This window comes from Vicia villosa, unplaced genomic scaffold (genome assembly GCF_029867415.1).
Source record: "Vicia villosa cultivar HV-30 ecotype Madison, WI unplaced genomic scaffold, Vvil1.0 ctg.000044F_1_1, whole genome shotgun sequence".
Classification (NCBI taxonomy): Eukaryota; Viridiplantae; Streptophyta; class Magnoliopsida; order Fabales; family Fabaceae; genus Vicia; species Vicia villosa.
This window is the reverse complement of record NW_026704976.1, coordinates 129,002-201,090: the sequence shown is the minus strand read 5'-3', so window position 1 is coordinate 201,090 and position 72,089 is coordinate 129,002. Positions and strand designations below refer to the sequence as shown.

The window sequence follows — 72,089 nt, the reverse complement described above, 5'->3', positions numbered from 1 at the left end:
TAGCACTTTCTTCAAAAGTGCTATCTTTTTTAAGTTTAATAATAGCATTTTTTTCACAAAGTACTATCAAAATCGTATTGTCAGCATCCTATGATAGTGCCCGACGATAAAGTGCTATTATAAACTTTTTTTCCTTTTCAATAGCACTTTCTTCAAAAGTGCTATTAAATTAGGCGATACAAAAAATCAAATTTGGCGTAGTGTACTCTAATGAGATGCCACATTGCTCGTTTGCATGCGCTTTGAATTCCTGGAGTTCCACGTGTCCTTCTTGATTCAAACAAAACACTTTAAAATTCAAATCTTCCCGCTCGAAACTCCTCAACGCGAAACAACGTGTCTTTACGAATAATAATAAAATATATCAGAATATCCTAAGTCTTTTATTCCCTAGGCTTCGAAGATAATTCACTTATATTTTACTTTGATTAGAAAATAATCCTGACCCATAATAATCTTAAAAATAGCCATTAAAAGTCATTCTTTCCTCGAGACATATGTCTTCGAAGAACACAAACATCATGTCGAAATCTCCAGCTAACAAATTGCCCCTAATAAATGTCTATTTCGAAGGACAAGTAGAAATAGGCATTTCTTGAACCATCTTAATCTAGGAGAAAAAACATGTACCAGAAATTTTTGTACAACCAGATCTAAAAGGATTAGGGTTAATCCAAAGGAAAATATGACAAAACAAATCCTGATCAGTGATTGAAATGAAGATAAAGATCATTCATGATATTATCCATTGAATTATAGTTTAACATAAAGTTACTATCATGAAACGATCGATTGAAAGAAAAAAAATATCAGATCAGTAACTTGAAGAAATTATTAAGCAAATTGTGGAAAATGAAGAAAGAGAAGAGCATAGATGAAGATTTACCTTTATATATGAAGGATTGAATTATGCAGAAACGCAAGTGTGAGAGCTTAGATATAAAATCGCTTCTTATGGCTTCTTTCGTTATGCTCCTACCTTAGGTCACTCACTCACAAATGGTGGGTTAGAGTGTAGAGTTGTTGGTGCTATTTATTTTGATTTATTTAAAGTGATGGAAAATGATACTCTCAGCTACTTTATTAAAAAGAAAATGATTCTTCATCCATGGTCGTATTATTATTATTAGCACACACAAAAACTGTACACATTATTTAGAAAATACATTCAACATTACTAAAAACAGAGAGTTTAGTTGAATTTGATCTTGAATAAAAAAAAGTGAATTTAAGTGTGTTCATATTAAATATATTTATATAGAAGGGAATCGATATCGATTTTAACTTTAAATTAAAATCAATTATGAAATCAAAATTATTTATATTTATAAATAAATATTTTTAAAACCAATTTTATATATTTAAAAGGATTTTATATGTTTCAAATGTGAAATCAAACATAAATTATTTAATATGAAAATACTTAAATAAGTGATTTGAATAGGTTTTAATAGAACATATAGCGATATAAAAATGAGTTAGTGACATAATTTAAATGACTAAAAAATTAATAAACTTATTAAATTTATCTTCATATATATATATATATATATATATATATATATATATATATATATATATATATATATATATATATATATATATATATATATATATATATATATATATATATATATATATATATATATATATATATATATATATATATATATATATATATATATATATATATATATATATATATATTGCACGTAAAAAAGATAATTAAAATAAATTATGAAATTTTTTTAAATATTTAAAAATTAATTTAAAAGACAATCTAATATACTAGTAATTTTTTTTCATTAGGTAATGGAATTAATCTCGAATCGTCAAAATACAACAGAACTAACACTTACCTCTTTATACAACTGAGAGGTAAAATATTCCAAACGTGAAAATTACAGGACGCAGAAGAAATATTAACTGCTCTAAACCACTTCCAAGAAGATAGCACTATCGCACTGACACATTCGTCAAAACTAAAAATGCTACCCCTAAATAATATGACATTCCGCATAATCCAAATGTTCCACACAACCGCCATCCAAATAATCCCCACAGTTAATCTTTCGTCTAAAACCTTAATTTTTTCAAAGAAAGCAATATAATTTCTTAACTCAAGGGTTTGATAACGAATTGGACTAGTAATAAAAGAGTTTTTATGACACTCACATGCATGCACTCAAGCACACACGAGTTTTGAAGAACCATAAGTTTTAATACAAATAAAAGTGAAAAAACAACAAAGTGAAACTTCGGCGAAAGAAAAATCCTAAATTAACAATCAAAAACAACATAACATATCAGTCACTCAAATAGACTACTCCCTTTTCAACAGTAAAATCCTAAATTAACAATAAAAATCACATTTACAAAGAAAAGATAACTTAGTTCACTAACTTCTTAACAGTTGATGCCTTGTCTAAGAAAATGACCTCAATATGAGATTTTGATATAATTCCATATTAGGGTCAAAACTAACTCAGATTTTGGCACTACACACGATTGACTTAAAATATCAAAATCAATACTAAGATCATTATATAAGACTAACTCAAAACTTCCCAAATATCATATACCAAAGACAGTCTATCACTTTACAAGTGAAGAACAAACGACTAACATACTTTGTAAAGTCATGACAATAAACATATGGAATAACTTTGTGGTCGGCTATCAATTTCTGCCTAAGACAACTTTTTGTTGTAGACACTTTATGATTCAGTAGTTGTCAATAAAAAATAATAATGTTATACAATATTGAACTCGTCCAAACCTAAACTATCCAAACCTAAACTAGAATGCGACTAACCTTTTATGAGTCAAGTTATGATAATTTAGCGGCAAGAAGGCAATTCTAACAAAGAAAATACTACATATGTAGCATGATCGCACCACCACTCCTCATGTAAAGATATGATCATACCTTGAATAATGATCAATAGATAAACTAATAAAGAAACCCTAAACAAAATAATCAAGAGACTATTTCATTGAAAAACTAACGTTGATGAATATACAAAAGGGTTAATAGTCATTTGCCCCCTGCAATAGTAGCGATATTCGGTTTACCCCCCTTTTAAAAAAAAATTTTGTTTTACCCCCCTTGTAATATTTGGGTACCCCCCTAAACGTGTAAAAACCAGGGAGTAAAATCAAAAAAATATATTTTACAGGGGGTAATTTTCCCTCTTAGGGGGCAAAAGACTTACAATTTTAATATTATAGAGGGTAAAACAAATTTTTTTTTTAAAAGGGGGGTAAACCGAATATCGCTACTATTGCAGGGGGGCAAATGACTATTAACCCTATACAAAATAACACTTCAGGGAAGAACAAATCTACTTGTGAAAATGATGCTTTATGAATATCTTTTGGAAGAGTTTTGATGAATATCAGCTTGAAAATCGCCTAGGTTTTTTGCGAAATGACGAATTGACATTTGAGTGTTGATAGTTTTGAGTGTTGATAGGTAAATGAAAAGTTAGAAACTAGATAGTACTCTGAAGTATTTCATGCAAAATAAGTGTCATGTCGGTTTTACACAAAATCCATTTATTAAAAATATGAAATATAAAAAAAACTTCATAGCGCCATATTATGAGAATTCATTTTAAAGATTTATCACGTCTGTTATATAAAAAAAAACGGAGGGGTTAAAGTATATTAAATAAAGTATTAAAATAAGATTTTAAAATTACTTTTATGAAATTCTTAATGCAAAATATTTTACCTATCAGTTGGACCATATAGCTGAGGTAAATACTAATGGAACAAATAAAAAAAATTTCATTGGAAAGACGCCGAGTGAGAAATAACTATGAAGCAATTGAAAAAAAACATAAAATGCACCAATTGGATGTCGAAGGGAGATCCCTTATTGCTACCTTACCTCGATTTTATTAAATATTTGAGGGTTAAAGTTTTTTATTAGAAAATTAATAAAACATGGCGCTCCTAGGACCGATACCATCGTTTTTCATTGTTCGAGGTGTAAATTTCGCCATAAAAAATGTTATTTGTAGTAGTGCAAAAGCGGCATACCCTTTACATATGTGTTGGTTACTATCTTTATAATGGACTTACAAACTAACCATAATCATTTTACCTTGCCGTATCTGATATATAGATATGTGATCATGCTAAGCGTCGTCAATCATAGGTCCGGTAGAAATCTCCTTTTCAACTTTTTCCTCGGCTGCTTCACCATGGACACATTCTGCGTTGCTGCAGGGTCAGTCCTGACATGTAAGAGGCCATAGACAAAAAATAAAAATGGACCTTAATATATATTTAAAATTATAAGACTTTTAAAATTTTGAGACAATGCAATAAATACTTCAAAATTTTATTAGAATTTATACAATAACGTGAAAAAAGTCAAACTAATTAAAAAATAATAAGACCTTAAAAATACTTTGATAAACTAAATTAATTGTTGTTCAAAAATATTCTAAATTTATTAATTTAATTATATATATTTAATCATAATGATTTAATTAAGTGTTAAGTATGCTTTTGGTCCCTATAAATATTTCAAATTTCATTTTTAGTCCCTATTAAAAAAAAATATTTTAGTCCCTATAAAAATTTTATGCAGGTAGTTATAGTCCCTACTATTTTTTTAAATTTAGAAAACTATTTAATTATCTTTAAAATTTTAAATTTTTGAATAATTTTTTTCATACGTGTTTAGAATATAAAATATTTTTTTACTAAATTATAGAATTTTTTATAATGATAAGAATTAAATATAAATTTTTTAAATTTCAAAAGATAATGATAAAATTAATGCGATTCTCGACTTATAAATCAAATTTTGAGTTTTTTTTTTAGGAACTTTTTATAACGTTCTAAACATGTCTGTAAAATAATCATTCAAAAATACACATCGGTTTAACAGTAGGGACTAAAGCTACGTGCATAATAATTTTATGAGGACTAAAATATGTCATCTTTTAATAAGGACTAAAAATGAAATTTGAGATATTTTATAGGACCAAAAACATACTTAACCCTTTAATTAAAAATAATACTAATATTAATAAAATTATAATATGAGTATAAAGTAACAACCTATGGTTGTTTAACACACGACCTGTGATTTAATTTTAATATTATAAAATATGACACTTTTTGAAAATAATTGAAAAAAAAATTACATATGATAGTTTTTGAAAACAGTTGAAAAAAAATTACATATCAACTCAAAGAACCAAAGATCGTACACACAACCCATTCGTTAAACTTAACGAACACAACCGCTGCACTGTAGTTGGATTTGTGTTCATTAATTCAACATAACATATACATAAATAGTTTAGTTTATAATTTCTAAACCCAAACCCTTAAAATATGAGCCCCCATTTTTTATGTGGCCCTAGGCTTTGGGTCTGCTTGCCCTGGCCCAGGGCCCGCCCTGCGTTGCTGCGTCCTTCATGTTGTTGTGGAGCATTTGTTCTATGGACGGTATGGCTTCCGTCTGTCAACTTGATATTTTCTTTCCCATAATATCTTGTTTCTTTTGGCTCCGACTTATCTGACTCAACCTGAAACTGTGCAGCATCCCACTGATACTCTGCTGCCTTCGGACTTGAAAAGATGTTTTGTTTCTCTATGTAAGGATATAGAAAGTTGAAGAGGGGAATATGTCTATTCTTAGAGTATTCTATTTATTTATTTTTAATTACAAATTTTGAAAGCTTTGTTTTTTTTAAAGGACAAAAGCAAAATTATAATTATTCTAAAAGAGAAGGCATAAGCAATGCCTTAAGTACAGGAAATTAAAGTTCAAATTTTCAACACCAGATATAGAATCCAATACCCTCATGTCAAAGAAAAAAAGGCTCTGCTAATTTAGTCTACACCCTTCTCAAAATGACCCAAAACAGACCCTGCTAATTACCAAATAAAACTAACAAATAAGGAGTACAACAATCATGTGAGCAACAACTCCAAACCAAATTAGTCAACACCATATTTTCATATCTGAGACAGCAGCCTCATGACACGATGGCATTCTTAAAAATTCATCCATTCGTGGTCAAATTCCGCTGCTGAGCCAGACCCAAAAAATTGCACAAGCTTGCTGCAGATATAGAGAAAACCCTGGAAATACCGAGCAGTACTATAGAGAAATACCGAATTGCACCAATACACAAAGCACTATAAAACTTCTGGTTTGTAAGAGAGAGTTGCACCAATGCAGAGAAGCAAGGCTACAACTATTAAGCAGAGCTATTGCAAACAGATCACCACAAACAATCATGTAAAGCACCCATTAATGCAGTCCTTTGGATATCTCATCCAGTGATTAAGATCGTAGCTGAAATCGGCCATCTTACTCTTGATCGACTTCCATGATAGTAGTTGAATATATTCAAATATTTTTGTATTTTTTCATCCACCATTCTTGAAAATCTTCTCGTTACGATTCCTCCATAGTGTCCAAACACACGCGAACTATATGACGGTAAGCATCTCTAAAACGGTCTTACCACCACTGATTAAGCTACGAATCTGATATAGATTATGTAGAGCATTGTTGTGAAAAAACAGAAGATAAGTTTACCCATCTTAGGATCTTGCTACAGTGTCAATAAGAGTCTCAACTAATGTCTCTCTAGTGACTTTTCATCTTTCTAAAATTTCAACCAATCTCCAAAATTAAATATGTATATCAAATTACTTTTATACTTTTTTATGTTTATCATTTTTTACTGATATGTTAACTTATTTGTAACTTGATTTTCAATTAGTATTAATTTTTTTAAAAAATTTCTCTCTCTTTTTTATACTTTCAAAGCTCTTTTATTATAAAGTTTCTGAATTTTTTTTTAACTTTCACATTTTTTACAACATTTGTGTTTATTAGTTTTTCTTAAGAATTTTTTATATATAAATACATAAACATTCATCTTCCATCCCAAATTTATATTATTTTTCAATTAAAATTTTTAATTTTTTTTTATTTTCATGACAAACTGATGATAAATATGCGGTCCAAATCTATTTCCGTACGGACATACGGATATCTCAATATGAATAAAAGTAACTTGTAGCATGGGCCTAGCCAAAAAATTAGATTAAGTTAAGCTAAAATGAATTTTTTAGTGGTGGTTGAACAGTATTAATACTTTCTCTAGTGTACAAGCATAGTCCCCTTTTCACATGCTTATAATAGGATTGCAATAGAGGAGACATGTTACATATGATTGTAGTGTTTTATTTTAATGTAACTAATTACACAATTAAATAAATCACAATTAAAATCCTTTTTGTACTATAAACATCATACCTTATATTTTAATCAAAGAAATCATAGTTGATATAATTGTAAATGGTTGAGTCTTACGATCTGAAATCGTTAACTCTTGCACTAAAAAGGGAAAAGTAATCACATGTTATTGAATGTGTCAATAATGAAAAACAAAGGCAGTCTTTAAGATCAAACTAAAAATAAACTCAACATAAATATATTTAATGATTGATAAAAGTATCTAAAAAGCACTTGCACTATAAATTGATATATCTTTACAATATCTTGACAAATGCAAAGAAGAGTTGTCCGTTTCTTCTAAATGACCAAAATTGCACCTTTTGCCCAGCTCTCAAATATTTGCTTGCTACAAATGTGTACCATTTACCAGTGATATTATAGATCTCAGTTGTTTCCATTTGCCACCACTTGAAGTACATGTCATCCAAAAGATTAAGATTGTGATCTAACATATGTTGGAACATGCCTAAAGCTCTAAGGTGAATCAATGGTGAAAGTGGGTTTTGGGGAAGATGAAGATGAGAGAGAGATAGAGAGTAATTTGAGAGAGTAATTTGAGGAGAATTGTAAATGTTTTATTCAAAATGGCATTACAATCAATGTACACATTTGGAGCTATTTATAACAAGCAATTAACAAAAAACAAACAAAACACTACAACCAAAAACTGCTACTGTCAGCACACAGGAAAACCAGAAAACGTGTTGGAAACCGGTTCCCTCATTTGGAGAAACCGGTTTCTCCTTCGAAAGTTTGTTTTTCTGCTTCAGTGCAGAAACAGCTTTTCCAAATAAGCTGTTCTGCACAGAATCACTTCTGAAGCTTCATGTGCTTGACTTATACTTTCAACACACCACCTTAATTCAAGCACTCCACATTCTTCAAGCTCAATTTCTTCACAAGCCTCTTGAACACTTCGTTTGTTACCGCCTTCGTCAACAAATCCCCAAGTTGTTCTTCGCTTCGACAATGAGCAAGCTTCAGCTGTCCATCACACACCAGCTCCCTCAAGTAATGAAACCTCATCTCTATATGCTTGCTTCTCCCATGTGAAATGGGATTCTTAGCAAGGTTGATAGTTGAGAGGTTGTCCACAAATAGTGTGACAACTTTCACATCAAAGTTGCCTAACTCACCAAGTAGATTCATAAGCCACACGGCTTGACATGCACACATGGAGGCTGCGATATACTCGGCCTCACAAGAAGAGAGTGCCACCACGGATTCCTTCTTAGAGCACCAAGAGATTGGAGCTCCTCCGAACATAAAGACATAACCGGCCGTTGATTTCCTATCGTCTTTATCTCCACACCAATTGGAATCCGTATAACCGAGCAATTCGCACATGTTGCCCACATCAGCCGCGGGAAAGAGAATTCCACAGCCAAGAGTACCTTTGACATAGCAAAGGATTCTCTTAACTGCTGCCAAATGAGACACCTTCGGTCTCGCCTTGAATCTACTCACAATACCGACACTAAATGCCAAATCTGGTCGCGTATTGCACAAGTAACGTAATGATCCAATCAATCTCCTATATTGAGTTGGGTCTACGTCATCCTCTTCCTCACTTTTGGACAGCTGCAGCCTTGGTTCCATAGGTGAATTGGCAGCATTACAATGCTCCAAATCACACCTTTTCAATATCTCATGAGCATACTTTCTTTGGTGCATGAGAAGTCCCAACTTGGACTTGTGAAACTCAATGCCAAGAAAGTATGTCATGACACCAAGGTCACTCATCTCAAACTCTTCCATAAGCTCTCCTTTGAACTTGGAAATAAACTCCTCATTGCTGCCCGTTATCAAGAGGTCATCCACATACAAGCAAAGAATGATCACACCTTTAGTCTTGTCCGTCTTCACATAAACTCCATGTTCGGACACACACTTCTTGAAGCCTACCTCAATAAGAAAAGTGTCTATGCGTTTGTTCCAAGCTCTAGGAGCTTGTTTCAAACCATAGAGAGCTTTCTTCAATTTGTAGACTCTACCCTCTTGGTTCTCTATCTCAAAACCGGGGGGCTGCTCTACATAGACTTCCTCTTCAAGTGGACCATTCAAAAATGCGGATTTCACGTCCATTTGGTACATTTGCCAACTCTTACTATTGGCAATACCAACAACCAACCTTATGGTCTCCAATCTAGCTACCGGAGCAAATACCTCGTCATAGTCTACACCTTCTCGCTGCAAAAATCCTTTTGCTACTAGTCGAGCCTTATGCTTGACAATCTCGCCTTTAGGATTTGCCTTCACTTTGTAAACCCACTTTACTCCGATTGCTTTCTTCTTTTCCGGCAATTCTACCAGCTCCCAAGTACTATTTTTCTCAATGGATTCCAGCTCCTCTTTCATAGCACAAACCCATTTTGCATTGATTAATGCCTCTTCCGTACTAACCGGTTCGGATTCGGCCATAAGCGCAAAATGAATGAGATCACCATCATGGTCAATCTCGTTGTCTTGGAATACTTCACAATCTTGGAGCCTTTGTGGTAGACCTCTGTGTCTTGTTGGTCTTCTACTGGAATTAACATTGCCACCTTTGATCGGATTCGGAACAACAACTGGAACCTGCTGCTGCTGCTGATTTTCTGCATTCTGCACTGGAAACCGGTTACCAGTTTCAGAGGAACCGATTTCTTCTTCAGAAATTCCCATTCCAGCCAGTTTTCGCGAAGGAAACCGGATTCCCTCTGTTGAGGAACCAGTTTCTGCACCAGAAACAGCAGTTTTTCTACTGTCAAACTGCTTCAGCTCCTCGACCACTACGTCCCGACTTATCACGATCTTTTTGCTACTCATGTCAAACAGTTTGTAGCCTCCGGTAGGATGGTATCCAACAAGAATCATCACCTCACCTTTGTCATCCAACTTTTTTCTAAGTTGGCCCGGAATATGTCTAAAAACGATCGAACCGAAAACTCTTAAATGCGCTAAATTCGGTTTATGACCAGACCATACCTCTTCCGGTTCACTTTGTCAAGACTCTTAGTAGGGCACCTATTCAACAAATAGGCTGCTGTAGAGACCGCTTCACCCCATAGTTCTTTCGGCTAGTTCTTCCCCTTCAACATGCTACGAACCATGTTCATAATTGAGCGATTTCTCCGTTCGGCAATTCCATTTTGTTGAGGCGTGTAAGGTGGAACAACCTCACGCACTACACCCTCCTCATCACAATAATTCTCGAACTCACTTGAGGTATATTCACCTCCACCATCCGTTTTGAGAATTTTCAACTTGTGACTGGATTGTCGCTCCGCTATGGACTTAAAACGCTTGAATACTTCGAACACCTCACTCTTCCTCTTTATGAGGTAAATCCATAGCTTCCTACTAAAGTCATCAATAAAAGTAACAAAGTACCTATTCCCTCCATACGAGTCGACTTGCATTGGGCCACACACGTCGGAATACACCACCTCAAGGTGCATCTTGGTCCTATGACCAACATCCTTGCTGAAACTGTTTCTATGTTGCTTCCCTTGCATACACTCTTCACATAGTTCAGCTGGAAGATTAATCCTTGGCAGCCCGGTTACCATGCCATGCCTTTGCAACGCGTCGAGGTCTCTAAAATTGAGGTATCCAAGCCGGTAGTGCCACAACCACTCTTCTCTACTAGCGGCTGTAGCTAAACACTTATGTTCCATGACTTTCAACTCTATTTTGAAAGTTCTATTTGCAGCCATAGGTGCTCTCAAGACTAAAACGCCTTTTATGTCAAAAACGCGTAAAATCTTGTTTTCCATCCGAATTGTGTAGTTCTTCTCGAGCAATTGGCCAATACTCAAAAGGTTACACCTTATTCCTGGAATGTATAATACATCTTTGATCAAAGAATGACTCCCATCTTTTTTCTTGATCAAAACGTCACCTACTCCGTCGGTCGCTAACGTAGTGTCATCCGCGAATCTCACTCTATTCCGCGTAGCTTGATTGATTTTCACAAACCAATCTTTTCTACCGGTCATATGCGTTGAACAACCCGAGTCCAAGTACCATTCATCACTATTTTGGACTCCACCTCGAACGGTAACCATTGCGTTTCGCTCCGTATGCACTTGTGCAGAAAATTCTGCACTGTTATGCTTGCTGCCCAGCCACTGACGCGTCACTGCGTTGCTGTCCAGCCCTTCCTTACAGCCATTGTTCTCCTCCGTGATCATAACAAGAAGCGTGTCATCTTCCTCTACCTCTTGCCTAGCAACTTTAGCTTCATCCCCATGATTTTCCTTGGATTTTGCATTACACTTTTTTGCAAAATGGCCAAGCTTTTGACAATTATAGCATTTCACATTGCTTTTGTCAAATCTCTTGAAGTTGCTACTTTGACCACCACCTCTAGTGCTACTCTCTCCTCTTTGTGCCATGGAATTCCTAGAACCTTGTGAATCCTTTCCACTAGAATTCTGAAAATTTGCCTTGCCTCTTGAAGACCACTTGCCTTTGGACTTCTTGTTCTTCTCATTGAACCTTGCTTCCAATGCAATTTCCTCCGTGGCCTTGTCATTCCCTCTTTCATCTAGTCTTTGCTCATGTGCTTCCAATGAACATTGAAGCTCTTCCTTGCTCAAAGTGAGAAGATCCTTGGACTCTTCCAAGGCTACAACAATGTTATCAAATCTTGGTGTTAACGAACGCAAGATTTTGGCTACTACATTTTGTACCGACACGATTTCACCACACGCCTTCATTTGATTCACCAAACGCCTTATACGCGTTACGTATTCATTGATCGATTCTTTCTCCTCCATTTGCACTAATTCGAACTGCCGTTTGTGAGTTTGTAACCTCACCACCTTTGCTTTGTCGGCTCCTTCGTATGCTTTCTTCAAGATATCCCATGCCTCCTTTGCATTTGAACAATCTCCAACTTTCTCAAAGTTGTCATTGTCAACACAAGAGTGCATCAAGAAGAGTACCTTGTAGTCTTTCTTCTTCTCCTCCTTGTGTGTGGCTTGTTGAGCAGCTGTGGGCTCTGCTCCAAATGGTGTGACTCCATTGTTCACCACTTCAAGCAATTCTTGATACCCAAACAGGACTTTCATTTGCTTGCACCATTTGTCGTAGTTCTTGGATTCAAGAATTGGGAGGTTGGTGGGGATTCGATCAGTGGATGTCATGTTCGCATCGGATATTGGATCGTAACCAGAGCTCTTGCCAGATGTTGGAACAAGCCTAAAGCTCTAAGGTGAATCAATGGTGAAAATGGGTTTTGGGGAAGATGAAGATGAGAGAGAGAGATAGAGAGTAATTTGAGGAGAATTGTAAATGTTTTATTCAAAATGGCATTACAATCAATGTACACATTTGGAGCTATTTATAACAAGCAATTAACAAAAAACAAACAAAACACTACAACCAAAAACTGCTACTGTCAGCACACAGGAAAACCAGAAAACGTGTTGGAAACCAGTTCCCTCATTTGGAGAAACCGGTTTCTCCTTCGAAAGTTTGTTTTTCTGCTTCAGTGCAGAAACAGCTTTTCCAAATAAGCTGTTCTGCACAGAATCACTTCTGAAGCTTCATGTGCTTGACTTATACTTTCAACAACATAAACACAGACATGCCATCCATCTTTTCTTTTTTCCCTTTTTTCTTTTAAGGAACATAATTCAAAGATAATTGCTCCATTGGTGTCCGAAAAATCTTTGTAATACTTCTTATTAGAATGACCAAACGATTTTTGTTTCCAGAGAAATCATAGTTACTTAGTTCCTTCTGGATCACCAACTTCACCTCAGTACCCCCTATTTCTTCAATCTTTTCTTTAAACATCAATGGCAACTCGGGCTGCTCTTCATGCACCTCTTCTTGCACCTTATTCTTGAATTTTTTTAATGAATCTTTTGATCTATTAATCTTGTTTGCAGAAACCTCATTGAATGAAGAACTTTCGATAATGAACTTTTTATTATACGTAGCAAGAATGTCAATATAATATCTCGAAGGTATTTCTTTTTTAACACTCGCATCTCTTGCCAAAACACCATCTTTTTTTAAATTTTTTAAAAAAAAAGAAAAATCTTTTCTTTTTAGTCGCCTACTTCCAATCAAGCAAATAAGAAATAGACGACTAAAATCGACATGTGAAACAAGAGGTCTGAATCTCTCGGAGTATATTGAGGATTTTCAATTAAAAATTATACAAGCAATGTCTGATAATCCTTCTACACATACAAGAAAAGAATTAAGTTAAATATAATTTAAAAAACTTAGCTATATACAAGAATTAAATTAAATAATAAATAAAATATAGTCGCGTAATTTTCACGCCGCAAACAGCAATTTCTCAGTTGCCACTTGAAAATTAAACAACTTAGCAAGACAACTAAAGAAGACATGGCTAACAGTTTGACACAAACTGTAAACTCCAAATACCATATTGAACTTGCATATACATAATGATGCCATATTTCCATATCCCTTAAAAAAACAAGGACCTAATCACTACAAGAATAAAGTTCTCCTGCGAAGTGTTTTAGTGATGTGATTATCACGTGTCAAAAAATTGGTAGTTGCGACGTGATAATCACGTCACTACCTTTAAATAATATAAAGTCATTGGGAGTCAGACATTGATTATTGAAAAAAAAATGCAAAGTGGGAAACCCGTCATTACTAAAAAGTAAAATAAAAATTGCTGTAACATTCACATTGGGAAATGTTCAAAATTTCAAAAAAAATTGCTGGTGACGTGTTAAACACGTCGCAAACTTTTGCAGTGAGAGAATCTTATTTATCACCGTTGGGAAGGTTGCGACGTGAATTACACGTGGCAAGGTTGCGACGTGAAATTCACGTTGCTGATTGGCTTATAAGGATACGCTTTCTCTTTCTCCCTCCCAGGCCCATTTTTCGTCCCCCTCTTTCTTCCCCTATTTCTTCCATTGTCACACAAACCCATTTGCAAACACAAACCCATTTTTCATATACCTTATAACTTCAAAAAAATTCGCCAAATTTCTTCCATTATTGTATTAAAGGTAAATTACATACATAAATTATGATAATTTCTTTTTTATAATTACATCAATAGATATTTCTGTTTATTAATTTAGGTTTTAATTTTTATTTTAAGGTTTTATAGAGAAGAAGAGGGTTGAAGGAGAAAAAGATTGAAGAAGGAAGAGCGTTGAAGAAGAAGAGGTATTTTTGTTTTTTTTTTTTTTTAAATTTAATATATATGATAAAAATATTATATATGATATAAATATTTTTTTATATCATATACATGTTTAGGAGTTGATAAAAATAGTGTATATGAAGATATAAATGTTTGTTTTTTTTATAATTTGTTTTTTATTTTGGATGATATTGAAAATAAAATATGATTTTTAAAATGAAATATAGTTATTTATTAAAACAATAGTAGTTTGAAACTATTATTACTTCACAAAATAATAGTAAAAAATAATTAAAGTTAAAAGAATCAATGCATCGTCCAAATAGTAAACTATTATTTTCAAAAGACTAATAATTATTATTTTTTAACAATAGTATAAAATATAGTAATAATTAAAGTAATAAAAACTGAAACTATATTTTTAAACTTAATAATAAGTTTGTTAAAAACAAAATAGTGTGGAGTAGTTTTTTTTAAACAACATTTAAAAAAAAAGTTATTATATGTTTATTATATTTTATTAAAAAAATTTAGTATTTTGTTTAAAAAATAAATGTTTATTATAGTGTGAAGTAGTATTTTGTTAAAAAAATGTTTATATATATATATATATATATATATATATATATATATATATATATATATATATATATATATATATATATATATATATATATATATATATATATATATATATATATATATATATATATATATATATATATATATATATATATATACTTTCAAAATAATTATAAAATTTATTTATAGTTGATATTAATTATAGTTACTAAAAAGATAATGATTGGATATATGTGCAGTATCGAACATTATTATCGGTATTATCGTAGTTGGCTGTACGATAGATTGGAATCAAGAAGACGTGCACTTAAACCAATTTTATAGCAGGAGTTAATGGGTTTATCACGTGGGCGTTTGCTCTGAAATGTTACCGAAGCGAAGGAGGAGTTAGGTGTCCTTGTCTTAAATGTGGATGTAGACCTATAATTAGTGACCCAGAGTAAGTGGTCAGTCATTTGCATAGAAAGAGTTTCATGGAAAATTATTGGTTTTGGACGTTTAATGGTGAAAAACTGCCGAGTAATGTACCAGAGACTAGCCATACGCATGCTTCAAGTGGTCAACCGCCTATGGAATATGAGGAAAGACCGCTTATGAAATATGAGGAAAACTTTAATTTGATCGGTGATATAGTTGAGGATGCTTTTGGTGTGAATGTGACCTATGATCAACCTGAAGATTTTGATGGGGAAGAGTTGTCGAATGAGGAAGCACAAAGATTTTATCAGTTGTTGAATGAGATGAATACACCATTGTTTGAGGGATCGTCTGAATCAAAGTTATCAATGTGTGTGCGATTATTGGCCGCCAAGTCAAATTGGAATGTTTCGGATCAGTGTTTGGAATTCTTCGTAAAAATGATGTAGGAGTAAACTGCAGCGAAAGACAACTTGCCTACAACTTTTTATGATGCAAAGAATTTGGTGTCGAAGTTAGGTTTAAGAGTAAGAAATATTGATTGTTGCATTAATGGTTGGATTTTGTTTTATGATAGTGAGTTTGGTACGCAAGATGGAATGTTGGAGGAATGTAAGTTTTAAATGAGTCCAAGATATAAAGTTTGCAGTAGAGCCATTAACAGTAATCAAGCTTGTATAGCAGTAAAGTCCATGTTTTATCTTCCGATAATACCAAGGTTAAAAAGAATGTTTGCTTCAATGCATAATGCAAGTCAAATGACATGGCATCATACAAACAAAACAAGTCCAGGCACTACGCGACATCCATCCGATGGCGAAGCATGGAAGCACTTTGATCGAATACATCCTGATTTTGCCGCAGAACCTAGAAATGCCAGGCTTGGATTATGCTCAAATGGTTTTGCTATATATGTCCAAGCGTCGGGAAGTGTGTATTCTTGTTGGCAAGTTATTGTAACCTCTTACAACCTCTCTCCTTAGGTGTGCATGACAAAACCATACATGTTTTTGTCGTGCGTCATTCCAGGACCTTTGAGTCCAAAATTCAGAATTGATGTGTGCTTATAACCTTTAATCGATGATGTAAAAAGGTTGTGGACTGGATAATGGACTTATGATATATCCCGTAAACAGAAATTTACTATGCGAGCTGTTTTGATGAGGACTATTAACGACTTTCCAGCATATGGCATGTTGTCTGGTTGGGCTACACATGGAAAAATGGGTTGTTCACATTGTATGAGATACACCAAGGCGTTTACGTTGGATAAAGGGGGGAAAAGCTCGTGGTTTGATTGTCACCGCAGATTCCTACCAAAAAATTCATCCATATAGAAGAAACAAGACAAATTTCAAAAAAGATGAACGAGTAACGTATTTGCCTCCGCTTCGATTGTCACCGGGTGCTATATGGGACCAAGTTTATAAACTACCAAAATTCACAGATACTGGAAAGGCATGTAGAATTGAAGGATATGAGGTCAAACACAATTGGACAAAAAGAAGTATATTTTGGGACCTCCCGTATTGGAAAGATAATTTGTTACGCCATAATCTTGATGTTATGAATATTGAGAAGAATTTTTTTGATGATGTATTAAACACAATGATGGATGTTAAATACAAAACAAATGATAATCAGAAGGCTAGACAAGACATGGAAATTTGGTGTAATCGAAAAGAGCTGGAGTTGAAGCCTCAACCGAATGGAAAATTATTAAAACTGAAAGCCTGTTTCAGTCTGACCTTCTAAGAAGCTAAAGCGGTTTGTCTATGGTTAAAAGATTTGAGAATTCCCGATGCATATTCTTCAAATTTAGCAAGGTGTGCCGACCTTAACACTAGGATGTTGCATGGTATGAAAAGTCATAATTGCCATGTTTTTAAGGAACAATTGCTACCAATTGCGTTCGGTTCTCTACCCAAACATGTGCCTTAATGGGATCAAGATAGTTATGAATGAGATCAGGGTAGGTATCCTCAACAATTGCCTTAATGGGATCGGAAAAGTTTGAAATTAAAAACTCATCTGGAATACAAATATCAGCATAACCATCATTCGGCTCACACACGGTCCCATCCCTAATATTTAAAATCCACTCTGAAAATCTCCTAATGTCATTGGTAGTAGAAGTAGTTTCACCAGATTGTAAGCGCATGTTCTTTGTAAGCTTCAAGACCTTACAGTGATCCCAAATATAAGAAGAATTGATTGTTGCATGGATAATATCAGATCTAGTACCTCTTGGTATAATAGGGATAATTTGTCTGAAGTCACCACCAAACACAACAACCTTACCTCCAAATATTTTATGAGATGCATGTGGCATTCCACTCATAATATCTTTCAAGGATTTATCAAGAGACTCAAAGCAAAATTTTGTAGCCATAGGAGCTTCATCCCATATGATAAGATCTGTCATCTTTAGAAGCTCAGCAAGATCATCTTTTTTGTTAATGTTACAAATAGAAGTTTCTAAAGTAGAGACAGAAATCTTAAACCTAGAATGAGCTGTTCTTCCACCTGGTAGCAACAAACTTGCAATCCCACTTGAGGCAACAGGCAAGACAATTTTTTTCTGAGACCTAAGTGCGGCTGATAAAGTGTTCCACATAAAGGTCTTACCAGTTCCACCGTAGCCATATAAAAAAACACCCCACCTCGTTGCTTTTGTACGACAACCATTATTTCCTCATAAATGGTTCTTTGCTCATCTACAAAATTGAGAAGTTTGGGATAAAACATTAAAACAATATCAATGCACATTATTTTAAATTAGTGTGAAAGTATATTATTACCTGTAAGAGAAGAGTACAAATTAGCAAAAATTTGTTGATGTTCAACAACATTGTATTGACGCTCATCATAAAGAAGCCTATTTCCTATAAAGGAAACCACAAAATCTTTTGGATATGGCATTGGCTTGAAATCTTTCAAACTTTTATTATTGTTTTGTAACAGTGTTTCAATAGTCATTAACGTAAGTTCTTTTAGCTCCCCGCCAGTTAGTGTCAAACCTACGATCAAAAGGTCGTAATAAAAATGTAGTTATTGTGTAACCAACATTCAAATATGTGTAGCATAAATAATAAATATAGGTACTTATTTTTTAACCCAAATACTATAGAAGGCAGAGGAATGAAACTGGTCGTATGATGTCATTTGTTTTTGTATCGACAGAATTTCACCCACAAGTTACTGGTGATAAATATACTTTTCAATTAACTACATATTACCCAGCCTGATTTCAACATGGTATATTTAATACATTATAATAGGTACCTATGCTACCTTATTTGCATTGAATTGGCGCCTAAGTGATATTCAGACATAAATGATCCATTCATTAAAAGTTGTATCAAAAGCAATTATCATTTCATATGCAGAATATGCCCAGTAATCATTTTCATTGTTTGAATGTACGAATTTCTTAATGGCTGAATGCAATGTTAATGAATCGGTTTTTCTACCGGCTGGAACGTAATAATTTAACATCAGCTATTATATTGTCAGGTTAGGTAGTAATATAATTGAAGTGGTTTTTCATAGGTAGTAAAAAAGTTAAAATTTAGCCACAACAGATTTGTCTTAGATTTTATGAAATAAGTGGTTTTTCATAGGTAGTTAAAAAGTTGAAATTTAGCCACAATAGATTTGTCTTGGATTTTATGAAATTAATAGAACGACAATGTCAACATAAATGAACGATCGCACTTTGCAAGTTGGAAACAGAATTATTACAAGAAGTAAAGATGAAATACCTTGATCTCCTGCCAATAATCGTTGATCATAAAGAATGCCATCTGATAAATACTTCCAAGTCAATCTCCACACATGTTCCGGTCTATTCATGGATGACGACAACAACATTGTAACAAATAACTTGCGTAAAAATAAACCAGAACCCCAAACATGTGCCTCTTTTATTGCCTCAACAAACTCTCTATCATCTTGTAGAAATCCCATCGCAAAGCATGATCCTCTAAAAGTTTTATGTTGTTTACCATCAACCATTTTGATGTCATCATAACATAAAGGGCCTTTTTTTACCGTGAGCATCATCCTTAAATAAAACAATTCTCCTGTGCTTTGAGGAACCCAAATAAGTCGACCAATGGTATACCCTCGTTTCCTTGGTTTCCAACTTCGGCTTCTTTTATGATAAACAAATTTAGAAACAAAGTCACCGAAAGTTAGTAATCTAGCTTCTTCGTATGTTTTGTTAGCCTCAGACCAAGATGTAAACATTGACTCGGTTACACTTGGTTTGAGTAAAACATCACCAACTTGCTCATAGTCTTTGTAGTAAACGGAGTTTTCACCTTCCATGTGAAAGTACAATCTCTCTACGGCTGGTTTTTGACCGTGTATAGAATAAGGAAATATCCTCCAACATGGCTCACTCGGGGAGATGTATCGACAATCCAAATATTGCTTGATCTCGTCGATGTTGTTTTTGTCAGAACCGTGTATGACAGCAGAAATTCGATCAGAACCTTTGTTTATGTATTAGAAAAGGTATTTAATAGAAGTACTTTGATTGCACCATTCCATGTTGATGTGGGAATCGTACTTCAACAATAAACTTGGGTTGTGAGGAACAACATGACCACTATGAAAGATGACCCCGTTTTTATCAATTGTGTGACCGCTGTTTCGTCTCCTATAAATAGGATATCCATCTTGGTCCACTATAATTGTTGGTTGAAATTTTTTGGGGAAGTACTTGGAGCATTTCCTATCTTTCATGCAAGGTGAGTTAACATTTTCCAAACCACAAGGACCATGAACCATATGAGATTTTACCAAATTGTACAACCTAGGTTGTGTCAAGGGATCGGGCACTTCAGCACTAATTATCTTGTTAATGTCTTCGGGTCTTGGATATTTGTTTAAAGGATGCAAAAAAATCAGAACACGGGCATGTGGCAATCCTCTCTTTTGAAACTCAATGGTGTACATATCTAGCATTCATAGATATAAGAAAATTGGCATAGTATTGTAGTAGCAGTAGTACAACAAAGTAAAAGAGAAGTGAAAGAATAAACTCACAAGCAAGAACTTTTCCTAGTACACCTTTCTTGGTTAAATCAGTTAGCAATTTATCAAACTTGATTTTGAAAATTCTTGAAATGATGTCCGGCCGATCTTGTGGTTTCAAATGAAGAGGACCAAGTACTCTTTGAATCTCAGGCCAATTTGGGTTGCAGGTAAATGTAATAAACAAATCAGGAAACCCAACTTTACTACAAATAGCCATCCCATCATAGTACAATTGATTCATAAACCTACGACCACCGATAAAGGATGATGGCAAAACAACTCTTTTTCCTATGCTTGACCCAATATTTTGACTGTGATCACCTTCTTCGTTAAGAGACTTATACTTGAAGACCCTAAGTTTTGGTTGATTTTTTCTAAGCCTTTCTAACTTTTTCGATTCTAGCATTGTGTAACCATCGCACAAAAATTGTTGGAACAACCTCCGTGAAGATAACAAAGTCTTAGCCTTACATAAACTGGTTTGAATGCGAAATGCAAGCCATTCTCTAATGGTAAGCCTATTTCTTATGCTGTTTTCATAGCTGGGCAAGTCTCCATGAGCTACATCAGGCCTATAACCGTCCTCACCGTACGGAAAAATCAAAGGATATTGAAAAGCCATGTAACTTGCATGAAGATCATTGATTCTCTGAAGTTGTCCTCCTTTTGTTTGCATTATGATATCCCTCATTTCTGCTGTGTCAATATCACCGACTACCAAGGCTGCAACTTCCGAAACAGTCGGTTTATTATATACTCTCCCATATGTGGATCTGTCGGAAATTAGTCTCAACTTCAAGTTTTGATTTTCACCATTATCCAACCATTTCCTTGCCATTTGAAAATTTTTAGCATGGGGATTGCATTCATACAGCATATTAGATAATTGTTGAACAACCATTTCATCAATGATTTTTGAGTTCCTGTCATGGCATAAATATGGAAATTAAAGGTACTGACATGAAGCTTTAAAACATAAGGTATAAAGGATTATATGATTAGTAATTCATTGAATGGTGAATTTCTTTTACCTTAATCCTTGCATTCTATTAGTGACCTCATTCTCCGTGTCATATATATATAGTTGAGCAAACTTAGGCTTTTGACCTTCAGGAGGTAACAAACTCCCAATTCGATGACATGTTTGACCTTGTATCCTTATAGTTGGAGGCCCGCGTCCATTGTTAAAACGATTGTCCAACTTTGCTCTCGGCGAATTAAAGGCAAACATCATATTGTAAACTCGGATCTGATGTTGGAACTTCCTGCTGTCTAAGATATTGTTATTGAACAAAAGTCTTGCAAGTATATCTGGAGGTTGTTCTAGCAATGGAAGTTCTTCTTTACCATTCCCACAACAAAGCATAAACTTCGGATTGGCTGCATGAGAACTTTTGTGCATCCTTTCTTGATACCACATTATTTCTTTACAATAACGGCATTCAATGAGAGGGTCACCAACGTCGTAATAATCTACATAAGAAATAAGTGTGTCAAACATTGGCTAGATTTTTATAAAAGATAAGACATGAATCATACAGTTGAAGGTATTGCCTAGATGCGACATACCTTCAGAAGTTCCGCCAGAGTTGTCATGAATTGTAAAAGGTGCTGCAATATCTTCTGACTCGGACCATTCGTCATCTTTGGATAAATATGCTATTATAAAAAGTAAACCAACTTTAATTAAGAAGATGCCCAAGGTGGTTGAGACTGTTGCATTTAATTGACCAACGCACTAATATTTTGCTCATAATGCAAAGCACAAAGCATTAAACTTACTTGCGAATGGGTCATATTCACTATCATCTTCATAGTCGCTGTTAAAATCCAAATTGACAGTCGGCGTAAAAATAGGACACGACAGCTCAGATCTGTGGCTGGGAATATGGGTGGATTATGAGACAGGTGTAGAAACATGAGTGACAGGTTGTTTCTTGCTCTGTGGGACTTGCATATTATGGACAGGCGGTGGCCTGACATCCCTAAAAGAAATTATGTTATTAACAGTACTTGAATTGCTGCTGATATATTTTGTTATGCTGTATTATAGTCTGCTATACTACATTTATCATTGTAATCTATGACCATGTACCTATTTTGTGAGGGTGAATCGGCTGTGCCATTATCAGTGGCTGTTTGTTGTTTATTCGTTTGGATAGAAAACTTTATGCTCAAGTTGATAGCCAGGTTGGGAACTCCAAGTTGTTTCCGAGGCCATGCCCTACCTAGTTTGGTGATGGTTGGACATCTGCATTTTCAAAATAACGCAAATAGGAGGAAACCTTTGCTCAAAACTACAATATTGTTATGTTTAGATGTGTTCATTAGCTTTTATAAGAAACTAAGTTAACTGGATATATAAACTATTTAACAACTATATTGAACATCAAGAATGATCAAAGATTTAGAAATTGGATTTGTCATACTGCAGTTGAGTTACGGCATCCAACAGATAGTTTGTCTCGTTGGGGTGTGTTACAGCTGAAGTTGATTGTTCTTTTACATCCAATCCTACTATGTGAGATAGCACGGAGTTGATTCCATAATTTCCGCGTTGAACTGTGACACCTTGAGTCCTTGGGTTAACACAATAAAACAATGGGTTTTCATTTAACAATTATAAAGAGCACATGGGCAATAAATGACGCAATCAAATAAGCTATTATAAATGCAAAAAAAAAACATTTTTTAAAAGTATGTACCTAGTTTCATTCTTTGATTTGAATGCCCTTTTAGTATTCGCTGTCCCAATATGATTTGTTTCGATAGGCAAGTTTCTGCTCAAATTAAATGCTATATTTGGAACTCCCAAGTGGTTTCTAGGGCTGCCCCGGGCAGGCTTGTTAGTCACAAGTCTTCTGTTGACAATATTACATGAAAGTAGCAGTTAATTTCATCAAATATACAAACTGACAATGTGTATCATAGATTAAGATTTTTGAAGGGTGTTTGATCCTATGCAGCTTATATATAGCACAAACCAGCCACACGGATAGACACCAAAAGTATGAACATTACAAAAGCAAAGTATTTCCAAAATTGTAATTATTCAAACATGATAAATATTTGAATTTTTCTGAAACATACTCAGATATAGGTTCTGCAGAGGCTCGTATATTTGTCTCGCACGCGTTTGCTGCAGGCTGCATTGGAAGTGTATTCGTTTCAACATGTTGGGATACATTAACAACACGGTTACGGCCTGAGTTTCCATGAGATGTTTCGAAGGTCGATGTATTAGATGAACTTCAAAAGTTAAAGACGGTGTTGTACTTAAGGGGTGACCGGTCTTTGGTAGGTTCCAATGTTGACTGCGTAAAGGTTTCACTTGAAATTAAAGTTGCATCTGCGGTAAACTTTGACAGTAAATTGGTTCCTAATGACTCTAAGTGGGCGGTCCTCAAATTTGTTTTAAAACCATATCTTGATGGGCTAGGTTCTGAACCGGCAAAAACTCGACTTTTAAAAATAGCCTCATTGTGAGGTTGTGACTGAAAATTCTGGTTTCGAAATGATTGAGTCAGGTCGGACAATGGTTGTCTCGGTGTCAAGTAGGTTGGAGAATTATGCGAGGTCTCCAAACTTATCGGTTGGTGAGGATTATGTTTCGTTCGTTTTGAACGATTTTCTTTCAAAACTAAGGATCTTTTGGCTCTTGCTTTTGTCACTGGATCAATATTGTCATCACGTTCCATTTTATGTATATAGTAATTCCCTACATAATATTTAGAAAAAAAATCTATTGTAAGTTTATACACCAAGTAACTTAGCAAAAACATCATGGTGCCATTAATTATATAGGTCAATTTGACATAAATATAATGAATACAGATATAAGGACAATAACTTTTTATTTTTCAACTAATTAATGGTACAACTTCAATATGAATACATATGTATTAGATTTAAAATGCCAACCAACCAAGTTGCTGCATCATAAATTAGAAATGTAACTTATTGTCTGTAACTTTTGAGGTAGTTGCTGCATCATAAATGAGTGCAACCAACCAAGTTCTATCTATATATGGATTATATCCTTATGTCTATAAAAAAATTGTCTATTAAAAACACTTGCCATAGTTTTGTTTTAACTACTTCTTGATCATAAACTAAATCTCAAAAAAGGCTTCAGTTTTGTATAGCTAGGTTGGTTCGAAGTATTCTAACTTTGTTTCTATAGTTTATTCAGGATAGAGTTTCATCATATGACATTGCAGACCTTAAAATACAGCACAAAATTTCAGGATAGAGTTTGACCAACCAAACTTGGTTCAACTACGATTCTACATTGCTACAATTTCAACACATATGATTCTAGAGAGAAGATGCTCACCTATTTGCAGTAGTTATATTGTTAACAGCAATAAATAAGGTGTTGTTGATGTAAAGATAACCATCTCCTATCAGTTTTCTATCCAAGGCAAGTATAAGGATGTGTTATTTATTTTAGTGTTATATTTAGTTGTAGGACTTCCAAGTGAACATAAGGAAATTGATAATTTATAATTAGTCATTTATTTTTAGTAACTTATTGATAATTATTGATAACATTTAGTAATTACATGGTTGGTCAAAGCTGTGATAATAGGCGAAAAGTCGAATAGGTGAAAGTTTCCATCACTTTTAGTTAGAAAATCAAGCCAAGTAATTGTGGTCATACAGAATCAATTTCCATATTCAGAGTCTTTTTCACAACTGAACTAAAAAATGCTGGTATACCTAAAGAGATGGCAAGTTTTTGGCATGTTTTTTAGAACTACGTTACTAAAAATTGCAAGTCTCATTCAAGCTTTGTCAAACATTAGTTCATATCAAAGTATTTCGTATTTGTCTAAGTCTACATGTGGAAATAGACTGGCAGCCATTAAATTACAGCAGTCTGCTCCATCCCCAAAAATTGTCAAGATGTTGCGCAAAAGGACATCTCCCAGCCGGTTATCCTTAGGCATCTGACATACTAAGTATATCATAGTTGTACTTTATGCAAAGGTATATAATAAAAGCTGAACAAATGAATAAAATAAATACTATCAAAGTACCTGTTCATATATTGAGTTTGACATGCTATGTAAAGTGTAAGTTGTACTTTATGAAAGGGTACATCAGGCAGATAGGTTCCAGCAATAATATTAGGGGCTTACCGTGGACTTCTAACCTTAGCATTTAAGGCTGATGGGACTTTGTACTATAATTCAGCAAAGATGAAGGAAAAAGCCAAAATCATATTCTGCTCCGCAGTTCTGTAGCAGGGATGTCAAGAGAATAGGCATTAGCACATATGTAGTTTCCAAAGGGCAATACAAATATCTATTACACAAAGGTAGTTTCACATGGAAAATAATATGATATATAACAAAAAAATTGTTTGACAATTTTGAAGATTCAAAAGTTTCAATAAGGATGTTCCCTCCTTGAAAGCTGCACTTGATGAATGAAATATCTTCTGTAACATTGCTTGAAAAATCTACTATTATAAACACATTATTGCTGAACGAAAAGCAAGAATGCATTGCTATAAATATTCATTGATGGTAGTAAGAATCTTGTTTATCTATTTGGAAAATCACTTGTGCAATTTGAATTCTGATGAAGAGTGAAAAAGTTGAGAAAAATATTGCAAGAAGTTATTCAGCTTCTGAGCTAATCAATGTTTTTTTTATGAAGAGTGAAAAAATTGAGAAAAATATTGCAAAAGAGGTTGAGGTTATCCAACTTCTGGCTATTTGGCAGACAAAATCTAAATATATAATGCAGACAAAATGATGAATTTATCCATGTTATTTAGCATGGCTATTTGAAACATAAAAAACAACTTGAACCATATATATAATGTAGTAAAGTTTAAAGAAGGAAGATGGACATAAATATTAAGATAGGTCTAAATATTAAGATTAGGATTTAAAGTACGGCTGAAATGGAATACAACATTCATCAGCACACAATTCAACATACAAAATACATATTACTTGAATAGTTTCCTTACAAAGAAGGTGTCAAATAAAAAGTTGCATCCAAAAAGAAATGACATATGAATGAGGCCCACCAAACTACTCCTTCTTTATATGCTTAGTCTTCCTTCCAGGCTTGGCTTTAGTAGCAGATTGTTTAGTGGTAAGTTCTTCAGCTAGCATGAGATCACTAACAGTGGTTGATGTAGCAACCCTCTTGGCAGGAGTGGAGCTAGAGCTCGCAGTAGGGCTCCCAGCATGGTTTGCATCCAAGGATACCTGTGCAGATTGTTCAAGTTCTTCAGATTGTGTTTCCTAGTAATAAGATTGCTAAAAAATTAACTTCCATGGATATTATAATAAAGAACTAAGACATGTAATGTAGATTGTATTTGAAATGACATATAGTAGCTTGGATAGGATGATCACTATGATTTTTGCTTTCAATTTCCATAACAGCAGCATTTGAAGTTATCTTTAAAAAAAAAAGCGCTAACATCAATCTTAAATCAATTTTATAGTGAAACCAATTGTTTTATGTTGTTTAACATTAAAGTCCTATAAACTGATGTAATACCTCATTAGGGCAGAGGTAGTTGTCAAACTTGTTGAAAAGGTTCTCCTCGTTGAGTATTGCGACAATAGAGAATTGCTCGTAGGACGATTGATATTTGATACGGAAGACCAATTCCTTATTCAACAACACAACAAGGTGAACAGGCCAAATCTTAGGGTTGTCTTCTTCTCCAGCCTATGCAGCACAATACATCATATATTAGAAATCAGAATTTAAGCAACAAAATATATTAGAAATCAGAATATAAGCAACAAAGTATATTGGGAGTTCTAACTAACCTCCTTCATAATTTGTCTTAACTCCTTGGCATTCAATTTCGTGTAAGGGATAACGTCCTTGTCCCAAAACACAAAGGTACCTTTGTGGTTATCATACTCAAGCTCAAGTTCAATTTTGAATCTATAATAAAATGAGCATGTCAAAATTTAGAGGGTCATGAAATCATGGGTAGAATTTTAGATTGATTGTTGAACTTTGAATTAAGTTGGGCTCACTTGGTTATGGGTTCGACATTGGTAATTCCGCATGGACATTCAAAATTTTCACCTTGTGACTTGTTAGATTGTTTGCAGCCAGGGCATGACTCAAAATACCAGCCAAACTTGGAAGCTTTGAAAGTTTTGGTTCTGCCAATGGTGGTTGTGAAACAATCCTATTGCATAGAATAATATACATATAAGCATTGAGTATGACATGTCGGTTATATTGTATGGAAAATACTCGCAAGGATATTGATATGAGTTGTACCTTTCTTAATTCATAGATTGCACTGATACTTTTGACTTCATTGAGGCTGGTCCAATTTTTGTTAGCAGATTAAAGGGATGATTCACAAGTTAATGACAGCGAAAGCGCAGGTACATTGGACAATTCATTTTCTCCAAAGCTTAAAGGGCAATGATTAACATAAAACTTGTATTGATAGGGTATTAATAGTAGTAATAATAATGGGAATGTTTATAGATCATACCTTGCTTTGAATTCATCAATCTGAGGATGGTCCAAGTTCAATAGAAGTCTAGAGTCATTCCATGCATTTGAGAGACTTGGTGCTCCAGAAACTGTAGAAGATAGGATGTATTATTATAATGAAACAGAACAATCTATAACTAATCATATATCAATGGCAGACATGGAGCAAGATAGAAACCTGTGTTTATTTTGCACCATGCATGTGTCAAAACAATAACAGTAGGACCAACCATCTTGCCATGGGTATTATAGTTCATAAACTGTTTGCAGTAATCACCCCGTAACGCAACCTCAATCATGTTTCCTTCAATATCACGTAAAGCGATATTGACGCAAGACTTCCTACCACCACCACCCATTTGCATCTTAAGCACATCCTGTAAAACGCCAATGACATCTGCAAAAGGTACTACATTGAGAGTTTATCGAAAAGCAATGTTCAAACATGCGGTGTACCATATCAGGTTTGCCATCCCTAAGTTTAATGCATATTTTACTGAAAACAACATTAGTAAAATAGATACTTACCATATAACATGTCAGGTTTGTAGCTTCCACTGAGAAACTTTTCAATAGGGTGAAAGTTGTACTTGTGAGTCGGTATTTCTGGAATCGCCACATTTTACATGGTTGTCCCTCCATTGAATAAAAGTTTGAGTGGGTTAGCACAGACTTTGAATGGTCTATCATTCAGAACATCCTCTCCATTATAAAGGTAATAGGTTTCATGCTCTGTGACTTGATCAATCCAATCTTTGAAGTCTCGGCTCCTAGTCGTGACATGAATTCGATCACCCTGTGGAATGTTTCAATGTATCAATTAACAAAAATCAGAAATTGCCAAAACTGTGTTAATGATAGGAGTGATCTTGACATATGCATCACCAAATATACCTAAAAAACAGACTTACACAAGCAAAGAATGAAACTAAAGAGAACTACATAGGTCATAACATTCACAAAATCAGGCAGTGTGTGATAATGTTAGAACTAAAAAAACATAAATACACAACAAATAATGAAACAAAAACAGAAAGCTCAAAAACTGAGATAATGTTAGAACTAAAAAAACAGAAATACACAATCAAATAATGAAACAAAAACAGAAAGGACCAAAAACTGAGATAATGTTAGAACTGACAAAACAAAAATAGTTCTACAAATAATGAAACAAACACATAAATACATAAGTCATAGAATGTAACAAAATCAGGCATACAGGGAAACTAATTTTTTATATGTTTGCATCACAAAAAAGTTAGCACAAAGTGAATCACCACAAAGTTCGCTAGAAAAGGTAAAGTTTCAAAAAAATCAAACCTTTCCATCTTGAATGATAAGCTCAAGGTGTTGTTGTCCTGCTTTTTCCGTAACAACCCACAAATCAACAACCCTTATCAACATCTTCCATATGTGGTTTCCCTGGGCCAGATCCTTGATGAATATTGGAGCCCTTGACATTGTTCTTGGCTGAAACTGTGTAACAAATGTAAGCTATATAAGTTGGTGCATCTCTAAAACAGTCATAAAAAAGAGAACCTTGAGAAATAAATGTAGTTAATGCAAGCTATTAATAGAAAAATATTTCGAAACTGAAATATAAACACAAACTATTAAAACCAAGTATTATTGCGGATGAATAGCAACAAAATCATGGAACCAAAAAGTACTTTTTGGAATGAAGGAGATATGGAAGGAGATAGGGAAGGATTCAAAGAACACAGTCTAGTATTTTCGTGAGGAAGAAACCTGAATGGAAGGAGAGAAAGGGAGAATAGCCAAGGTTGAGAATGGAGAGAGAAGTTGTAGACTCGTTGAATGTTGTTGATTGTTGGATATAGTGCACTCTTTCTGTTTCGAAAATGAGTGTATTGGGAGGAGGGAAAAGTGAGTTTTGAGATTTTGACCAATGAATGTCGAGCAGATGTCATGTAATTGGGACAACATAGTAGTACATACAATGGTTCATTTAGGTAGTTACAAAAATATCCATGTAGTAAGACCAACCAATTTTTTTAGTACAGAAGACAACATGACATCAAAAGGGCCTATTTGGGATTTCCAGGACAAAATAGTAGGAAAGGAGAATTAATTAGAAAGTTACTATTTTACCCTTTTGTTAGTGTAAAAAAAAGCCACAAAGGGCAAAATAGTGAGTTTGATCAATTCTTTACTAATGGTAAGATAGTAGATTATACATATTCTGCATAGTCCACCCCTACTTGAAGGCCTATTCGTAGCAATGGTATTCCAGTTATGTGTTTGGTTATGAAACTTTAAATTATTTTATTTAGAAGGATTGTTTTGCAGCTAAAAAGACCTTATAACCGGAATGAAAAGGTACGCGCGCGCGTGTGTGTAGCTAAGCACTGATATATGTTTTCCTTTACTGAGATCAATGTTACCGTACCAATTTTACTTTTATTTGGCTTCTAATTGATTTATTTATTGTCATCTGTAGGCTCAATTACTTGCTGTTGTTAAGTTTGTACCACATATGGTGAATCAGCAGGTGGAAATTTTTTATAGGCGGCATGTATACATGGGAGGAGTTTTATTGAAATTTTTTTTTCAATAACCATTTTTTTAAAACAAATTTCAAAAATAACCAAGTTTTCAAATTAATTATGCAAATGACTAATTTTTACTAATTTTAACACATTGTCGCCAGGGGGTGACGACAATAACACTTGCTAACTGTATTCGCCAGTGAGCCTGGCGACAACGTTCATTTTATGGGTCAAGTCGCCACCCCCTGGCGACAACACCCCATTCCCTTCTTTTTTTTCAATTTTTTTAATTAATTTTTTATCTTATTATGTTTTACTATTTTGTGCATTATATTTAGTGACTTGAATTTGTGAATTTTTTTTCAATAACCAATTTTTTAAAAAATTTTTCTAAAATAACCAATGTTTCAAAATAATTACACAAATGACCACTTTTTACTTATTTTAACACGTTGTCGCTAGGGGGCGGCGACAACAACACACACCCAATGAAGGCGCCAGTGGGCATGTTGTTCGTCATCAACAACGAGATCAATAACCAGTGACTGCATATTTTGCGACGGAACAATTTGCTCCAACACTATGTACAAATCCAGATAATCAAAATCATAATACTCATGGTTAAGGAACATCTTTTTAACCTCTATGTCAGTTTGTATCTGTGATTGATAAAACCTGACCGAGTTGTTAGGTTGAACATATGGTTGTTGGTAAAAAAATTGAGAGACTGTTTCTCTAATTTTGGACTCGATTTTCTATTTTAGATACGAACAACATGCCGAACATGTCGTCGAAGAAGAAACTGAAGTAGAAGATGTGTTTGATGAGTTGGTGAACCGTGATTCTGAAGATGAAGAACAAGTTCTAGTACCCAATGCGCATGCATATTCACCTCCAACGCACTTCACAACACTTAATTTGGGGGAGGATGAGCCATCGTCTGATATGTTCTACAACCCATATATGAGGTCAGACGAGGAGTTAAAAAAGGGTGACACATTCCGTTCAAAGGAAGATTGTATGCTAGCAATAAAAATCCGGCACTTTGCAAACTGTGTTGATTTCAGTGTTGATCGCTCAAATCCAGAAAGATGCACTATTTTATGCAGAAACCCGGATTGTGGATACAGGCTTAAGGCATCATTTAAGAAGAAAGTTAATGCTTGGGTGATAGGTTCCATTTCTCAAGCCCACACTTGCGTTAACACAAATATGGCGCAAGATCATCGGAAACTAAGTCATGACATGATATGTCATACCATAATACCTCTATTAGATGCTGACCCGTCACTGAAGGTGAAGACAATTATCTCCCATTGCATTTTTATGCTCAAATATAGACCATCATACAAAAAGGCTTGGTTATCAAAGGAGAAGGCAATTAAAATGGTCTACGGCAACTGGGAGGAATCCTACAAACAACTTCCTCGCTACTTGGCTGCACTTCAATTATATTCACTTGGGACAATTACTATATTGGAGACACTTGCGGAACAATCCCAAGACGGAACCCCTCTCGAAGGTAATGGAATCTTCCATAGACGTTTTTTGGCGTTTCGACCATGCATCATCGGATTTGGTTTTTGCAAGCCGATTATTCAAATTGATGGAACCTGGTTGTATGGTAAATACAAAGGAACGTTATTGATGGCGGTCGCACAAGATGGAAATAACAAAATTTTTCCAATAGTCTTTGCTCTGGTAGAAGGAGAAACAGCTGCTGCTTGGAGTTTCTTTCTCAAGAAGCTCCGACTAAAGTTTCTCCACAACCTTATCTTTGTTTGATTTCGGACAGGCACGCTTCTATTGACAGCGCATACAACAATCTGGCAAATGGTTGGCACAACCCCCCGTCTAGGCAGGTCTACTACATTAGGCATATCGCACAAAATTTTATGCGAGAGATCAAAGATAAAATTTGGAAGAACCATTTGGTGAACGCGGGGTATGCCTTAAAACAACCTGGATTTCAATACTACCACCGTGAAATAGCCTTGTCAAATCCAGATGTGGGGAGGTGGATTGACAACATTGATAGAGCGAGATGGACTAGGTCATACGACGATGGGGCGAGGTGGGGCCACATGACTACAAATCTTGTGGAATCAATGAACGACGTTATCAACGGAATACGAAACCTACCTGTAACGGCTTTGGTGAGTGCAACATATTTTAGGATGGCAACTTTGTTCGCCACAAAAGGTAAGCGGTGGAATTCAATGTTACAGACACAACAGGTATACAGCAATGTCTGCATGAAATATGTGCAACAGGAATCTTCCAAGGGAAACACTCATCGAGTTATAGAGTTCGACTGTCATGGCCATACCTTCAGTGTCAAAGAAACAATTGACCACAACCAGGGGCTGCCACGACAATAGTATAGGGTCTCAAACCCAGATCGTTGGTGCGACTGTGGCCAATTTCAAGCGTGTCGCGTGCCTTGCTCCCATGTCATTGCAGCATGTTCAGATAGTCACTTTGATGCATTATCATTGGTATCACCCATTTACAAGGTATCAACGTTGCTCAACGTATACGACAATTACTTTCCGATGGTAGCGATGGAGACATATTGGCATGTGTACGACGGGGAAACAGTTTGGCACAACAAATTAATGTGCCGGAATAAAAGCGGTAGACCAAACAGCAAGCGTATTAGAACCGAAATGGACGCCGCTGAAAAAATGCAAAGGAATTGTAGTATATGTTGTGAGGTCGGACATAATAAGAACAAGTGTCCCAATCGTGGATCTAGTTCTACAACATAGTTGTTAGGTTCAATGTTATTTGTAAATTATTTTACCAATGAAATGGACTTTTTTTTTTATTACTCAGATGAGTTACAACATACATTAAAAACAACATAAACAATAACTCGAAATAAAATTTCAACTAAAAGCAACAATTAAAAAAAAAAAAACAATGACTAAAACAATAACATAATGACTAAAACAACAACACAACCAATATACTGTCTCTCCGGTCATAAGCGAGACCCTTGTTCTAAGCCTATGGATCCTTTTGATTTCTTCCCTGGGACTGTACTCCCCCTCTAACTGTGACATCAAAGTCCTCTTCAGGTTGTTGAAGGTATGGATGTTCCAAAACGTAACCCACATATGGGGTTTGACCGGAGAGGAAATAACATGCCCATAACTTCTACGATATTCTAGTGCCGGCACGAGACGGCTGGATGATGTTCGGTGCCATGAGTCCGGCCTTATGCGAGACATGAACAATAATGTGTAGGGAAAATGAGAAAATTTGTGGAGAAATTAATTAATTTTGATGGAGGAAAGGGCTGCTATTTATAGGCAAACAAAAATTCTCAAATTAATGTTGTCGCCACCCAAGGAGGCGACTTGGGCCCACACATGAAGGTAAAAAAAATTAATTAAAATAGCTGAAGAAAAAAAAAAGGAATGGGGGTGTTGTCGCTAGGGGGTGGCGACTTGGCCCAAAAAATGAACGTTGTCGTCAGGCCCACTGGCGCCTTCATTGAGTGTGTGTTGTTGTCGCTATCCCCCTAGCGACAACGTGTTAAAATAAGTAAAAAGTGGTCATTTGTGTAATTATTTTGAAAACTTGACTATTTTAGAAATTTTTTAAAAAAAATTGGTTATTGAAAAAAAAATTCAGTTTTATAACTACATTGAGAATAATAATACATGAATACATAGAAGAGAGAGGCTATTGGAATTTTATACTTGAGTTTTGATTTGAGACTATGAATAATTGTTTTATTAATTCTCCATTCCACGATGATAAGTAGCATGTTATTATTACCTATTATAATTCTTTAATTTGTTTTTGTCACAAGTGAATGTTATGTTTTGTTGGTTATTTAATCCCTTTTATATGAGTTATTCTATATTTTTTTATAATTAAAAAAAATAAAAGTAAAACTTATGAGTTATACTACTGGTTTTTTTCTTTAATATTTTGAACTATAGTCCAAATTGACATAAATACAACATTAAACTTAATTCTTTTATATCATTCTCTTTTTAAACTTTTAAGTAAAATTATATTTCTACTAATTTTAATTTTTGATATATATATATATATTTGTCTAATTTATCAAACTTTAAAATCCTTTTATTATTACAACTATATCAATTCTAAAAAAAAACATTTTTTTTTATTTTTTACAATTGTTTTTTTTTACAAATTATGTGTTTAATACCTTTTTTTAAGATAGAAGTTCTTAAAAATTTATACAATTATCTTGCCGTCTATTTTTTTCCAATAATTTTTTGATATTTTTTAATTTGTTTGAATTTTCATGACAAACTGGTGGCATGTATGCGGTCCACACCAGAACCCGTGCAGACGCACGGGTAACCATACAAAAATTTGCACAAACACACATGTTATTTTATGTTTTTTACATCTCTTTTTTATCATTATATTTTTGGGCTTCAGAACATACATTCAATTGCCTATTACTCTTATTTAGTAAGTGGAATCTAAATAATATTTAATACATTATTTTTTTATTAATATTCAACCATATTCGGTAAATAAATACTATTTTTAATTTTTTTTATCAATTTAATAGTTTTTTTTAAACAACATAACTTCTATATTTCAATTTCATATTAAAAAAACTTTTTCAATTTTTTTATTTTAATATTATATATATATATATATATATATATATATATATATATATATATATATATATATATTATATATATATATATATATATATATATATATATAATATATATATATATATATATATATAATATATATATATATATATATATATATAATATATATATATATATATATATATATATATAATATATATATATATATATAATATATATATATATATAATATATATATATATATATATATATATATATATATATATATATATATATATATATATATATATAATATATATATATATATATATATATATATATATATATATATATATATATATATATATCTGATAAACCCGTTCCAACCCACACCAGAACTCGTGCGGACGCACGGGTTTCCCACTAGTATCCCTTAAAAAAACAAGGACCTAATATGTGGAAAATAACATGTTATAACTTTTTAAGCTATATCGTATTATAAATATTGAGGTTGCGAGGTGAGATGTTGCGAGGTGAGATGGAAACTGAAACAGTTCGTGCATTCATATTATAAATATTCAGTTTTTCCTTAGAACATAAATTTATATAGTGAAGGTAAACGATGAAACTATTATAAACTCTTTAAACATCACGAAAAGAACAGGAAAGACATAAACTTAATAAGATTGCAACAGAGAATAGAAGTTATATATGATTGTAGTGTTTTAATGTTATGGTTAGTCAAAAAAAAAATTTATGGAAGTAATTACGCAATCAAATAAATCATAATCAAAAGCCTTTTTGAACTATAAACATCATACCTTATATTTTAATCAAAGAAATCATAATTGATATAATTGTAAATGGTTGAGTCTGGTCAAAATAATCAGAAGCCATTGTCTTAAAAACATCTACAGTTTGAAATCTTCAACACTTGCACTAAAAGGGAAAAAGTAATTACATGTTAGTGAATGTGTAAATATTGAAAAAGAAAATCAGTCTTTCTATATGAAGGAGAAAGAGAAGAGCATAGATGAAAGTTTACCTTTATAAATGAAGAAGTGAATTATGCAGAAAAGCAAGTGGGAGAGCTTAGATCTAGAATCAATTATTTAGCTTATTTTGTTGTGCTCCTTCCTTCGGTCACTCACATTATTTAATATATGGTTGGTGAGAGTGTATTTACTTTGGCCAGTGGTTGGTGCTGTTTGGATTTATTTAAAGTGATGGAATCTCTCAGTTACTTTATGGTTCCCTTTTCCCTATTCATTCTGTGTTGATACAGTGAAATATATTGGCAGACATATCTGTGTTGATAAAGTGATGGAATCTCTCGCCTCCTTCACTAAAAGTTTCACCTCTTTCAAAAAATTTGATATGTTTATAATCCCTGTAAAATTATTAAAAATTACTTTTAGTCTTTATAAAAAAGTTGATTTTTAGTTCCTATAAAATTAGTTTTGCACTCACTTTTAAACCCTCTACAAGGACTAAAAGAGAGTGAATAAATAATTTTATAGAGAATAAAAGTAAATTTTTTTTATAGTGACTAAAAACAAAAATTGAGATATTTATAAGAACCAAAAACTTTTTTAATCCAAAAATTTATTTACTCCTTCATTTATAAAGGTAAACTTTCATTTATTTTCGAGAGCAACGATGGCACGGGACGCGACTGGCGAGAACACAATTCAGTAAAAATTAGTAACAAATTCGTGCATACGCACGGGTTTTGGTCTGATATGCGCATTTATTTACATGATATATTTATTTTAAATGGAAGGTTAAAAAAATATTTTAATCAATAATAAAAATTTTCATATATAAAAATATTTAAATCAATAATAGATTTTTCCCGTATATTATTTTTGGATCATAAATATCATCTTTCGTATATATAATATTTAGATTAATAATAGATTTTTTCCCGTATATAAATATTATTTATGTTTAGGTATCATTAACAAAAATATCAGAATCAATAGTAAATTTTCGTATACAAAAATATTTAAATCAATAATAGATTTTTTTTCGCATACCATTTTTTAATAAAAAAATTTTGGATCACATATATCATTTTTCTCATATAAAAATATTTAGATCAATAATAAATTTTTTTCCGTATAGGAATATTATTTTTATTCATGTATTGTTTACAAAAATATTTGAATTAATAGTAAATTTTCGTATATAAAAATATTTATATCAATAATATATATTTTCCGTATATCATTTTTTTAAAAAAAAATTTGGATAATAAATACCATTTTTCTGTATAAAAAATCATAATCCATATAATTAAAAATATATTTAGAGAGATGAAAAACAAAATTGCTATAATTAGAAGACTAAAAACATGTTTAATTTTGTAAAGATGTTTATAGTGTAAGAAAATATAAAATTGATAGGCAATGAGGTGATTTGTAAAAAGAAACAAAGTTTGATATCAATTTTATTAAATATTTTAGATTGGACTTCTTAGAAGATGATGACACTCCTACAAAAATTATAAAATAATTATGAGCCTTACATACAAATTAGTTTGTACTATATATTATCATAAATTTTAAAATCTGTTTCTAGTTAACAACTTACCAATTTTGCAATAAATTATAAATATTGATCAAACTTCTAAAATAAAATATAAAACATCTAAATGTTGAGTATATAATTGATAAAATAAAAATATTTTTACCATATTTTTGTTAAATAAAAATATATTCTATAGTTATAAAATAAAAAGATAAAAATAGATGTATAAAATACAAATTAATATCTTATATATATATATATATATATATATATATATATATATATATATATATATATATATATATATATATAAAGATTATGAAATATGATATTAATAAAATTTAATTATAAATAATAGTAGTATGGTACAAATAAAAAATAATGTAAAATAATATGTTCAGTTAGGTTTTAAATAAATGCACAATGGCCGTCACTATGCCAAATTTGTCTTTTAGCAGCACCCCTACGAAAGCGCTTTTAGGAAAAAGCGCTGGTATAGGTTTCGCTAAAAACAAAATAAAAAAACACGCAAAAAAAGCGCTCTTATAGGGGGGTTACGAAAGCGTTTTCAAAAAGCGCCCTTATAGGGGGGGGGGGGGGGGGGTTACGAAAGCGCTTCTCAAAAGCGCTCTTATAGGGGGGTTATGAAAGCGCTGCTATAGGGGGTGGTGTACAAGAGCGCTTTTACCCTAAAAAGCGCTGGTATAGCCATGGGTACTAAGACGCTTTTCAAAAGCGCTTTCATAGCTGTTTCATAATTAAAAATTTTAAAATCAAAATTATTCTAATGCGTTTCATAATCCCTAATCCTCTTTCTCTGCCATCGCTCGCTGCCCAGAATCTGCAAACTCAACCTCAAAACCTCAAAACTCCATCGCTGAAGAAGACGAAGACGAAGAACTGAACGTCATCCTCAAAACTGCAACACTTAACCTCCATAAAAATACCCTCCACAACCCACGCCCAGAAGACGAAGACGAAGAAGAACTCGAGAACGCTGAAGAAGTAAAGCTGGAGAAGAATCGCTGAAGAAGAGAAGACGAAGGAGGTACACGATTTAAAGGTTCTTCCATTTTCAAGTTGTCTTCATTTACGATTGTATCAGTACTGTGTAACCTGTATGCTCTGATTCTGAATGATTGTTGGGATATTTCTGTTTTTGACATTTGATGAAACTTTGAGTTATTTAGGGATTGACTGGGATTAGGGTTTATAGTTCTCGAATGATTGTTGCGGTATTTCTGTTTTTGACATTTGAAAGATTGAACATTGTTGAGAGAAATCCCGAGTGAGAATCCATGATGAGAGAAAGCAATCGAGAGAGATGGTCTTTGCAAATTGTTGTTATTCATATTGATGCTCATATTGATGTTGAACACTAATTGTTGTTCATATTGATGTTGAACACTAATTGTTGTTATTCATATTGATGTTCATATCGAGAATCCATGATGAGAGAAAGCAATCGAGAGAAATCGAGTGAGAATCCATTTGAAAGATTTGAAAGATTGAACATTGTAGAATTGCGTTGATATTCATATTGATGTTGAACACTAATTGTGTTTTTGTTTAGCTTACTTAACAATAAAACCATGATTTACTATTGTTGTTGTGGCTGCCCTAATATACTAATAGCATGATAAAACCATGAGTTAATTCTTGTTTTGCCCACTTTTGAACTTAACACAATCTACTAGTTCTTGCTCTGATAGTGACACTAACTCACCCGTTGTTATTTGGTGGATACTCTCCATTGCAGCCACAGCTGAAAATGGCCAACAACTACCTATTTTCACAAGTTCACGTAACAAAAAAAAATCAGAACAAAAAACAATATAAAATTTAATTTAGGTTATCATGAAGAAAAGAAGTAATAATATAAATTTAGTCATATCTCACTCGCCATATCTAGTTGTGGAAATATATTAGTTAATGTTATACGTCATGACTTTAAAATATAATTCCTAGAGTTGATCAGGGCCGTCTTAAGTTTTTAAAAGTTCTGTATTGGTTAGTCTAAGTTCAATCCTGACAAAATTATTATATTATGAGGTCTTATTTAAAATCAATTATTCTGTGAAAAATTTGATGTCCTGTGTCGTAATTCATTTTGCACATCAAAGTCGGCCATGTGTATCTGGTAACAATTATATGATTATTATTTTTTATGATAAGAGACATATTTGGTTTATTACACATACCACAAGTGCCTTGATTTTATTTTATAATCTTCAATTAAGTTTTTTATTTTATATTTTTCAGGAATATCTTTGCTAGATAGGGGTTACTTGTGCAGAGTGAAAGTTTGATCGTTTTCAAGAATCTTACATTGTGTGGGTCTAGAAGTTGCTTACTACTATACAGGTAATTAATTGTTCTCTCTCGCCAAAGTAATATGTTGCGTTTTATTGCTTCGGATTCATTCCGTGTATCCTTTGTGTTTTGACAGAAACGCATTATACCGTTATGTGCCTAAATAATTAGTTGTTTTTGTTTAGCTTAATTAAGACATAAGTGATTGATTCTAAACTGTGTTAATGTTTTAATGTATTGAAGTTTTAACATGACTGATAGATTCTAAACTGTTTTAATATTGTTTTAATAGATAGATATAAGAGAGGTTTATGTTATAATATATTTGTGGTAGACTAGAGAGGTTGCATGTTAAATCTAATAGTTCTGTAACATAATTTTTCCCTACCAGCCTGTGGCTTATTTTCTCTGATTCCAGACTAAAAACAGAACAAAACACTAACAATTGAACTTCCATGTCCCTTTGTGTCATTCTCATTGGTGTAGTGTAATACTCATTATTCCGACATGTGGAATATTCTCTGATTTTTAAGTGATGAACTTACTAACTTTGTAACTTTTAGATTATATTAAGTAATACTCATTATTCCGACATGTGGAATATTCTTGATGTCAATTTCGTTAATCGTTAAGTGATGAACTTACTAACTTTGTGAATTGAATTCGCTATAGGAGTTACTTGTGAAGAGTGAAAGTTTGATCGTTTTTGTTTAGCTTAATTAAGACATGGATAAGACATGGATGAATTCAAACCGATTATCGAAAAAGTACGAGAAAGGGGTATAGGAATTCGTTAAGTTTGCGGTTGCGCACTCCAAAGACCCGATTCGAATGGCGTGTCCTTGCATGGGTTGCTGTTATGGGGATAAGGTTGACGGGAATCAGTTGGCATCACATTTACTATGGTTTGGAATTGATAGAAGCTATACAGTTTGGAGTTTGCATGGTGAGAAAAGTAATGAGAATGTTGAGTCGAGGTGTAATACGAAGTATGCTTCAAACGACGATTGCACAGACACATATGATTGTGATCGAGTCGAAGAGATTGCAGAAGCGCTTGAAGAAGATCTTGAGGATTGTCCCAAAATGTTCGAGAGGTTGGTAAGCGATGCAGAGAAACCGTTGTATGATGGTTGTTCAAAATTCACAAGATTGTCTGTGGTGTTAAAGTTGTACAACTTAAAGGCGGACAATGGATGGTCGGATAAAAGTTTCACAGAGTTATTAGCCTTTATGAAAGATATGCTACCAGAGGATAATGTTCTTCCCAATCGAACGTATGAAGCCAAAAAGATGTTGTCCTCTATTGGCATGAGCTATGATAAGATACATGCATGTCCAAACGATTGCGTTTTGTTTCGAAACGAGTATGCAACGTTGAATGAGTGTCCTAAATGCGGTGCCCCTCGATATAAGAAAAAGTTGTCTCCGGCCAAAGTCTTATGGTATTTTCCTATAATTCCGAGATTTAGACGCATGTATCGTAGTGAAACCGATTCAAGACACTTGACTTGGCATGCAGATGAAAGAATTATTGATGGAAAGTTGCGACATCCGGCAGACTCACCACAGTGGATGAAAGTTAATAGTGAATATCCTGAATTTGGAAAAGAAGCAAGAAACCTTCGCTTGTCATTGTCTACTGATGGAATGAACCCGCATGGTATTCAAAGTATCTCGCATAGCACATGGCCTGTGATTCTTATGATTTATAACCTACCTCCGTGGCTATGTATGAAGCGTAAGTACATGATGTTATTTATGCTAATTTCTGGGCCTAAACAACCAGGGAATGACATAGACGTATACTTGGCACCCTCAATCGAAGATTTAAAGTTTTTGTGGGAGAATGGTGTGGAGGTTTACGATGGGTATAGGAAAGAAAGTTTCAACTTGAGGGCGATGTTGTTTGGAACAATTAATGATTTTCCAGCATACGGAAATCTATCCGGGTACAACAATAAAGGTCAAAAAACGTGTCCTGTTTGTGAAGATGAAACCGATACGACACGATTGGATCTTTGTCAGAAGAATGTCTTTCTCGGCCAACGTAGATTCTTAAATTCTAATCATCACTATCGTGGGTGGAGAAAAGCATACAATGGAAAGGCCGAACAACGTACAACCCCGCCTTTTTTGACAGGTGATCAAATTTTTGAAAAGGTGAAAGATGTGAGCACTCAGTTTGGCAAGCCTTTTGCACATTCACTTGTCAAGGGTGGGTGGAAGAAGAAGTCAATTTTTTTTGAACTTCCATATTGGAAGTCATTGTACGTAAGACATTTCCTGGATGTTATGCATATTGAAAAGAAACCTCACTTCCAGTACATGTGTTGTGGAAGGAAGCTCGTGTGGGCAAGAATCGAGCTGTCGATCCCGATGTTCAAAGAGTTTATGCTGAATGTGTAAGTATAACACTGTGTCTTTAATTAAATCAAATGTTTTTTTAATATATAATTGATTTTTTATCTCCACTAATAATTATTGAAATGTAAATGAATTATAGGAGACCTTGTCGCAATCAGTATCCACCGGTGAGGACCAGGATGATAGGAGCGTACTTAGTAGAGCACTAGATGCTCCTGAGTATCCCGGTCGGGTGAGGGGTAAAGGCCATGGTGTGACTCCAACCTCTTTTTACAAGCATTCTAGGAGAATAAATCCTACCAATGAAGAAGTGTTGCAAAAATTGCAGGAATTACAAGCACAAGTCTCTGAATTGGTAAGAGATAAAGATATGTATATGAGAGAAAAGTGCAATACTTCATCGGTGAAAGAAACTAGTGATAAAGCTAGTATCAACTGTCAAAGAAAACTTCCCGAGGTAATTATAAATTTTTTTCCTTACAAATTGTTCTATTTTATTAATAATAATGACTTTATATTTACTATTGGTTTAGGGCATTTCATCTTGCCAACTATACTTATCGTCACCGAATTATCGCCTAGTTGGCAAGGGAAAAGTTCACAACACTTTGGGAGATTTACTTCACAATAGACCGCTCCCGGATGGACACCTGAAAGTATCAGTTGATGTTGTATTAGATCATGATGCGGTGCTACCGGTACCTGACATGGTCTCAGAGACAACATTGATGCGAGATGCAATAGGGTCATTTGTTGCATGGCCCTCGGAGCTCATTATCATTGGTGATGAGGTATATTGAAAACCATTATGAATCATTTAGTTTTCGAATGTCAATTCTGCACCGTTACGTTAATTATTTTTTACATTTTAATTTTAGACTGCTCCTACAAAACCCGCAATTAAGGGTAAAGGGATTTTACAGGAGGAGAAGTTTGTTGCATCACTAAAAGAGGTACATTTAAAGTGTTAATATATAATTTGAATCTAAAACTGCATGATTTTATATTTTACCGATTGTTATATGATTTTTAGGCATCTGCTCGGAGGTCACAACAAGTGACACAGCAAGTTCGTAGCGTACCACCCAAGGGTCCTCCGAAGCAAGCGGTAAAAAAAGGTGGTGCTTTTGTGCCTCAATACCGGACGACGCTCGGAACACTTGTTGATATGTCCGATTTGAAGGATGGTGCTCTCCGTGAAATCAATATGGATGAAGGTATCTTTGGTATTGAATTCAATTCAAATATTGCACTAGATGACTTGGAAGAGATTTTTACGCATGAACAACTAGGCGTCGCTAATATGCACTCATACATCCGGTAATATTCACTCATCCGATATATTATTTAATTAGTCGAACAATTTATTTACACATTTCAATGAAAATAATCTAATGTTTATTATGTTTTTATTTAAGGTTGTTGTATGATAGAGTGTTGCGCGAGACTGCATTGTCAAACAGATTCCGTTTCGTGTCTTCTGCCCATTGTACCGGAATGACAATTGCTACGGAACCGCAATCAGTTAGACAACGCTTAGTCGATAGATTCCTGTCCACCGGCAATACAGAAAGTCTGATTCTTTGGGCGTATAATACCCGACCAGTAGGGTTAGTTTCTCATTCTTGGTTCATCTAATCTTTGTTTCTTTTGCATAGCAAAATTTTCATATAACCTATTGTTTTAATTTATAGAGCACACTGGTTGTTGCTTGCTATCAACCCTATAAGAGAAGTGGTATATTTTCTGAATTCGGTAGATGGTGAGTGGACCAATTATCCGGCTATGAAGACAATGATTGATACGTAATTGGGATCGTTATAAATATTCGTGTATATTTATATATTTAATTATTTGTGAGATTGATCTAAATATATGCTTTTATATTTTTGTTAGCTCAATACAAGTATTCCGAAGTCAACGAGACGCACAGGTATCCCGGACTAAATCAAACAACATTACTTGGATCAAAGTGCAGGTACATTAATTTTCACAATTCTGCTTATAATATTTATGCTACTTGATAAAACAAGACAACTATAAAATCTTATTTGTTTTTCTATGTAGTGTCCGATACAGCGAAACAGTTCAGATTGCGGATACTATGTTTTGAGGTTTATGAAAGAAATCCTTCAAACGAATCAATTAGAGATTTCAATCACGGTATGGATTTATAACTTAATTAGATAACTTCTTATAATTTAATACATTTAACTAAATCATTCATATTATGTTTTTGTTCTGTAGTACTTTGACGACTTCTATGCTACTTCTTACACGAGACTTAAGTTGGAAGAAATCAAAGAGGATTTGTGTCAATTTTATATTCATCAGCTATTCATGTAGGATTTGTGTCGATTTGAAGTATAATATTATAATACTCTAGGATGGTTACTAACTTTGTTAATACTGTTGCCAATATTTGAAGTATAATATTGTTGATGTTACTGATTTAGTTTGTTTGACATGAGTTAGTTACATGTGAAACTTTCTGTATTCATACTTTACATGATTTAGTTTGTTTGACAGGAACTATAATGATGTATATATATAATTTTGAATATTATAATGGTATTATATTAGTATATATATATATATATATATATATATATATATTGTCCTACCTATGGTTGAAAATATATCGTCGAAAATATATTACAGGTCGAAAATATATTACAGGTCGAAAATATTACAGGTCGAACTGGGAGGCTGAAATTACAAGTTGCACTTTAAAATACCTCATTTAGCAACGACAGCGCTTTTAAAAAACGCTCTTAAAGGGCCACCTATTAAAGCGCTTTATTACTAAAAGCGCTTCCTTAGATTAAAAAAAAACATAGAAAATAAATAAAAAACGCAACCTACGAAAGCGCTTTTGGAAAAGCGCTCTTATAGGGGGGCTACCAGAGCGCTTTTTCCAGAAAAAGCGCTCTTATAGGGGGGCTACCAGAGCGCTTTTTATGGAAAAAGCGCTCTTATAGGGGGGCTACCAGAGCGCTTTTTTGGAAAAAACGCTCATATAGGGGGGGCTACCAGAGCGCTTTTCTGGAAAAAGTGCTCTTATAGGGGGGCTACCAGAGCGCTTTAAAAAGCGCTTTTGTTACCTACGGCATCGCAGGCTTTGGCAGCGCTTTAAAGCGCTTTAGTAGTCCAAAAAAAGCGCTTTTAAAGCCTTCCGCGTTGTAGTGCGTGGAATACAGGAAAAGCATCACATGTAATCATGGATACAAAATGACCCTGTACAGAGTGCAACAACTTGAAACCTAACCAAATAATAACCAAACTATATGCATCTATGATTGATTATCTAACAGATACAATATGGAAGCTAGAAATTTCCAGTTTTTGAACATCACATATCTGTCAGTATAAAGGAAAGATGGCCACACTTCTAAGTGTTGGACCCTACAAAATTGTATCAGGTTCGTGCTAATCGAAAATGCCAGACATGTGGAATGAATTTCTTTTACTTCCTCGTCTCAGCCCATATCACTGGGTGTCATATTTCTTAATAGCAGCCAACATGGCTGCATGTCGAACAACATTAATATGGCTATTTAGAAGATCACACAAATACAACACCAGTAACCTGTAAGAACCTACCAAATTAATATGGCTATTTTCAGTCAATGAGTATAACTCTACCATTTACAATTTTAAGTGCATCCCTCATATGAAAAAATAGCTAAGTTCTTGTCATACTTAACACACACAAATGAGATTATGGACAATTGATACTGATAATTAAAGTGTTAGAAAAATTTACCATCAAATTTGTTCACATGGCAAAGTCCAAAAACATATTTAGTCCAAAAAACATATTTAGCCCAATTATGGGTAAGAAAAGCTTTATCATGGCATATAAACGTTGTGAGGTATTTTTTTGTTCCTTTTCAGTTTTCCATAATGTTGTTATTGAGGACTTAATATGTTTTCTCTCATACTATTTTTTGTGATTAATTTTTCTCAAACTGGTGCAGTTCTCTTTGTAATTCTATGATTGGATTCTTTTCGGCCTAAGAATGTGATTTAGCTTTTACATTCAAAATTATTCAGTTCTCTTCTAGTTAGTTATGCCATACAAACAAAATGATGCATATCATTAGCTCCTTCTCCATTTCTTATAATTGAATTTAGTGTGTATTGTTTGTTAAGTTAATAGTAAGATGCATGAAAAATTTATCTTCATCAACCTTTGTATCACTTACAAATCAATGTATAGTGATTAATTAGGCTGTTGATTCAGTTTGAAAAATCTTAAACAATGATCAGAAATAAAGAATCTGAATGTGTTTTTATTCAGTGAGGAAGAGGGAATAATAGTAAAGTAAGGAAGGAATGAGTATCTATCTACTATCCACATGGGCTTCTTCACTTTAGAAATGTGAGACCAGAAATAATTTGTTATCTCAAATTCAAAACGCAATAGCTAGGCTCAATCTCCTTCTAAATGCTTTATTGTCAAATTAATGCATCTCGAAGCGTCATTTGGTCCCCTCGCTGAACCCCATGACTCACTGGAAGAAGCATTAGAAATCCAATTGGAATAATCGAAGCCATGTCAGTCAAGGTTCTATTGAGTGCTTTCTTATCTTTCTCAGTCAATTAATCTCCCAACATGGTTCTTTTAACTAAAACCATGGCGGCGATGGCGTCAGTAGCTAGAAGTTGAGTTCATTGCCAAATATCCTGTTTGTTGAGTAACGGCATCATAACTCATGTTAGAGACAAAAAACAATTATGGGTTAAGGATAAGGAGGGCATTGCCAATATTATCATTGCCTTTTAAGAAATACATATTACTAATAGAATGTGATTACTAATAGAACATACTCTGATTTCATAGAATAAATCATGTAGCACTCTCACTAATAAACGCGATTCGGAGAAGTAAAATTTCTTGCTACTGCAATTCCAACCTGTGGCAGTGTTTACGGTGATTTCCGGTAAACAACCGCTAGTCTTCCAAGCTATAATAAATATGATTTGGTTACTTGCAGGATCGACTAGATTGATCCTAGGACACATAGTCAAGAAGATTGTTATCAATGTTTATTTGAACCATATCCATTATTTGTCTTCTTCAATAAGCGTTGTTTGACTAAAGAACAAATAGTCTTGACAATCACTTTGTTATATATAAATGTGACTTCAATGGAAAGATAAGTAACATAACATAGAAAATTAAAAAGACTATTGAAAAGTAAAGAATCTTAAACTGCAGAAATGTAAAAGACTTTGAAAGTAAATGGCATGAAAGTAATTCGAAAGTAAGTGACGTTAAAGTAAAGATACAGAAATGTAAATGGCAGGAAGTAAACGAAATGCAGTAATTCTGGAAGATAAAAACAAAAGATAATACACATGTATTAAAATGGTGGTGTCATACGTACATTTTCTCAGCGAACTCTTTCTCTTAACGCTTGATACTTGAGTAAATATGTGAGTGATTTGTACAAAATGAACACACGGAATCCTAACATTAAGACTCCTATTTATACTAGTTTCGACCTTAACGGTCCTATACTAATCTGCTGCCACGTTTCTCATCAGAACTTCCAGCGAAGCCATCTGTTGTTGAACGGTTACGAAACCGTCTTCGAATTTCAAATCTTCCCGCCTGAGTCCGTCTTCGACGCGTGGCAGTGTATTAAACAAACACTACGAAAACACGCTAAGTAGTAATACTTAAATACATATTCTATGAATTTTGTCTAAGTCCCGAAGACATATGCTTTCATTAATCTTTCAGCGTTCACTATCTTCATCGAACTTAGAAGTCTTTATTTTTCGAAGCATGACCATCAGTAGCCATTCTTTCACTTTTTAAGGGATGGCCGTCAGTAACCATCTTTCCTTCGATTCTCAACTCCTTCGAAGGACAAATAATATAAAACGAAATCTTCAGCTAACAAATTGCCCCCAATAAATGCCTGTTTCGAGAATCAACAGAAATAGGCGTTTCTTGTCATTATAAGATTTCGTTTTTATGATCCTTGAAAGTTCCAAGACTGCTGACTAACGTCATAATCACTGATAACACTGTTTCCGAAACGTCTTGTCATTTTCAAAGATGTCTTCTCATAACTTACATTCCCACGTTTTAACCTTACTTCCTGATCATTACTCCTACATACTAGGAGTGAAGCTAACTCATCCGACCGCCGTTGGATTAAATCACCAGCCGCCACGTGTTCTTTGGATTTTACCCAAAAGATTTAAAAAGGGTTTCCGTTAAACCTTTAAATACTTGGTCTTGCACTTCTACACAACCTTTCATTCCTATTTCTTCATCTTCTTCAAAGAAAACCAAACATCTTCAATCTCTTCAAAATCTCGTTCTCTTAATCGGAAATTTCTCTATGGCTTCATCTTCAAATGTTCTTCAACCTGCTCTGAAGCTCCAATCAACAATACGGTCTGGGGAACGAGAGTTCGTTCCAAACCCTAACACTGAAGAAATACGCGCTATTTACGCTTCCCAGGTAATCATTCCCTTTGAACTCTCTGGAAAAACTCTTGCCTTTATGGGTCCGTTACCGAGTGAAAATATCTCATCTCTGAATAAATTCTTCCCTGCTTATTACAAGACTAGACCATTAGTTAGCAAAGTTAAGATAGATGAAGACGGTCGTTCTCCTTTAGGCAAATCTGCTAATGTTGAGGAAACTTCAACTGCAACCCCTTTAGCTTTAACCAAAATTAGGTTAAACTATATGACCAATTCTGTAAAAGTGTTTAGGTCAATCCCTTTAGCCAAAGATCCTGACTTGTACTATGCCTGGCTAGAAAAGGTAGAGAAATAAAAAGGATCCTTCTGGAAATACCAAAAAACGCGCTGAACGAGTGGTTCCGACTAAGCACACCTTGGATACTTTCAAAGGACATCTTCATATAGATCTTAAACATGTTCGTGTCCTGACTCCAATACCTGAAGGTTTGGATTAAGACAATCTTTTCGACTGACTTTTCTTTTCTTTGCTAATATACTGATTTCAGTTTCAACTACAGCTGTTGCACGAAGGAGGAAGATTAAGGAAGCTTCTGCCCCAAAAGACTCCGGGACATCTAAAAGCAATAAACCAAGTGGGAGTGACTCCATCGTCACTGATAAGAAGCCCACGGTATATACTCATCTCATACTCTCAATCTTGTACAATCTGTGATTAGTACTCATCTTTCTCATTTTCCACTTGCCAGAGTTCGAAACCCCCAACGGGTTCGAAGCGGAAAGCTTCTCCAACAACTGCCTCAGATGGCGAAGATAAATCCCCTCCTCAAACTAAACAAGGACAGAAGAAAAAACACAAAGCTGTTACCCCTTCAAGAAAAGGGAAAAAGGCAAGCCCTTCCAAAGCAGCTTCCCCTGGTAATAAAGCATCCTCTGAGGAATCTCCTTTGAAGACTGCTAGCAATGCTCTTGTTGTGGAAAGCCATAATTCAAGTCCAGACAATATTCCACCCAAGGTATTTGGGTTCCAACCCACATATTATCTTATGATTTTAACTAAATAATTGTACTGACATTTTACCTTGTTATTGCAGGATGATGCTGGCACTGCTACTTCCGGTTTTAAAGACCCTGGCCTCACCATTGATGTTGACAAACTTTACAGTAATTGTCAAAATTTTAACTTTCGTTAACTAAACTCCTCAAAGGCTTATCCTTATGACTAACTTTGCTTTGTTTAACATAGGTACCTCTCAAAATCAAACTCATGTTCTTTCGCCAGTCTTTGAAGACGTTAGGCCAATTGCTACCATATTGCCTAATGAACCAGTCGAAGAAAGTCACCCTACTGACGAATCCCCACCTACTCATCAAGGCAAAAATTTGGAAGAGGATCATCCATTCTCAGGCAGCGACAATGTGAACCAGCAATCACATGACAACGAAGATTCTGCGTCGGAGAAAGATGCTATGGAAGAGATTTCTCAACCTGAAAAACCAGTTTCTCAAGGAACTTCGACTCTTGATGCAAGAACCATTCCTGAGACGACTTCGAAACCTACCCCTGCAAAGCTTACTCCTTCAGAGCTTGAACACCTTAAGCAAACTGATCCTCTTAGTTTCTTAAAGGCCATCATGGATGCGAATACTTCTTCGCCTTCGGAGCTTAATGTCTCTCCAGTTGCAACTGTAGACTCTAGCGACAAGGAAGATATTCCCAGTCTTCTTCGACAAATAAAAGAAAGATTCTTTGGGGTCAATCTTGTAGATGTCCTCAACCGGGAACCTATTAAGAGTCACAACTTAAATCAACTTCTAAAGAAGGTAGATTTGCTTCAAGTTTCCACAGAAGTTTCAGAGGTAATTGTTCTGTTGGGCTCTCTACTCGAGCAACTCCAGGCTAACATCCTTCGAAAGCAAAATATCGAAAAGGAATTATCTGAGGGCGTCATGGAATTCTGCTATGGACGCAATGAAACAAGGTGAGGCCCTCAGGCTCAAACATTCAGAAAATCAGAAGGCCATTGATGATTATGAGAAGAAAATTAGCTCTTGGAAACAAGAAATTAAAGTACTCGAGGGCAAGATAAAGGAGGCTGAAAGTTGTCAAGCAGTCCTACAAAAGTCTAATCAACAAGACTTGCTCGAAGTGGTGCAGTCAGGAATGAAACATTTCGAGACTGCACAAAAGTTAGTGCCAGAAATCGAAAGGTTGAAGAAACACCGGGCACTAATTGAACTTCGCATGTCTTCATGGGAGACTCAATATTTGAAGATCAAAAAGGATCTTCCTGAGGATTTCAACTAGATGTTTTCGATCTTGTTACTTGTTGCACCTTTATTTTGTAATTGAGACCACTGTAGACATATAATATTTGTACGCTTGACTCCCATTTATCTCTATCATATTTGCCAGTGTTGATTTAGCAAATCTTTCAATTTCTTGTCAAAATATATCTTTAGATTTCCTACAGTGCTTTTATTAAATGCAACATGTAGAACCTGAACATCCTTCGCAGCACTCTTGCCTCTAGACTTGACGTTTCCACTTCTTCTAGCCATAATCATTATTAAAAAGTGACGTCACTTTCTCCAAAACGTCGGTTTTAAGACGTGCGTGCATCAGTTTAATGATTACTTCTCAACTTCCAAGGGCGGGAAACGGCGGAAGCCATAACTTCTTTCTTTGGAAAACCAACCGCAGTCCAATCACTCATTAAAAATTAAAACCCAACCTTCAGTATTCCCCTTCTATATAAAGGGTCCAATATCACCTTTATTTCTTCATTCATGCGTTTTCTCTCCAAACCAAAACACAGAACAAAAAGAAAACCCATAACTTTTTCTCTCAATACCACTTTTCCTTGAAATGGCTGGAACTCTCTCTTTCAATGATATCAAAACTCTCATCAAGGGTGAGTTCAGACTCTGTGAGGAAGAACTCGTTCGTCACTTCATTAATCTTGAAACCCTTTTTGCTAACCAGGAACTGAACTTCTACTTTGAGGAAGTCCTGGAGGGTGCCATCTACCCTAATATGGTGGCAGAGTTTTGGATGAATGCGTCTTTACGCATAGACCCTGAAGGTAGAGCCACCATTGATTCATCCATTCGACATGCTCACCTTAGCATCACTCCCACTACTATTGCCAATCTCATAAGATGCAATAACTCCGGAGTAACTTTTGATGATAATGTTTTCAGCATGACCACTCATATCATGTTGAGAACACTCATGGACAATGATCGCTTCAGTGCAAAAACCATCAGGATCTGGCACCAAATGCTCGTAGGCAACTTCCAACCTCGGGTGATCGATGAGAACAATATCATGGTTGAAGATCTGGAGTTTATCCTTTGTGGTCTTCGGGGGAGGAAAATTAACATCCATTTGATGATCTTCAAGGGACTTGTTAAAGCTGTCTCTATCGGTGTTGACCGTCGAGGGAGTGTGACTTGTCTTCCCTACGGGAGACTCCTTAGTTACATTTTTCTTAGGAAAGGCGTAGTGAGAAGGATGCGTAATTCTGGAGCCAGGGATATGTTCGAGGCTGAACCTTCTCCTGTGTTGTCTTTGGACAATTTAGACCAAAGGATTGACTAGCAAGTTTTTACCTTAGGTTTAATCTTTTTATATATATATGCCTTCCTTTCTTTTTGTAACCTCAGATCCTATTCTTTGGATCTTTTTGTAATGAATGTACTTCTATTCTTGAAATGAAAAGAATATTTTGGTGTCTTCTTTGATTTTTCTTTCCATAATTCTTTCTGATTGTGAAGCCATTTTGATCAATGTGAAGTATATTTTTTGACACATGCCTGACCATTTTGGCTTTTCGTAGTACCCTGAGTATCTACGTCTTTGCAATCTTTACTTCATGCATGTTAGGTTTATATCTCTTCAAATATTTCCCGTTTACTCTCAAGATCCTATGATCTTCTGCTAATTCTTCAATTTCGTAAGCATTGTTCGAGAATACTTTTAAGATTCGAAAGGGTCCTTCCCAATGTGGGGACCATTTACCAAGTGCCCGATTCTTTCGATCTATAGGTTAAATAACTTTCCAGACTAAGTCATTATTAACAAAAGTTTTACCTTTCACCTTTTTATTATAAGCTCTGGACACTCTTTCCTTTTGCCTTTTTATCATTTCCAGTGCTCGAAGTCTGTCTTCGTCCAAATCTACTAACTCATTCATCATTAACTCCCAGTATACGTTGGGAGGAATGTCTGCTTGTCTTTGTGTTCTTACTGATTGCAAACATATCTCAATTGGGAGTACTGCATCATGTCCAAATGTCAACTGGAAAGGAGTTGTATTTGTAGCTTCTTTTGGAGATGTTCGACAAGCCCAGAGCGCTTGATCTAAAGTCTTATGCCAATTCTTGGGTTTCTTTCCTACATGCTTCTTGATAAGGCCAATTATTACTTTATTTGCTGCTTCAACCTGGCCATTTGCTTGAGCATAATAAGGTGTAGAAGTAAATAACTTGAAACCTATTTCTCTGGCAAAGTCTTGCATTTTTCGTCCAGTAAAGACTGATCCCTGATCAGTTGTTATACTTTCTGGGATTCCAAACCTATATATAATGTGTTTCTGAATAAACTCAATCACAGCCTCTTGATCCACATTTACCAGTGGTATTGCTTCGACCCATTTTGTGAAATAGTCTATTCCTACCAAAATGTATCTTTGACCTTTGGATGACTTGGGGTGAATTTCTCCAATCAAATCTAGTGCCCATCCTCTGAAAGGCCATGGTTTTACTATTGTACTTAATTCGTTCGCTGGAGCGTGTTGGATACCTGCATGTTCTTGGCACTCTTGGCACCCTTTCGCGAACTCTATGCAATTCTTTAACATCGAAGGCCAATACATCCCATAACGAAACAAGAGCCATTTCATTTTGTGCCCTGCTTGATGTGCACCACATGCCCCACTATGTACGTTCGACAGAGCCAAATATGCTTCTGCTTCACCCAAGCATTTCAACAATACCCCTTCAGGAGTCTTCTTGAATAATTCATTTCCCATCAAAAAATATGACAATGCTCTATACTTGATTCTCCTGTCTGTATCCGTCGAAGGGTCTTTTAGGTAGCTAATAATTGGACTCCTCCAATCTGTGTCTGCCAATGAGTCTATATTTAGTACTTCGAATTGTTCTTTGTTGGCATAACCCAATTGTGAATCCTCCAGATCACTTGGCGAAAGTTTAGTAAACATTGATCTTCCTCTTACTTCAATCAACTCTTCCAACTTTTCTTTTGATACTTTATATCCCGAAGCTAACTGTGCCAAGTCGTTTGCTTCCTGGTTATTCACCCTTGATACGTGTTTTAATTCCACATATTCGAATTTCTTGAGTAGCCTATTTGCGATGACAAAATACATGATCAAATTCTCTTTGATGCACTTGTACTCCTTTGTCAATTGTTTGATGACCAATTCGGAGTCTCCTTTAATTTCGACTCTGGTTGCCCCCAATTCTAACAAAGCCTCAAGTCCAGCAATTAATGCTTTGTATTCAGCTTCATTGTTGGAGCATAATGGACCTTCGATTTTAAACTTGAGCTTTGTTGGAATTCCATCAGGAGAAATTATCAATATTCCAACCCCAGTACCCTCTCTATGCGTTGAACCATCGAAGTACAACTTCCAAGGTTTTAAATCTACATAATGCTGATGATTCTCAACCACTGCATGGTCGACAATGAAGTCTGACACAATCTGACCTTTCATTGCCTTGAGAGGCTAAAATATTAATGAATATTCAGTAAGGGCCAAAGCCCATTTGCCAATTCGACTATGTAGTATTGGCTTAGATAACATATGTTTAATAACATCACAATGAGATGAAACGTAAACATCAACTGGCTTTATATAATACTTAAGTTTGATACAGGAGAAATACAAACAAAGGCAGAGTTTTTCTATATCAGTATATCTAGTCTCTGCATCATTGAGTACTCTACTTAAGTAATAAATGGCTCTCTCAATGCCATTCTCATCCTCCTGGGCAAGCATGCTGCCTATTGTTTTATCTGATGCTGAAATGTATAGGCGCATGTGCTTCTTCCCATTTGGGGGAGATAGAATTGGTGGACAAGTCAAGTATTGCTTTATCTGATCGAAAGCTTCTTGATGTTCAGCACGCCATTCGAATTTTCCTTGCTTAAGCCGAAGTAGTGGTGAGAAAGCTTGCGTGCGTCCACTCAAGTTAGAAATAAATCTCCTTAAGAAGTTTATCTTGCCCAATAATGATTGTAGTTCTTTCTTCGTGGATGGGGACTTGGTTTCCCTAATGGCTTTTGTCTTGTTTTGGTTGATTTCTATCCCTTTTTTGTGGACTACGAAACCCAAGAAATCACCTGCCTGCACAAAGAAAGCACATTTAAGGGGGTTCATCTTCAAGCCATATCTCCTCATTCTTTCGAATGATTGGCTCAGATGATCGAGATGACTCATACCCGAGGTAGATTTTACCACAATGTCATCTATATATACTTGCATGAATGTTTCTATAAAGTCATGAAATATAGAATTCATTGCTCTTTGATAAGTTGCCCCAGCGTTTTTTAAGCCAAAAGGCATCACAACCCATTCGTAAGTGCCTATTGCCCCTGGGAAACGAAATGCTGTTTTGGATACATCATCTTCTGCTATAAAAATTTGATTGTATCCCGAATATCCATCCAACATGCTCAAATACTCAAAACCTGCGGCTGAGTCTACTAGCATTTCTGTTATAGGCATGGGATACTCGTCTTTCGGAGTAGCTGCATTAAGGTCACGAAAGTCTATGCATACTCTTAATGAGCCATTCTTTTTAATTACAGGTACTATGTTAGCAATCCACTCAACATACCTTGTAGTTCGGATAAATTTGCACCGTAAGAGTCTTTCGACCTCTGCTTTAATCTTCGAGTGAATCTCTGGCGCGAATCTTCTGGGAGTTTGCTTTATGGGCTTCTTCCTTTCTTTAATTGGTAATTTTAGTTCAACTAAATCCCTTCCTAGACCAGGCATCTCATCATAGTCCCAAGCAAAACAGTCTCTGTTCTCTTTCAGCATTTTGATGACCGTTGCCTTCAATTCTGGTTCTAGTTTCGCGCTGATATATGTTATCCTTTTTTGACCATTGTCTCCAAGATTTACTTCTTCAAGTGGATCTTGGGCCAACATCTTTATGTTCGACGCCATCGGGTCTTTTTCGAATCCCAAAGGTTCTTCGTCGTATATTGCATCTAACTTTTGGTTTGGTTCTTCTCTTATGATCTCTTCGTCTGGAGTCATGTGTTCAGGGAGTTCGAAACTCGCACGTATCTCCAATTCTGTTGTTCCTTCTTTGGTTGAAACTGCATCTATCTTTGTATCTGATAGTTCGGCTTCGAGAGCCGCCTTTCTTTTGTTCTCGGCCACATAGGCCGAAATCTTTTCGAAGAACGAAGACTCAGACATGATTAATGTCATCGTCCCAGCCTGTTGGCCGTACTGTCGGATAATTCTCCAATGGTGCTGTATCTGGTGGACCATCCATGATCTCTCTATCCCATTGGAATCCGTTTGGGTGTAAAGTTAAATAGTACAATGCATTTTTATTTGGGGTATACATCTCTTCTGCAGCATGACAAGGGCCTATGTTTGCCAGGTTCCTGTCGAAATTGGTTTTATTCACCTGGTTGACTTCAGCCATGTAGTAACTCTGATCACCTTCGATATTCTCCACTATACCATCTTCTCTCCAAATTGTCACCCTCTGATGCATTGTTGAGGGTACAGCTGCTACCCCATGAATCCATTCCCTACCAAGCAAAAGGTTGTAGTTTGCCTTTGCTGGTATAACCATTAACATGGTTGGCCTGGTAACTGAGCCTACTTCCTTCGTAGTTAGATAAAACCATGTTATGTGGCCTTATATCCGTATCGAACATACCAATTCTTTTTAGCATGTATTGAGGCATTAGGTTCACCGCTGCTCCCCCATCAACTAGGACTTTATTTATGCCAACGTTCTCAATCTTAGCCCTGATATAGAGTGGCTTTAAATGATTTCGCATACCCTCATCAGGCCTTTCGAAGAAAGCATTCTGTTCTTCTACTGCACCATTGTTCAGCACATAGTAACACACAGGTTTGTGTTTTGCCATTTCTTCGATATCAGCCTCTTCACAATCTTCTACTTCAGTTTCCTGATTAAACTCGTGAGGGAGTACAGAGACAACATTGCAATTCAAGTTTATAGATGACACTCCATCAGAGTCAAAATCATTTGTCATTCTATCCTCTTCTTTCCAAGAATTCGAACGCATCTTGTCTTCTTCATCCAAGAGTTTTTCAGCTTCGAACAATCTGCGTTCTACCGGAGGTTTGTTTGACTTTGCCCCCTGGTATGGGACTTGGTTGCTACTAGAGTCTCCAGCTTCTCTTGGCCTGTATTCCTTCTGAGTCTTTTTTATTCTCTGATGCCTTCTCCACTGGGACCGAGACATAGGATTTTTTCCTTTATAATTCTCCAATCGATACGCCTCTCGATTTGATCTTTGAAATTGTTTCCTATATGCCATTGCAGTTCTACCACCTTGGTCCCAACTTCGTCATTTGTTGGTTCTTGCATCAGCTCGTACCCACCTATCCCTTGGCGCATCTGCAGGGATTCTGAAGGTTACTCTTCGAGTTCTGGGGTGTGGGCTATCAGGCCTCTTTGTTGGAGTCTGTATGTCGAAACCGTACAGGTTGGGACACAACCTTTGAGTTTCTAGACTCATGTAGCAATACACACGTTCGAATGATCGTGCTAGCATTTCGTCATAGACTGCCCCACATCTTGGGCAGAGAGCAACTTCAGTGTTTTCTTTGTGGCATCTGACCAAAAATCCTACCAAGCTTTCCTCCATCTTTGGGTACAGTTGTAGTAGGGGATTTGGCTCTCTTCCTGGGTGTTCCCACCTTTCGCGTCGAACCCTTTCGAAGTTGGCTTCGACCCTTCGATTCAGCATGATCGAACACCTTGGACACATCTATTACTTACCACCATTTTTCTCGTGGCAATTCCAGAGATATTCTTTGAAGCTTTCGGTTCTTGGAGGAACTTCGATGCCCCCATTTTTCCTCATCAGCCGTGTCTCTAGTTCGCCAAATTCAGACACTGTTCGTCTGGCGCTAACCATGTTAACCGCTGCTGGAGGAACTTCAGAGATCTGGATTTTCTGAAGTTTCATCCTGAGGTCTTCAGTGGCCTCACTGTTTTCTTTAGTTATTTCTGTCTTGGGAGATTCTTCAACAACAGTGTTGAAGACTATTTCACCTTTTAGGCTTTCAGTAGCCTGCTTTCCATTGAACATTGCTTTAGTCTCCACAACTTCAACTTCGGAAACCTCCACCATGTTGATATCTTCTACCTCGCAGAGGCTAGCGTCAGCAATGTTTAGGGGATTGGTATCGACCCTCATATGACTCTTGGTCTTGTCAGCAAACTTCAACCTTCCATCATTGAGAGCATTTTGAATTAGATCCCTGAAAAGAAAACATTGAGAAGTTTTATGGCCTAAAAACCCATGATATTTACAAAAACCTCTTTTCTTCCGTTGTTCCAACGGAGGAGTTTTTGAATTTGGAGGTAGTATCATTTGGCCATCTTTTACCAATAAATCAAATATTTCATCACACTTGGTAATGTCGAATGTATAAGTTTTCTTAGGGAACCTATCATTCTTATCGTTTTCTACTGGGTTTTTTCCATTGGCAGGATTTAGCAGTTTGCAGGCGTAAGGTGGCGCTTCTTTCAATTCAGCCAAGTCTATTTCGACTTCTTCAGGGCTATATGAGTCATCGAAAGACTCATCCTCAGCATCCTTGGCTTCGACGTATGCCACTCTCTCTTTCTTATAACTTTTATTCGCCCTAACTTTTTCTGCCTTCAGTCGTTCGACTTGTCGAACCCTGTCTGCTAATTGGGCCATGTTCCTAAGGTACTGGGTATCTAGTTTCTTTCTTATTGAATAATCTAGACCACCTGCAGCCATTTCAACAAGTTCATGCTCTGGGACTGTTGTAAAACACCTTGATTTCAACAGACGGAACCTATTTAAATAATCATCAATTGTTTCTGTGAATTTTCTTTTAACACTGGCCAATTCTTTCAAACTTATCTTAGTTTGACCCATGTAGAATTGCTCATGGAAAAGTCTTTCCAAGTATGCCCATGCATCTATCGAATTTGGTGGCAAAGTAGTAAACCAAATGAAGGCATTTTTTGTCAGCGAACTAGGGAAATACTTGATCCTTAAATCCTCGTTTCCCGCTAAGTCTCCTGCTTCTGTCAAATATCTAGCAATATGTTCCACCGTTGACTCATTAGTTTCGCCTGAAAATTTTGTAAATTTGGGTACCTTAGTGCCCCTAAGCAATTCTGTCTGCATGATATAATCTGATATAGGGGATGTATAGTTTGGACGTCTAAGTCCAGTACTAAGGCCATTATTGGCCATAACCCTTTCTATCATGGCAGTTAAATTATTTTCTGTAGCCAGATTTTCTCTTCTGACTCTTTGAACAATCTCATATGGGTGTTCGTTCCTACCCACAATCCTTAATCTGGGTTGCTCCTCCTCCGTTTCTTGTCGAACGGGGACGGTTCTTTGATTTGAAGCTTCTAAGTTAATTATTGGAGTTCCTTCGAACATCTCTGTTCTTCGTGAGGGGCCTACATCCCTAGTGGCTGCCCTAGATGACGGGACTATGTCTTGTACACGTTCTAAAATGGGCCTCTCTTCTTGATTCGAAGGCTGTTTGTCTTTCCTTTTAGGTGGTGGTACTCCCATGAATTCTGCCATTCGATTCATTTGAGATGATATCTTTTGGAAAGTCTCCATGTTTTCTCTATTTGTAGTAGTAACATTTGTCATTAGTGGGCTTAAAACTGAAGTCAATTCTCTGGCCAAAACCCCTACCATATCATGGTTGCTTGCATCCATTTCTTGTCGAAATGCTGCTTGGTTATTGGTGGTAAAGTGAGGCATCTGGGTAGAGAAACCAGTGTTATGTGCACTTCGACCCACTGAACTAACATTCGGTGAAAATGTGGCATTGTTAGTTGGGGCATATATAGGTCCTGCCCCTCGTACGCCTGTTCCATATGGGTATGGCATTCCATATGAACTGTTTGGTCTCCATTCGAAAGCAGAATTCGTGCCTTGACCAAACGAATTGTTTGCAGCATTTGTCGAGGCAAACAATACGTCCTCTGCGCTTGTGGATGAGGGTGCGGTTGTCGACACTGAAACTGGAATAGTCCCTGAAGGCCCTGTATTATTTTCAGGCAAAGCCTGGGAATTATCTGCAGGTCTCGATCCATTTGGACCCGTTGCATCTCGTGTTTCTTGAGTAGAAGTCGAATTTGCCGCTCCTGATCCTGAACCTTGTGGGGGATCTCGATCACCCCCTGCACTGGCCGTAACGACCATTTTCTTGTTGTACCTTCGTTTGGGAATCGGTTGTGCACTGTTCTTTAATTTACCGTTCCTAAGGTTCATACAAGATCTTGATTTTGTCTAGACAAAAATAAAGCACTTGATTAAAACAATCTGCTTGACACTGTCCCACCAGGTGTGCCAATTTGTTTACGGTGATTTCCGGTAAACAACCGCTAGTCTTCCAAACTATAATAAATATGATTTGGTTACTTGCAGGATCGACTAGATTGATCCTAGGACACATAGTCAAGAAGATTGTTATCAATGTTTATTTGAACCATATCCATTATTTGTCTTCTTCAATAAGCGTTGTTTGACTAAAGAACAAATAGTCTTGACAATCACTTTGTTATATATAAATGTGACTTCAATGGAAAGATAAGTAACATAACATAGAAAATTAAAAAGACTATTGAAAAGTAAAGAATCTTAAACTGCAGAAATGTAAAAGACTTTGAAATTAAATGGCATGAAAGTAATTCGAAAGTAAGTGACGTTAAAGTAAAGATACAGAAATGTAAATGGCAGGAAGTAAACGAAATGCAGTAATTCTGGAAGATAAAAACAAAAGATAATACACATGTATTAAAATGGTGGTGTCATACGTACATTTTCTCAGCGAACTCTTTTTCTTAACGCTTGATACTTGAGTAAATATGTGAGTGATTTTTACAAAATGAACACACGGAATCCTAACATTAAGACTCCTATTTATACTAGTTTCGACCTTAACGGTCCTATACTAATCTGCTGCCACGTTTCTCATCTGAACTTCCAGCGAAGCCATCTGTTGTTGAACGGTTACGAAACCGTCTTCGAATTTCAAATCTTCCCGCCTGAGTCCGTCTTCGACGCGTGGCAGTGTATTGAACAAACACTACGAAAACACGCTAAGTAGTAATACTTAAATACATATTCTATGAATTTTGTCTAAGTCCCGAAGACATATGCTTTCATTAATCTTTCAGCGTTCACTATCTTCATCGAACTTAGAAGTCTTTATTTTTCGAAGCATAACCATCAATAGCCATTCTTTCACTTTTTAAGGGATGGCCGTCAGTAACCATCTTTCCTTCGATTCTCAACTCCTTCGAAGGACAAATAATATAAAACGAAATCTTCAGCTAACAGGCAGTAAGTGTTAGGATGCAAATTCAAGAACCCTAACAAAGTTAGTAAAAGCTCTAAAACTACGAGACAAATAAAACTAAGCTAGAAAATAATGATAAAAGATAACTTTTGATTTCTTTGATTGATTCCTAATACCTCAATGAGACTACATTATATAATACTTCTAATGGATAGTAAATTTAAAGGCCGAAATATTAATAAGAGCCCACTAAATAACAATACATAAAAAATTATAATTCTACTCTCTATCATTACTCACCCCTTTAAAATCAACCTTGTTCTCAAGGAAAAAAAATTATGAAATAATGACAAAATATAATTTTTCCCAGGATCCCATTGTTTGAACTCATAAGACATGCATAATGGAGACATACAAAACTTTGTTGGGATTGAATGAAAAAAAAAACTTGGATATCCATTGTGCATAAAATGGAGATGTAGACGTGAGACAAATTAGAAAGGTGAGTGGGACAAAAAAGCTAAGGCGGTGCACTATTTTTGTCCTTTGTAGAGTGGGGTGAGTGTGAGATAAAATAAAGATTTTAAAATAGGATACGTGGCTTACAAGGGTTGGATGGTAAGTGGTAACACAAATTGTGCTTTTAACAAACAGTTATTATTTTCTCTTAAAAGGAATATTTTGATCTAATGGGTAAAATTTTGCATAAGTTGGAGATAGCTGGTTTCCATTGTTTTGTTGAGTTTGTGATTGTATTTTGTGGTCCATGAGTGGTGTGAGTGAAACAAAACGAGAGATACCGGTGCCCTTTGACATTCGGCAGAAAAAACTTTGGATGCTAGACTCTCTCTTTCTTCTTCTTCTTCTTCTTCTTCTTTTGAAAAGGTAATTTTTGATTTGAGACACCGTTAATGCACTTGGGTCAGGTGGTTTCAGAGGTGGCGACGGTAGAGCTCGTGATGATGGAATCGGAACTCTGTTCGGTGGTGAATTTGAGGTTGTTAATTGTGTATCCGGTAAAGACGGAGGTGGCGGCAAAACCGAAGTCGGAGATGGTGTTAGAAACACTGGTTTTCGTGGAAGATCTGGCAGTTTTGAAGGAGGTCGCGGAATCAGAAGATAATGGCTTTTCACCTATTTTTGCTCAGTTTGGAGATGAACCACAAATTGATTTATTTGGACCTTGTTAGTCATCACCTGCAGATCCGCATATGAGAGCTTTAAAATAAACTCAACAACAATCTCTTGTTCTCCTCGACTTTGTACGTCTGTTTCTGCTTGTGATTCTAGAAAATTTTTCGTTGGAGATATCGCTGGCAGTGATGTTGGAGATATCGTCGGAGATGACACTAGTGAAATGGCCGAGAATTTCGCCCATAATTTCGTCTGAGTTTTTGATTTGGAAACTCTCTTTACTTTTCCGTTCATCCTTCTTTTTCCTCTTTTGTGTTTGTCAATCTTAACAGACAATAAGGAGGCGATCCTTACAGACAACTGACTTGGTTTCTCTTTCACAAGTGTTTGAACTCGGGTAAAAGACGCAGTCGCCGTTGATGATTTCAGAAGGTTTTAAGGTGTTGCCTGTGGATCTTTCACTACTACAACGTCATCCATAAATCTCTTGTCAGCTTCAAGTCTTGATGAATATGAGGTGAAATTGGTTGTGAATTTCAATGGATCTGGATGCATAAGTTGTGTATAACTAAGGTTGATGGATGAAATTTACTGGTAGTGGGATTTATACCTAGTTTCAGGACATTGAAATTGATATGTGGATTCTGGGTAATAACTACCCATATAGGTTGAAGTGTTGAGTGTTTGTTGTTGGGTGAATGGTTGGTGCGAGGTTAAAATCTGTTTTGGTGTGTGGTGTATTTGTGTTTCATGACAATTGTTATAGTGATTTGGATAAATATATGAATGATGTGTTGCTGATGGATATGAGTTAGGTATATGTGGTGAATACCCATGATTTAAATATAAATTTGGTGAAGATGATGCAACATGAGTGTTGGAATAGTAAGGTCTAAAAATTTCCCATGGAAAAGATGGATATGAGGGTGTGGTAGGAGTGGTGTCTACGGTGGTGTGAAATTGGTATGCCATGGGAAGTTGGTGTTCAAGAATGAAAGCACCAATTGTTAGGATGCAAATTCAAGAACCCTAACAAAGTTAGTAAAAGCTCTATAACTACAAGACAAATAAAACTAAGCTAGAAAAATAATGATAAAATGTAACTTTTGATTTCTTTGATTGATTCCTAATGCCTCAATGAGACTACATTCTATAATACTTCTAATGGATAGTAAATTTAAAGGCCCTACTATTAATAAGAGCCGACTAAATAACAATACATAAAAATAACAATATAAATTCTAAATTAACTTAAATATTATAATTCTACTCTCTATCAGTAAGCAGGAAGTTGAAGTGTCATGTTGGTTTATTATAACACCAACAAAACCCCCTACAGAGGCATTATAAACACACAATCATTCTCCAAAATTCGAGCGAGTTTATGAACTACAATAAGTATGAGGCATTATAAACACACAATCAATCAATCTCCACAAACCTTGTTTATAATGAGATGAATTCCCAGTGGAAGTTCATTTCCGAGCAAATTGAGAAATAACCAATCAAGATCTGACTCAAATGTAGTAGAATCCTACAAATTGAAAAAGAACTGAATCTCAAATGTAGTAGATTCTGGAAAATTTAAGAAAGGCTAGGGTAATTAAGTAAGTTTGTTGGTACCTTGAGAGCGGAGAGAGCAAGTTCAATGTGATGATCAGTGAATCCTTCGTAAGAGAGTTTCTCGTAAATAGCTTTGAGCTTCTTGGCTTTCTGATCCTTTGTTATGGTAAGACATGTATCATGTAACACCCCATGATTTCAGTTTATTAATTTAATTAAGATTTAAATTAAATAATTGGAATTTAGTATTTTAATCGGAAAATGATGGAATAAAGGCTATTGGGCTTATGGTGTGATGTTAGTAAAAGAGGGGTGCTATATTGGTTAGGCCTTTTACTAAGTTGTGATATTTTATTTTATTTTATTTTCATAAAATAAGAAAGAAAGGGAACCATTTGGGGAAAAAAGGAAGAACACGTGAAAAGAAGAGAAGAGAAAGAGGCAAGAACGTGAAACCGGAAGGAGAGCATTCAAGAGATTCATCGAGGTAAGGGGGGACTCTTCCTTTTAGTATCTCTTATGTGGTCTTAGGTGATAGGTAGATTGATGTATGGTTTGGTTCAATTAGATATTGGGATTGTTAGGTTAGGGTGTTCTAATTTGGATTGAATTGATGATGATTGTGTGAACTATTTGGTTAATAATGCGTTAAATGATGTTTTTGTGGCGTGTAATTGAATATATGATGATTGTATGCCTGTATGTGATGTCTGGAATCGTTTTTGGGTGAAAGGGGAGTGAAATCGCAGGGTCTGTCGCAGACTTGGGGTTTGCTGAAATCGCAGGTCCGCTGAGCGGAGGGGGGTCCGCTGAGCGGATGTCCCAACGTAGTTCGCTTCTGTTTGACGTCGCTTGAGGTCCGCTGAGCGGGGGTTGGAAGGGTTTCGCTTCTGCCTTGCTCCGCTGAGCGAACCTTGCTGTGTGTGAATTTTTCCAGACTTCAAAATAACGTATCTTTTGATCCGTGTATCATTTCTTAGTGCCGTTTTGGGCGTTGTGCAAGTAATTAAATGTTTTATATGATGAACGATGAATATTGGTATTATCCGACCTTATTTCTTTAAAACTCGATTTACTTACTTGATAAGAATTGAACATTGTGTGCATATGAGATAGGTGTGACAATGTGTTTGATGTGATGATGAATTGGTGTGATTTGTTATTATGATTTTGATGGATGCATGACTATTTGAATGATGTTGAAAACATGTACATACTTATTCGGCGATGTGGTGTTGAGATGAGTTGCTCATCGTGATTTGGTGTGTTTTAAGTATGTTATATGTGTTTCATTCATTCATGTGCATTGATGTTGGATCCCGGTGATGTTTGGATCGTTGGTGGACATATTTCCCATTGTGTGGAAATTGTGTCGGTGGGCCGTATCTCGATGAGGCGTAGATCGGTTAGGTGGATTGATTCCATGGTTTATTGGTACCACATGCATAGTGTCAGTTGTGTCATATGCATTTTGTCATAATATGATTGTATGGATTTCTGTAGTATGTGTTGTAATCTATTATTGTGTGAATTAATAATGGATGTGAATCTGAATATGTATAATTGGGTGAACGGTATATTATGATGCTTGTTGCTTATGAATTGCATAATATTTACTAATTGAGAATGAGACTCACCCTTACATGTTGTCATTTTCAGATTGAAGAGTAGCGGCATTAGTGCTTGGCTAGGATGACTCATAGAGTTTATCCGTTTATGTTGGGTCGTGTCGGTCATGCTCTGATCTGTAACACTGGGGAACGATAGTTATAGAGTCTTTATGAAATTATCTAATTTATTTGGTGTTGGATTATGATCCCATTTTGGTTGTATTTGATGATGTTTCGTATTCCGCTGTGTTAAACATGATTGTGTTTTGGTGAATCGTTTCCTAATAAAGCATGACTTTGACCTTAGTTGATTTAATTGTTTTGAATAATTGTGGCACCCTTGTGCATATGTTTTTACTCTGATTAATTATTAAAATTGCCGCGGGGTTTAGAAGGGTGTTACAATAGTGGTATCAGAGCATAGTCGGTCGTTTGAGTCAGAGTCTTAGTGTCAGTTAATCCCTCGTATGCGAATAGTGTAAGGTTGACACTATCGATACATCTTGTTCTAATGAATATTGTTTGATATTTAGCAGAACAATGGCCGGAAGAGGAGGAAGAAACGACGATGCAATTGCTGAGGCTCTGGGCATGATTGCTGGGGTACTGGAAGGGAATGTCAATGGAGCTGGTATTGGTGCTGACAGGCAGCTGAACAGTTTCCAGCGGAATAATCCTCCGTTGTTCAAGGGCACACATGATCCTGAAGGTGCTCAGAAATGGCTTAAGGAGATCGAGAGGATTTTCAGAGTCATCGATTGTGCTGAGAACCTGAAAGTGAGGTATGGTACTCATATGTTGTCCGAAGAAGATGATGACTGGTGGATGGCTACCAGGGCTGAATTGGATGCTGATGGTGTAGCTATCTCCTGGGCTGTGTTCAAGAGGGAGTTTCTGAGGAGGTACTTTCCTGAAGACGTTCGAGGCAGGAAAGAGATTGAATTTTTGGAGCTGACTCAGGGTAATATGACGGTACCAGATGTAGCAACCTGCCCTAAAAATTAAGGTTTTAGAGTCGCCACCTATTCTGAAGGGCGAATAGGAAACCCTACGCAGTTAAGAGATCGGGGTAAGATTATTATAATCAGGTCGAGGGAAGGTGTTAGGCACCCTCAACCCTTTCCTAAGGTTTGCATTATGAAGTTGAGGTTTATGGCTAAAATAAAGAAAGATGACAGACAGTTAATAGAGTTAAAGGCTAATTATTATGAACATGATTAGAGTTTTGAGGAAGGGGACTCGCCTTGTTGCCAAGTGCCTACGTACCTCCTTATGGAGGATCAGAGTCTACGTAGTTCGGGCACAGGGTTGTACGCCTTAGAATTGAATTTGATATGGTTGAAAGTTGTTTGAAGGTTTTTGGAATGGCCTGTCGTAGTTTTGAATAAGGATGAAGATCTATAGTTTGATTTGAAGTGTTTTGAATGTTTTTTTAGATTTGGGCGTACAAGCCTGATTTGATGTGTCACTGTTAGATGCGGTGATCAATAGATTTGATCAGTATAGCTAACAGATTAATGGGCATTGCTGGTTATTCAGATCGATAGATTGATCGTCGCGGGCAGCAAATTGAATGTGTTTTAATTTGTAATTTTATCTCTCGTCTAATGCGACTAATATATTTAGTCGGGTCGAGAAGAGAATTAAAAAAAGTTAATGTTTTATTATTTTTATCTCTCGTCTAATGCGACTAATAGCTTTAGTCGGGTCGAGGAGAGAATTAATAAGAATTAATTAAATTATTATTAATAAATAAATTGAATTGATTAAAATTATTTCTCGCCTAATGCGACTAATAGGTATAGTCGGTTCGAGGAGAAAATTTAAAATTAATCAAGAATCAATTGAAATTTTTGCCAAAATGGGATTGGGGCAAACCCTAATATTGTAACTTTAATAGGGTTTTTATTATGATTTTTAATGGTTAAAACCAATTAAATAAATTAATCGAGATACTCGAATAATCGGGAAAAATATTATAAACCTAAACCTAATCCTAATTTATTTATTCTAATCCTATTATGTACAAACCTTAATAAAAATAAATTAATCAAATTAACATATAATTAATTAATATTAATCTACATAGGTAAATAATAGAATAAAAATAAAACATAGAAAACCTGGCAATCATCTTGTGTGGTGAGCTATTGAAGGTATACCATGGAGCTGCATTCTGATCCCTTGGATATGGCTCTAGAGATATCCGGTGGCAGCAGGATGAGGGCACACCGTAAGCCCTTATAATGCGCGCACGCAAGATCTGTGAGCATATTTTAACAAAACGAATTTAAAAAATTGCAATACCCAGGGATCGAATCCAGGTGTGCTAGGTATTAAGGCTGTTCCCTTTGCCAACGTGCCAAGCTTCACTTGTTGATATTGCATTGAAGTTTATACCAGATGAACCTTAAAAACGACATGAAAGTTTTTAAAAAAAAACAACTCAGAGCGTCGTGCTTTTCTCCTTCTTCTTCTGCGTTTTTTTCCTCAAATGCACAGACCTTTAGTAACGGTTTATATATGTAGCTACAAGACCTGCTGATCGGAAAATAGCAAGTGTACTACTTTTTACCGATGTAGTTATTAAAGTGGAAATTTATCCAAGTATCGATCACAAGGACTGCGGATAAAATATAAGTCAGGACTAAATTTCAATTGAACAAAAAGCTATGGTTGGGTTTTTGATTGGTTTGATAAAAACTGAATAACTGTTTATAATTAACAACGATAAGTAAATGATGATTTGGTACACAAATGAGAAGACATGCTAGGTTGATGTATAAATCCTACGTAACCCCTTGATAACACCGTTGTTCACGAAAAGATGTGACTACAATTGAGTATCAATTCTATAAAATAGTTTTCCCTAATTCCTTAGTGGAGAACTTATTAATACTTAAAAGTCAATTTCAATTCCTCAATAATTGAATTTAGTATTAAAGCATTATGCATTGTATTCTAGAATGGATGATCACTACAGTAGAATCCTTATTCCTAAGCGATTCACCGGTAATGTTCTGATTCAAAATGCATTAGGGTGGTGTGTCACGCCTAACCCTAATCATAGATCTACAAAATATTTTCCAATATGATGAAGCATGAAAAACTTTGAATCATAAACTCAACTTACAAAAACATCAAATTCATCACAACGGTTTTAACAAGTCATTACATGAAAAGATTTAGGGAGATCACCCTAGCATAGTATAGTTTAGCTACTCATAGTGTTTAAGAAAATAACAAGAGTAAATGAAGTCATTACAAGAAATTATCGGTCGATATGATCTCCAATTGCGAGTGCTCTTGAAGATCTCTCCCAAATCCCTTGATTGCTCTTTCTCTGTAATTCTCTCTTCTCAATGATCCAAGATGCCTCCACCCTTCTTCCCGTTAGGTTTTAGTAGTGTTGGCTCACTTCCTCAGTATCCGAAAGGTCCGAAATACCCTTAATGAGATCCAAGCTTCCAAAATTACAAAACTTGAATATCTGCCCGCGCCTAACAACACGGTCCGTGTGCAGGAACACGGGTGCCTGTGTTGTTCCTCTGGTCAGCTCTCAAAATTGCCTTTCCACGCATCTTTCCACACGGGCCGTGTGCAGGAACACGGGTGCCCGTGTGAAACCTCTGTTTTGCTTCCCAAAAACATCTTTCCAGCCATCTTTTGACACGGCCCGTGTGCATGCACACGGGTGCCCGTGTTGCCCTCAACTTTGGCTCTTTTGGCTACTTTCTCCTCTCGTGCTTGCCATAAGTCTCTACCTTTCCCGTGCATCAACCTGGCCACACACAAACTAACAACCAACGCATAAAGCGGCACTTGAATAATACTCAAAACACACTAACATGCAACAACGTCACACAATCGAAAAACAAGGAACTTAATTCAATAAACATATGACAATGCCACTTAGTATTACCAAGATTGCGAATTTCGGTCGGAAAAAGATGCGGAAACTTACTAGAAATGGTGACCAATCACAACCCCACACTTATCTCATTGCTTGTCCTCAAGTGATGTATAGAGGCAAAACAGAGGTCACCAACGAGATTCTTTTCTCCACAACACAACCAGGTTTTTCGCAAGATTCCTACACTTAGCAATCGAGTTTAAGGTTTCCTTCTTCAGACTATCAACGGCATTCCCACTTTCGAGCACGTTTTTCACCTGCAATCTTTTCACACTCTCACAAAATCTCTCCGGGTTAAAGTGTCTACACTCATAGTATCAAGGCATGCATATTACTTTCAACTTTGAATAAATTCTCAAATCACTACACACAGAGATTACACACACTTTATGAGGTCTTAGGGTTGTAACGTGGCTTTGGTTTGGTGGGTAAACAAGGAACGGGATAACAAATGGTTTAGGTGCTTGGCATTACATAAGATTCACTTCTCTGCTCATTTTGATCTGAATCGTAAGAATGGGGTTTGAACCTTTTTCAGTCTAAAAGTGGACAAGGGCAAATATCTTATTCTGCTTTGAAATTTAAACCTCTTTTTGTTGGTTTTCACAAGATCCATATTCATCTTTTTCTCTCTTTTATTTTCTTTGAGATATTTTTTTTTTCTTCTTCTTCTTGTCCCCCTTTTTCAATGGTTCACAACCCCACACTTAGATCCTTTTAGTGTCTTTCAAGTGATTAATCATGAATGCCGAGCGATGACATGAACAATGAGAAAACGGGTGATAAAAAGACTAACACCATGAACAAAACAAACATTACGGCTCAAAGGGGGTTAACGATGGATAACATGCATACAGGATGGTTAGAAAGGCTCGGGGTTACGGAAAAAAAACTTGCCTCAGTGTGCGCTTTCATAGTGTGCTTGTGTTATGAGAAAATACGCAAAATCAAAGTGAATAGTGCCATACCTGACTGGACTCTCATATGGATGTTATAAATTTGGCTCTGACATCTCACCGGGTCGGTTAAGCTTGCATGCTTCAAAGTGCTCTAGGTTTCCTGCAGTTTCCTTTCCTCTAAAGTTCACCATACTCTCTCTTGGTTCAGTGTCTCCTCATTGCGTCCTACCTTCTTTTCTTTGATTGTGTCAATTTCCGTGGTGCCTGTAGAGATCAAGTGTGAGATGTGTTGTTCAACCACTATCTATTCATTTGCCCCCCTCCGACTTGTATCCAACCTGGTAACACCATGGCAGCACTACAAACTTGAAATAAACACAATAACAGAAAGACAAAAGAAAATGGTTCAAATTAAACAACTAAACTATGAATTCAAAACGGAAAGCAAAGCAATAAAGCAAATAACTTAAGAACCTCCCCCACACTTGAACTAAACATTGTCCTCAATGTTTTAGAACCAGCCTTGGAGAGGTTGCTTACAGAGGTATTGCATTCCAATGATCACTTCCTAGCTTCCACTAGAGATGCTCTCTTTTATTTCCTGAAAATAAAACAAACAAACAGAAAAATTAATTATTAAAACCGTGGGTTGCCTCCCACGAAGCGCTTCGTTTAACGTCGCATGGCTCGACGATCCATTACCCTTTATTATGGAGGGTATTTCCTTTTCCAAACCTTGTTGCTTGCCACTTCCGCAACCGCGAACTCATGAAGATGAAAAGCCTGGATAACTTTTCTCTTCAATTTGCTTCCCACATTTTTCTCTACTTCTTTAGCTTTCTTAGGACTTTTGACAGCTACATAAGTTGGTTCCATCATAGAGGCTATGCTAGAAACTTTTTCTTGGAGATTTTTAAGATTTTTGTCTTCTTGTTCACCTTCCGTCATACCAGTTGAGGTTTTCTCATTCACATGTGACCTATGTTTCCTGACTCCTAACATCTTCAAGGTTACTTCTTCATCAAATGATTTCAGCGTTAGCGTCCCTTTTTCAATGTCAAAATTACAGCGGCCTGTTGACAAAAAGAGTCTCCCAAGAAGGATAGGAGTTTCTTCATCTTCCGGAATGTCCATGATGTGGAAGTCAACAGGGAAAACAAACTTATCAACTTCCACTAGTACATCTTCAGCTACCCCATAGGATTTCTTAATGGTGTGATCGGCGAACCTTAACTGTGTCTTACTTTCACTAATCTTTTCTAATTCAAGCTTTTTGAAAATGGATAAAGGCATTAAACTCACACTAGAACCAGAATCGAGGAGTACCTTTTTAAATGCTATATTCTTGATAGTGCATGGTATCGCCACCGCCCCAGGGTCTTTCCTCTTAATTGGGATCTTTCTTGCTGAAGAGACTATACCACACTTCTCGATTACAATTTTTGGTTCTCCTCCTAGTGATCTCTTTTTCGCCAACACCTCCTTCATAAATTTCTTATACAAAGGCATGTGTTCAAGTGCTTCAAGAAAAGGTAGATTCACCTCTAACCTTTTGAACAATTTAGTGAACTTCTTAAAGTCTTTCTCTTTTGAATTCTTCTTTGTTACTCTTGAAGGGAAGGGTAGTTTAATTACCGGTTCAGCATCTTTTTTAATTTTTTCTTCAGCTGG

At 35.4% G+C, this 72,089-nt stretch overlaps 2 protein-coding genes across 4 annotated transcripts; both read right to left on the bottom strand.

The window, feature by feature from the left end:
- Nucleotides 1-17,301: 17,301 nt before the first annotated feature.
- Nucleotides 17,302-24,160, bottom strand: LOC131622824 (uncharacterized). The gene is made up of 13 exons (XM_058893857.1): nucleotides 23,751-24,160; nucleotides 23,168-23,323; nucleotides 22,892-23,041; nucleotides 22,558-22,713; nucleotides 22,245-22,342; nucleotides 22,032-22,121; nucleotides 21,494-21,935; nucleotides 20,472-21,385; nucleotides 20,006-20,383; nucleotides 19,181-19,915; nucleotides 18,218-18,436; nucleotides 18,080-18,133; nucleotides 17,302-18,014 (listed from the first exon to the last, which is right to left on the bottom strand). Exons 1-13 carry the CDS (start codon nucleotides 24,158-24,160, stop codon nucleotides 17,302-17,304), a joined length of 4,515 nt encoding a protein of 1,504 aa, XP_058749840.1.
- Nucleotides 24,161-26,302: 2,142 nt separating this feature from the next.
- On the bottom strand, nucleotides 26,303-36,270 carry LOC131622800 (uncharacterized). 3 transcript variants are annotated; one of them, XM_058893832.1, is made up of 11 exons: nucleotides 36,116-36,270; nucleotides 35,892-36,009; nucleotides 29,283-29,432; nucleotides 28,491-28,758; nucleotides 28,141-28,359; nucleotides 27,961-28,051; nucleotides 27,738-27,783; nucleotides 27,485-27,642; nucleotides 27,269-27,389; nucleotides 26,991-27,164; nucleotides 26,303-26,728 (listed from the first exon to the last, which is right to left on the bottom strand). In XM_058893832.1, the coding sequence occupies exons 4-11, from the start codon at nucleotides 28,498-28,500 to the stop codon at nucleotides 26,513-26,515; spliced, it is 1,035 nt and encodes a 344-aa protein (XP_058749815.1). In that variant the 5' UTR covers nucleotides 28,501-28,758; nucleotides 29,283-29,432; nucleotides 35,892-36,009; nucleotides 36,116-36,270; the 3' UTR covers nucleotides 26,303-26,512. The 3 variants fall into 3 exon arrangements, with proteins under 3 accessions (XP_058749815.1, XP_058749814.1, XP_058749816.1); XM_058893831.1 differs by having other exon boundaries at nucleotides 29,283-29,438; nucleotides 36,116-36,269; XM_058893833.1 differs by having other exon boundaries at nucleotides 26,303-26,692; nucleotides 29,283-29,438; nucleotides 36,116-36,267.
- Nucleotides 36,271-72,089: the final 35,819 nt, after the last annotated feature.

What these genes read in the sequence shown, in the direction of transcription:
- LOC131622800 (XM_058893832.1), bottom strand. An exon ending in CAATCTATGAATTAAGAAAG is followed by an intron (nt 27,643 to 27,737) that starts GTACAACTCATA and finishes TCTATGCAATAG; the next exon opens with GATTGTTTCACAACCACCAT. An exon ending in AATGTCGAACCCATAACCAA is followed by an intron (nt 27,390 to 27,484) that starts GTGAGCCCAACT and finishes ATTTTATTATAG; the next exon opens with ATTCAAAATTGAACTTGAGC.
- LOC131622824 (XM_058893857.1), bottom strand. Translation starts at nt 24,160, where the DNA reads ATGGAACGTGATGACAATATTGATCCAGTGACAAAAGCAAGAGCCAAA. An exon ending in ACTAGGAAAAGTTCTTGCTT is followed by an intron (nt 20,384 to 20,471) that starts GTGAGTTTATTC and finishes TATGAATGCTAG; the next exon opens with ATATGTACACCATTGAGTTT. An exon ending in TTTGTACTCTTCTCTTACAG is followed by an intron (nt 18,134 to 18,217) that starts GTAATAATATAC and finishes TCAATTTTGTAG; the next exon opens with ATGAGCAAAGAACCATTTAT.